The sequence below is a fragment of the Ixodes scapularis genome, unplaced genomic scaffold, assembly GCF_016920785.2.
Source record: "Ixodes scapularis isolate PalLabHiFi unplaced genomic scaffold, ASM1692078v2 PGA_scaffold10__122_contigs__length_95168666, whole genome shotgun sequence".
Lineage (NCBI taxonomy): Eukaryota > Metazoa > Arthropoda > Arachnida > Ixodida > Ixodidae > Ixodes > Ixodes scapularis.
Window position 1 is genome coordinate 24,708,314 of NW_024609836.1, and position 72,089 is coordinate 24,780,402.

At 45.6% G+C, this 72,089-nt stretch overlaps 1 protein-coding gene across 1 annotated transcript; it reads right to left on the bottom strand.

The window, feature by feature from the left end:
* Positions 1-43,115: 43,115 nt before the first annotated feature.
* On the bottom strand, positions 43,116-45,137 carry LOC121834745 (the record flags this gene model as incomplete). The annotated part of the gene is made up of 2 exons (XM_042288499.1): positions 45,022-45,137; positions 43,116-44,190 (listed from the first exon to the last, which is right to left on the bottom strand). Coding segments are annotated over exons 1-2 (1,191 nt in total), but the record flags the coding sequence as incomplete, so codon positions are not given.
* Positions 45,138-72,089: the final 26,952 nt, after the last annotated feature.

Below are 72,089 nucleotides of genomic sequence, written 5' to 3' on the forward strand. Positions count from 1 at the left end.
TGTTTCAACACGACGCAGGTAGCAGCACAACCACAGAAACATAAATATTGCGCTAGAAAACGCAAGAAAACATATTTTAAAGTGAATTAAACGATAATCAAAAACCACCTGGTAGTTGGTTATGAAGCTTCAATGGAATGTCGTGACGACAACATGCCTCTGAAAGCAGCGCCGCAGCGGTATGTCCGCTCACTGGTATAGATTGCCTAGGCCTGAACGCAATACCGAGGCGTCTTGGTGGAAAGAGCCAAAACGAAGTGAGCCACCTTGGTTTCAGCTCTCGCGCGACGTGCAAATGCGTGCTTCGGTTGTTCTCAGGTTTGGTGCGCGTGCTGGCCCCGCGATATCTACAGCCCTTGGGTACTTCGACAAACCGAGATTGTAACGCGTTGACGCCTCCAAGTGGCAAAACTCGTCACTACGGTACGCTTGGCCGTCCGAGGCATGATGACGTCAAGACGTCTGCCGGATCTCCCGAGATGCATCGCGCTCCTCCATGGCTGATTTTGAAGCGCTCGCCAAAATCGCGGCATTTAGAGCATAAAATATAGCCATCTGCTCAAAATACGACCGTGCGATTATTCATTACAAGCTTAGCTGATCATATTGAACTCATTTCTTGATGTTTTCTCTATATTTCAAGTTTCGATTCCGTATCCCTTTAACACGCGCCCCCGTTATTCGCTAAAACGTCGATTCGTTCCTGTGATATGAACTAGGGGGTACTCATTTTTTGTTTCAAAAGAGCCTACTTATATAATAAATATTATAAAGCCTCTTCTATGAAAATAGAAATCACTGCTATAATATCGTAAAAGGTCATTAATTAACAGTTAGAAGATTAATCTTGGACAGTATTCAATTCCAAAAATATTTTGACGATTTTGAATAAAATTAAGTTCAATACTCGATCACTTCCTTCGAAGTAACAAGCCTCAAAATATAAACGCGGTGCTTCAGTGTACCTAGGAAACCACTGATTGCATAACGGATGAAGTATATTGCATAATATATCTTAGTTTCAAAGCAATCTTCTTACGGGACCATTTTTTCCTACCTTGGAATTGGGACCATTAGTTCTGAGGCCAATATTGTTCCGGGACCATTTGTTCCGGGACCATTAGTTCCAAGACCATTATTTCCGGAACCATTTGTTCCTACACCCGCGGGGAATAGACCCGATTCGCCTTTACTCATTTGCGAAAATCTTGTTTTATTTCTTTTCCAGTCTTAGCAAATGTTAAATTAGCCTATAGGATATGTCTTTCCTAGGCCAATATAGTGAGGAAAGCAAGTACCTCAATCTAAAGTTAGACATAAAAAACCATTGACTCCTGATTTAATATTTAGTTAAATCATTTTTAATTAAAAGTGAGGAAAAACGTTTTTGAGGGCAATTTGGAATTTGGCCTGGTCGAGAAAAGAAAAGAAAGCAGAGTAAGAAAGATTTTTATTGAAACATTTTCTGTTTCCGCTATATAAAACGTAATATTACAAAACCCTCTTTCTTTTACTTTTTTTTTGACACAGACTGAAGTCTCTGTGGAGTCAATAGAAGATTTAAATGCTTATCCTTATCTACCGATTAAAACGGGTTTTTAATTCAACGTTTTGACACAGCAACTTTGCTACATGGCGTCATATTCACGATAAGTTTCAAGATTATGGCAAGCAGTGAAGATTTTTACTATGATTCAACGTGGGTTTGATTTATAAAAGCCGCGCTGTATTCTTGAAATCACACCGCGACAAAGCCCCTAACTCAATAGCGTTGCACGCTAATAGGCCTGTGTATAGCCCCAATTATAAGGGGAAAGCCTGCGCTTTCGGGCGCTGGGAGACAGCCAGCTGCGGAAAAAGTTAGAGGAGGAGCGGGAGGCGAAATGGCATCAATAAGGCAGCGGAACGCGGTTCGTTGAGCGAACCATTTTTTTAGTTTCATATTTTCCGAACGAAACGAAAACAAGAAACACGACCTCACCTGGTCGTTCTTTCATCTTAGTGGGAGTATGAGACTGTCGCGAGGGACTCGCAAAGAAGGATACTTTGTAAAAAAAACTTCGTACGTTGCTAAAAACCAAGTTGTGTGCAAGAAAAAAATGAAAGAGAAGAAATATTGGCAAGTGTCCCGATATCTAGGAGAGGCGCCATCTCCCTTTTAACCTTTGTCATGTTGTGTCTTACGTTCTTTTCCTGTTGTGGCGGCCGGTTTTTGGCGTGTGAGGCACAGGTTTTGCCCCTATGTAGGAGGCTATTGCCTCTGTCACTCCAGTAATGTATGCTGTGCTTGTACAAACTAAAAAATATTCAACGCAATTAGAGTGTTAAGTCCGATTAGGGCGTCCCTTCCAACCCAGGTCAACGACCCGATGATTAATTTTGAAACAAATATACCTAGGCCCTTACATGTGTGCATTAGATAAAAAGCGTATGTATTCCAACTTCTGCAATTCGAGAACGATTTTTATATATTCAAAACGAATTTTGTTTATGCCAGCGTTTCTTGACCAAGACGTATTCAAAAATCGTAATTCAAGAAAGAAAGCGGCCGAAAGCAATGGGGAATTCACGTTAACTAGTTTACATAAAATAATAGCAACCACCCACAGATTGTTAACGCGAACATCCTTGGAACTTAGACATTGAAAATTTTGAGTGAATCACCTGTGGTCATTCATTTAACCAGTTCAATAACGGAGATTGAAGTCAGCTGAACCTTCTCTGCTGAAGTATTTAAGCAATTCAGGTAGAAAGGCCGAAGATTTAATAATTTGGATCTTCCTTCAGCAAGGGTTATCAAAATATCTGAAACGAAAACCACACCACAGTAGCGAATAAGCGGAGAAGTTTTTCATTAAAACCACATAGCACCCTCCGTTGTCAGAGTACATAATTACGAAAACAAGACGGTGTTCTGGTTGTGTTACAACTGAATTTTTCGACGTACTTCTTAGAAGCTTCTGAGGTTTCATAGTTGCAAGACGGTGGCCACTTCGCCGAATGACGTTTTAATATTATATTGCTTAGTCAAACTGCGACGTTTAATCCGCAGTTGGTTTCATGGACACACTTGCGACGCTTTGTCGAAAGCCTCTTTCCGCCATATCACGCCAGTCGCCAGCATCCGGATTCGCTTCTGGAACCCTTGGCGATTCTGAGGGGGCTTAGTGCAAGGTCGGGCAAGAGGTTAACCTTCAGTTTTCCGGGCAAAGCGTGGGTATTCGCGCGTATAATGGAATGTTTGGAAAGTTAGGATTAGGTTTCGCCGAATTGGTTTTTGCCCCATCAGGGCCACCTGGGTGAGTCAGCTTTAGTTTCGGCATACGCTTCTAGCATTCCAACCTGCATAGTAGTTAAAAAAATACGCTGTGGACAAAACGTCGCAGCAACATATGTATACAAAATATCGCAATGTCGGCGAAAAGCGTCTATCAAAAAACTTGTAGACGAAACGTATTGCAGTTAAACATGTTTTTTGACGAAACAATCCAGTTGCTATAAGATAGGTACCGGATGATGTAAACAGAATATAATGTTTGCCTTTGATTTCAGAGACAGCGTAAGTAGAATTTATATTGCCTATCTTCTTTGCTTTCCAAGTTGTTACAGCCCATGAAACTCATCTTTGTTCGCCCCATTCTCTTTCAAAGCCCTGATGCCGGCAAAGGAAAGAACCTTCTCGCTCTGCTAATACTCCTTTTCGCTGTCGGTGTTACCATGATCATCGTCGGCATCGTCTTGACCACCGTAGGTGAGGTGTCTACGTCTTGTCCGTTCATGAGCCAGAAAACCGCTCGCAACTGCTCTTTGTTTCGCGGTAACTTTGCAAGAAGGAAAGGCTACGGCTCGTTCGAGCTAATCTGAGAGACAGGGGCCAAGCGGGAACCTTTCTCAACTGACGAGCGCCGTCTGGGGAGTTGTCTGCGAACAACAAACGACGAGCATCCCAGCATGCCTCCGAACGTCAGAGGAGAGTGGCATCGTGCCCTTCGCCTTTAATTGGTTTATTGTCCCATACTATAGCTTCTCCCAAAAGTTGTTCGCCGAGAATATTATCCTGTCACCCAAGATTCGTTCAAAAATGGCTTTCGTCTCTGTTTCGCCCGTTGGTTCGAAAGTGCTGAGGGCAAAAAGCAAGATGGAGCATATAGTAACGTGTCTCCCTTCGACACGTTGATTCGCTCGCTGGAACTTCGGCGTTGGCCGAGTTACGGTGAGACGAAGTGGAGCTATGTACCGGGTTCGATCGATATATCGGGACTTCTAGATAGTAAACCGTTACCGTGGTCCGCCATACCTGACTATACTCCGTTCAGCCTTAAAGGGATACTTAAACAATATTTGAAATATTCCCGTCGTGTTAAAAATGGGTTGAATATGATCAACAACATCCGTAAATGACAATCGCACGTTTGTATATAGAGCCTGGTGGCTGTATTTTTCGTTATAAACGGCCCATTCTGGCAAGCGCTCGGAGAAGGCCCAGCGGAGACCACGTGACATCCAACGCAATCGTGACGTAGGTCGTCTCAAGACGAGCAAAGCTACGGCGAGGCTGACGTCGAGAGGATGGCCTAGTCGTTCCAGCCACCGAAGCGGCTGCTTTTGTACGAATATTGAGTGACGGGTTAATCTTCTATAATCTTGTAGGGGGACGATAGCGACTTCTGCGATACACAAAAGGCATTCTCGGGAAGAGGGGAGTTCCTCCCTCCCCTCTTCTTTCGTCGTGGCCGGAGACGAGATAACCTCCGTCATTAGCTGTCAAAGTTCCTAGACGAGCATTACAAACGACGCGTTAGCAACATCCACAAGGTGCTCTTTGCTAATCGTTTAATTCGTTTTAAAATTCCTTTTCGAGACTTTTTCAACAAGCTATTCGTATGTTTGATGTGATACTGCTCCTTTGAACACATATAGACCAAAAAATGAGCGCCGAAATTTCGTTGTAGTATCCCTAGTGAAGGCGGAGACTGAATCTCCGCCTTCAGCGCGAGCTCGCCGTGCTTTTATTGTGTTTGCTTGGGCCTTCACAGTTGTGTTAGCAAGGGCAGAAAGCTCGCGCTGAATGCGGAGCTTCTACTCTCTGCTGAAGTATGAACGGTTTATACTGGAGCCTTGGAAGCGTGCGTTTATTCGCGCATCCGAGTGATACCGCCACTGCGGGGAACGAGCTGAAAAGCATGATTCAAATTCTCCAGTAGTGCTTCGCGGAACACGGTAAAGGTTTGCTAAAAGGCTGTAATAGAGACTTTTTTAGTCAATCGTGCCGATGACTCCGATATAGTACCTGCAACTCCGCCGCCACCAAGGGACCTGCATCGTATCGTTATCGCAGATATTAGAACGATCTGCAAAAACTCCCTATTGAAACCTGGTTGTTCGGCCCGCATAAAAAAAACTGCATAAAAATACTTTGTAAACATTTGATGCTATAGCGATGCTGATATAATGACAAAATCTGAAAACTTTATACTGTCTGGATCAGTCCGCGGAACAGACAGTTTTACTGCTCTGAAATGCAATCTCTCTCTTTCTAACTTATTAACCTGCAGAGAAAAAGCCCGACTACATTTTCTTTCTAAAATTTAACATTTCACGTCACGTTTTGCAGCACGCTTACCGCATTTCCTCTTAATATTTTGTCTTCACTTGGCCATCAACACAAAAATGGCACCCCATGCGCTCACACTAACGTCTTTCACCACTCCCTAGTACCGTCTACGGATCGTGACTGGAACCACAATCCTGCTACCATTGTCTCAATTACAGATTATGCATTTTAAAAAGCGCCTTAGATATAGTTTTATCGTTTAACCAATGCTACACTTTCCCATCTGTCATAATTTCCCTTACGTTCCGCTTCAAATTTCGCGTAACCACTTCCTCATTTCTAATGAATACGCTCTGAGTGTATAAAACAAATAAATAAACAAAAAACAAGCGAAAAACAGAAACTATATAAATGACCTGACCCCTACCTGCGCCCCATATTCATCAAGCCAAGAAGTTATATTTCGGGTGAAAGTAACATCGACTTCCGCGAACGGATATTCTTGACAGCAGGAACAGTACAACAATGGTGTACTTTATGGCTTTTTTTTTTACAGCAGTAGTTATTAATAAATTTATAAATAATGTCTCTTTTTTTTTTATTGCTGGTGGGGGTTGTATTAAAAACTACGTCGTCCCAGGGAGGCAAATGATAGCGCAGCCAGGCTGTTACTCTTCCCATGGCCGTCGCGTTGAGTTCGTTCGCTCGTTGGCGTTCGCAGGACTGGGAGGACGACGGCGACGGGCGCTGTAGAGCTTTTGTTTTCCGAAACAAAGATAAAGGAAGCAACCCCCCTTCCCCCTCCCCCTTCCCGTCGGTGCCATCGCTTCGGGCTTCTGGAATATTCTCCCCCCACCCCTATGCCACCCTCCCCTCGCATTGTAGACCAGGCCTTGCGAAATTCGCTCGTTTTCGCGAGAAGCCGGAATGACAAGTCATCACGTTGAACAGAGTAGACAGAGGGCCGCTGCGGCACGAGAACAGCAGGGAGCGCAAAACTCCGACTATCACGCACGAAAGGCGGCCTCTGACCGCCTTTCACAGACCTCTTCAAGCCTTCTACCACTAGCAGAGCACCCTCCTCCCTCCCCCCCCCCCCCCCCTCCCGCACCTCAAGCAAAAGCGAAGCGAAAGTTCGTCTGCTTCTTGCAGAGGGATTGCGGTGATGTCAAAATGGCGAGCTATTATTGGCTCTTCGTAAAGAAATAGTGGATAGACCTTAAGACTTTTAGCATTAAGGTCTACCCACTATCCCTCTAAGCAAAACCAATCAGAGCTCGGCGTCGTTCTGACGTCACCGAAACGAGCGCGCAAGAAGCAGTCGACTTGCTCTCCGCAAAGTCCGAGTGACACGCGTTTGAACAACGCAACACTTACCACTGACAATCGCAGCACACTTGGCATGGTCGTTTGCTATTCTTTTGCCGAAATAAATTCCACAGGTGCGTAATTCGCCCTTTCTCCTTTTTCGGGGCCGATAAGCTCTTCAAACACAAAGTTGGATGTTTGTCGACGTTTAGGGCACTTAAAAATTGTCATTCAAGCATTCACACACCCAAAGAACACTCTTTTCACAGAGCGCTCACTAACAAATTTGTATTTCGTTACTTCGGCTTCTACTTCTTCAGATTTTTGACGATTTGCAAATAGAAAAAGACGACGTAAGAGTAAAAATTCCTGTCTAACGCTGAGGCTAATTCGCGGCTAAATAATTAATCTCTTTTCGTGATAGTGTTATCGATGGCGTACTAACACATTTGTCCTCTAGTCGAATGATATTGTCGGCTTCGATGATTTCCCTTGTTATATGGTTTACATTTTTGCCCAACACGGTGCTGTTGTTGAAGTGCGCGACACACCCACAATCCCGACAGTGTATCCCCAAGTGGCCAGAGTTAGCGTTTACAATGTTATTGGAGTGTACTCGAAGGCGGTCATTTAAACATCGCCCAGTTTGTCCAACGTATTGTCTTCCACATGAAAGGGGGAATGACTAGACAACCCCCTCAACGCAAGGCACAAAGTTGGTCCTATGCTTCTTGGAGCAGCAGATTGCGGGATTTGAGGGTGCGGTGACGTTTTTGCAAAGGCTGGACAGTTTGGTGGGTGCTGAAAACACGATGTCCACATTGACTCTGTTCGCTGCTTTCTTGAGGCCGTGGGAAATATTGTGGATGTAAAGGACGATGACTGGTCTTCTTGTCCTGTCTCTGTGTGTTTGTGTGACACAGTTCTCTGGCTTCATTTCTTTAAGAAGAGTTTCGACCACTGAAACCAATAAGAACAAAGGGTACCCTGCTGACTTCAGTCTTGCGATTTGCCCGTCGAAACTCTTTTGTATGGAATGCGAGCACGACTTTGCGATAGAGCTCTTAAGGCATGACCGCACTATGCCTCTTTTCACGAGTTTTGAGTGCGCGGAGTTGAAAGGGAGGAGTGGTTGTTTACCCCTAGGTTCATAGGACCAGCAGACGTGGTGAGATAGCACCACCAGTCGGAGATCCAAGAATTTCCCTCTCACTGGACCGTACTACAGAACATCTCTGGAGACTTACTTTACAGCATCTTCGCATCAACACCCCTAGAAAAGAGAGGGGCTCGTGCAACCCAGTGCACACAATAGGTGCAGTCTTTGTACCAGATTTTGTGCAGCACGTCCTCGGTCTCGGTCCTAAGTTTGCTGTGGAGCCTAAAAAATCGCCACCGGAGCTACTTTCCATTGTGAGACAAGTGTCCAGGCAAGCTCCCGAAGCTGAGATTGATCGTTGCACTTCTGAAGGAGTGGACCTACTCCTTCGACATAAACCACCTGTCGCACCACTACCTGTAAAGAGAGTAGAGCGGTACCTAAAGGAGCATTCCCTAGCACTCATGCCTGCTGACAAAGAAGGAGGTTTTGTCCTTATGCGCAAAGATACATTTAGCGAAAAGGCAAAAGCAGCAATTGAATCTGTCTTCAACAATCATGATGAGATAGCATTAGGCAAGGTAAAACAAACCGCAAGGCACTTTTGCCAATCGCTTGACCTCAAGAAACTTTGTTCCCACATTGACCGCAGCAAAACGTTATCCTTAGAAGTATTGTTGAGTGCAAAAACCCACAAGCCTGACTGCCCCCTAAGAGTCATCGTTTCAGAGAGGGGAACGTGGCAAAAATCAGTTGCCTTATTCCTACAAGACAGACTAAATCTTTTAACCGTAGACGACCCCTACCTAATCCGAAGTTCCTTCGAAGTCTTCAACTTCCTAGAAGAACGAAAACACCAAGAGATGCAAGTTTTTTCAATTGACATTAAGGACCTTTACTATGCATTGCCCCAAGACCGTCTCTTAACAAGTATTGAAGACAGCATTGACACCTTTGGTGCTATTGCATTTCAGAATGCCTCAGGCATGCCCCACAATAAGTTCTTGGAATTGCTTAACATCTATTTTAAATCCACCTTTGCTGCCTGGGATGGACCCACTTACTTGCAAAAGAGAGGAGTGTGCATAGGTTCGTGCATGGCACCTGTACTCAGCGACCTATATCTCGCACATACCGATAGAATTCTACAACAGAGGTTAGATGGCACAAAAGCAGTGCGCGTGTTTAGATACGTGGACGATTTTTTAATTTTTTTAGCCACCGTTGAAAACAAATGTTCAAGCTCGGTGGACAACGTCCTCTCGGCATTTAAAGACTGCATGAGTCCCCTAGAAATCACCCACGAGTTGCCGGTTGAAGGATCCCTAAGATTCTTGGATCTCCGACTGGTGGTGCTACCTCACCACGTCTGCTGGTCCTATGAACCCAGGGGTAAAAAAACACTCCTCCCTTTCAACTCCGCGCACTCAAAACTCGTGAAAAGAGGCATAGTGCGGTCATGCCTTAAAAGCTCTATCGCAAAGTCGTGCTTGCATTCCATACAAAAGAGTTTCGAAGGGCGAATCGCAAGACTGAAGTCAGCAGGGTACCCTTTGTTCTTATTAGTTCCAGTGGTCGAAACTCTTCTTAAAGAAATGAAGCCAGAGAACTGTGTCAACCAAACACAGAGAGACAGGACAAGAAGACCAGTCATCGACCTCTACATTCACAATTTTTCCCACGGCCTCAAGAAAGCAGCGAACAGAGTCAATGTGGACATCGTGTTTTCAGCACCCACCAAACTGTCCAGCCTTTGCAAAAACGTCACCACACCCTCAAATCCCGCAATCTGCTGCTCCAAGAAGCATAGGACCAACCTTGTGCCTTGCGTTGAGGGGGTTGTCTATTCATTCCCCCTTTTCATGTGGAAGACAATACGTTGGACAAACTGGGCGATGTTTAAATGACCGCCTTCGAGAACGCTCCAACAACATTGTAAACGCTAACTCTGGCCACTTGGGGATACACTGTCGGGATTGTGGGTGTGTCGCGCACTTCAACAACAGCACCGTGTTGGGCAAAAATGTAAACCAATTAACAAGGAAAATCATCGAAGCCGACAATATCATACGACTAGATGACAAATGTGTTAGTACGCCGTCGATAACACTATCACGAAAAGAGATTAATTATTTAGCTGCGAATTAGCCTAAGCGTTAGACAGGAATTTTTACTCTTATATCGTCTTTTTCTATTTGCAAATCATCAAAAATCTGAAGAAGTAGAAGCCGAAGTAACGAAATACAAAGTTGTTAGTGAGCGCTGTGTGAATGCTTGAATGACAGTTTTTTGAGTGCGCTAAACGTCGACAAACATGAACAACCAACTCGCCCAATCTCAAGTTCTCACAAAGTTGGAGCCGAAATTTTTCCGGAGCACGCCGTTTGGGCTTATGCGACAAAAGTGCTGCGTCACTGTCGCAATGGACGCACCCCCGAACTCCGGCCTCAATTGCGTGATGGACGCCCGCCCCAGGTTAAGCCAAAAGTGTTGCACTGCGGCTTTGTTATCTAGACTCCGTGGCAGCTGAAGGGAGATTCAACCGCAATTTATTTGTAGCTTTTTCCTCATAGACGGCGCTAATATTTTTTTTCCCCCGAAACAAAGGAGTTCTTTTTAGCTGCGCATACGGCTCGGGGTCTCGGAGGGAATCGGGTCACGTGCTGCCCGCGCCAATCTAGGCGAGTTTGGTTTGGTTCGTTCGGCGTCCACCGCTACAGAAATGCTCTTTGACAGGTTTTGATTTTCGACCGGCTCCGAAGTTTAAACCACGATCGAACCAAATACCGTTGAGACTAATACAGGAAACTCAACCAAATATGCATAAGATTGGCGGGAGACACCGAAGTGGTGCCATCTCTTGGCGTGGAGTGGTCAACTCGGAGCCGAAAATTAAATTGATATCAATCGTGTGCTCCACTACCTTCCGCCCTTACACTATCGTTCAACACATACATACACATACATAGCTACCGATTAAAATTGAGAAACACTAGGTCATGGCTCTTTTGTGTAAATTGATGTGTTTCAGGAAGTTCATATGGAGATCTGTAAACTTTGTTTTCATACGAACCCTGTGTAGTTAAATGCCTACTTCAGTCTATTAGCCATTATTTCTAGTTATTTGGCTATATAAATGTTAGGGATATTCAGGGATAAAACTCAACTATATTGGGATATTTATGTTCGTAAAGGGGAGATTAGGTTCAAGTTTCTTATTTTGGTTTTTGGGAATTATTCTCGACCAGAGCAGTTTCATTTGGTTATGAAAAACTACGACTATTATTCACACTTCTGAGGCATTAGTGTTTCAGGAGTGGGATTAACTTGGAGTGAATATTATTGGCTATTAGATTATGTTCTTGGTCAGATTGGCTTAATATGGCTATACATCTCCCAGCCGCTAATATTGACATTTTATGCAATTGGCCTGTTCATGGATTCAATTGACTTCATTTGACTATTATTAGCTATAGGCATCTGTTTTTGACCTGGTCGGCACGAATCGGAAAAAAGATAGCTATTAGTGCTAATTGGTGGCATCATTCTGCTATTTCTATACTTATTAATGAAAATGGCTTCAGGTGGCTATTGTAGGCAATAGCATCCCGTCTTAACAAAATTGCTTTGAATCGCTGCAGAATGAAAATTAGTGACACTAGTGACATAGTATTTATGACGTTTCGGACATGAACGGATTCAAGTGACTAGTATTGGCTATTGGCAGTTCTTGGCCAAATCGGCTTGAAATGGTTATACATGCATATCAGTAACTATTATTAGCAATTTATGCAATTGGAGTGTGTATGGATTTGATTGACTTCAACTGGCTATTATTGGCTGTACACCAACTCGTGTTTAGATACAAACCGGAGCGTCCCTAGCGGACGCCACCGGCACCGCGCATCTGCGATGGAGGGAGGGCAAGAAGCTCGCCGTCGCCCATAAACAAACCATTGAAATGCGATGTCGGCGTTGGTGTGAGTCCCCGTGCTATTTTTCGCGTTAGAATTGTGGATTCTATGTTTTCCTAAGAATGTCTGACTACTTGAGCGGCTTCAGCAAAATTAACGAGGCTCGATACACCGCAAAACGTCGCGAGAATAATGTGATGTGCGGTGATTCATTTCACGTGGACACCGCAGGATGGGCGCTAATGCCTAACTCCCACGATGAGATTCCACCCGGTATTTTCAGTCGCGACGTCGCTCGGGCTGCAAAAGCGCGAACCGTAGCTGAGATTGACGTCGATACTGAAAATCTCAAGTAGAATCAGACATTACAAGTCGGTGATGGCCGCTGGTAAGAATGATCCAAATCTCCTTGTGTCTGCTGTTTACACTGAGCCTACTTAACCCAACCAACCTTAAACTTAAAAGTATTTTGAGGCCTACACTTCTTATCGCAATTACCGAGTCAACGTTTGGTATACGGGCCGCTGTCGTTTGAACAAGGAGACGACAAAAAGCAGACACGCTTGAAGGGGTAGACGACAGTTCGAAGGCATGCGTAAGAGAGTGTGGGCAAGAAGCACCGCGTCTCGCGTCGACAGACCATAGGAATGTCACGCTGTCGGCGTCTGTGTGAGTCTGCGTACTCTTTTTTGAGTTGAAATTGTCGATTCTACGTCCTCATAGCAATGTCTCACCACTTCAGTTGCCTGAGGGAAACTATCGAGGCTCGTTACTCGGGTAAACTTTGCGTAAACAATTAGACGTGCGGAGATTCATCCACGTGAACGCCGCAGAATAGACGCCAAAGCCATGATGAGATTCTTCTCGCTATTTTTGTGTCACGATGTCGCTCGTGCCGCAAACTGTAGACGGTAGTGGCGATGACCGACGTCGATATTGAAAATCGGAAGCCGAAACAAACCAAGTCAATTAGGCATAACAAGTCGGTGATGGCCACTGGTACCAGTTATCTACATCTCGTATCTACTCTTTACACCAAGCCTACTTAAATGTCTTTTGAGACCTGCAATTAATACCTATCACAAACATCGGAGCAACGTTGAGTCTACGGGCCGCTTTTGTTTGAACGAGCAGACGACAAAGAGCAGAAACCTTTGAAAGAGCGGACGACAGTTCGAACGATCAGACGGCCGTTTGAATTTGAAGACGCATTGTTCCCACGTGTGGTCCTGACAGCTTGGCGGTTTTCCCTGGTTCATGTTGGAACAAAACAAATAAACCTGACCACCACCAGTATTTGTGAATTCAACCCAAAGTGTTACCCGCACAAGCAATCGTAGTTCGACAGCGTCTGGTTTGCCCTTTTCACGGTACCTATCCACGCTCCAGGCGAACAGAGGAGTCAAAAAAGAAACACGTGAAAACTGATCTTTAATTTTTTTCCCGACTTTTTTGGCATAGCCCCCGTTGCGGCATCTTGACGAGAAGGCATGTTTTTTGTCTGATTTCTTCCGAAAGAACACTGGTATGCAGGTCTCGCACGGTGACTTCTGCCCACCGCCCCAGACCGGAAGCGCGCCCGATGCGCCACCAGGGCGACGTGACGTAGCAAAGTTGGATTCGTGTATACACCTTTTTCGCAAGGGCGCCGCCATCTTGAATCGTCGTCACTTCCAGTATGAGCGAAAGCATTGTTTTGCCGCCGCCACGCCAATAGAAGGCCTTTAGGACATAAATGTAACCATCACACAGTCTCGTTTTGCCTCCCCTCTTTTTTTTTACTATTTGCAGGTTCAAACGTTTTAACATTTTTTCGTCGTCCATACCGGATATGCCTATTTGGCGGTTGGGGGCGAGAGTAAGCGGAAAAGGTCAGACCTTTCCTGCGGCAGTCTCGAACGAAGCGATTTACAGCGCGCGTCCCTGGTTTTGAGAGGGTACGTCAGTGTTGCCCGACTGCGCTGAGCTGTGGGTTTTCTAGTCAGTCGGTGGCGGCAGCCTGCGTAGGCGCACTTCCGGACTCTGGTGGAGGCTAAATTGCCGCGTTCTATCTTTTATTTTGTGTTCTATGGTGTACATAATGTCTTGAGGTTTTTAGGAATGCATTATATTATTTTTGGGAACCAAAACAAAGAAATGAAAGCTGTTTTGGTGAGTCCGTGCACGACACAACAAATGCAGCTGGGATGTTTGTTTCATTTTATGTTGATCATTTTACGGCATCATACACTCAGTCGTGTCAAACTACAAAGGTCTTAACCGTCAAAAATATTTCACCACATAAGATATACAAACTGCATGGATATTCTCCGCCCACAACATGAACCGTTCAACGAGTCTCATCAATCGAACAGCATGTATTGTACATACGTACCCCACGATGCCGCGTTATCCGAACAGGAATTGAGAAAGGTCTAAAATAACACAGTATATCCAATATACACTGTCGACGATAGTCACTTCACGACGATCGGACGGACTCTGGTGTGTTTTGGGGCACATGTAGAAGAGAGCCGCTTTTTTGCACGGTTTCAAAGCAAATGAACGAACCTGTCTATTCCATCCCCACACCCCGGACCCGACCCTATCAGCTATTGTTTTGCGAAGACCCAGAACATAGTCGGGAAGGCTTTTTGGAGATTATCTCAACGGAAATAATCCTCCAAGAACGTCGAACAGCCCGCGTCACGGGCTGCTTGACGGTCGCTCTCTTCGTTCGTCTTCTGCGAAGGCCGAACAGGCAAAAGAAAAAAGTAAAAACTTCCAAGAAAAGCCGGCGAACTCCGAATGCACAATGTAGGTGGGGAGTCCACGCTGACCGGGTTCCGACAGCTCAGGCGGGTGGCAGAAATTTTTGGCTGATAGGGGTCGCTCGATTTGCAAAATGGCGGCGGCCGGAGAGCTCTTTTTGCAAAGGTCTGTATAGTTGACAATTCTGTGCTACTGCAGTGTGTATGGATGAAAATGTCTTCAAATGGCTATTATCGGCAATAAGCATAAATTTTTTTAGATTGGCTTGAAATGGTTATAGTACGTGGATATCAGTAACTATTATTTACAATTTATGCAATAGGAGTGAGTGTGACCAACCTGATATTACTGGCTATAGGCATCTATTCTCGACTTCGTCGGCTTAGATTGGTTACTTTTAGCTATAAGCATCTGTGACTGACCTGGTTGGCTTGAATTGCCTACAAATGGCTATAAGTGACTAGTATTTCTAATTAGCAGCTATTCCTTTGTCTGCAAACTGGAATGGCTTCATGTGGCTCTCTTTGGCTATTCACATCTATTTTTCACAAGATTGGCTTGAACCGGTTAGCAACGGCTATTAGAAAGTAGAATTGACAGTTCTGTGATATTTCAGTGTTTATGGACGAAACTGGCTACACGTGGCTAGTACTGACTATCATCATTCGTGCTTTATAAGGTTGGCTTGAAATGGCTAGTAGTGGCCAGTGTTGATGTTTATAAGCAATTTTTGTGATTACTACCTGGAAGGGCTTTTAGAGGCCATTTTTGAATTTTACATCTATTTCTGCCCAGATTGGCTTAAGAAGGCTTGCAATGGCTATTAGCGAGGTTAATTGACAATTCTATGTTATTTCAGTGTTTATGGACGGCACTGGCTACAAGTGGCTGGAATCATTTAATCTTTATTAGGTTGGCTATTGTTTGCTTTTGGCATCTAGTTCTGGCCAGATTTCATTCCAGGTTGTAGACACACAAATGACCCATAACTATCACCACTAGTCACTAACTGCCATCTGTAGCAGTTTCAAGGCAATGTAATAAGAATAAATGTGCATAGCAAATAAGAGCCGCATGTAGCTATTTTCATTCATAAACACTGAAATAGCACAGAATTATCAATCATACTTGCTAATAGTCATTGCTAGCTATTCGAAGCCAATCTGGTCAGAAATAGATGCTAATAGCAGACAATAGCCACTAAAAGCCATTCCAATTAGTAAACACTAAAATTGCTCATAACTATCAAGACTAGCCACTAATAGCCATGTGTAGCTATTTCAAGCCAATCTAATCAAGAAGAAATGCTTATAGCCACTAATAGCCATTTCTAGCCAGTTTCGTCCATAAACACTGAAATAGCACTGAATGGTCAATTTTACTAGCTAATAGCTATTGCAAGCCATCTGAAGCCCATCTGGCCAGAAAAAGATGCTAAAAGTCAACAATAGCCACTATAAGCCATTCCAGTTAGTAAACAGAAAAAAATGCTCATAAATATCAACACTAGTCACTACTAGGCATTTTAAGCCAATCTAATGAAGAGAAAAATGCTTATACCCAGTAATAGCCACTTGTAGCCAGTTTCATCCATAAACTTTTAAACTGCACATAATGGTTAATTATCTTGCTAATAGCGATTGCAAGCCATTTGAAGCGAGTCTGGCCAGAAATAGGTGCGGAAAGCCAACAATAGCCACTAACAGCTATTCCAGTTAGTAAACTGGAAGAACTGCTTATACATATCAATACTAGTCACTACATGCCTTTTCTAGCCCTTTTAAGGCAATCTAATAAAGAATAAATGCTCATACGGAGGGAAAGCCGTGTGCTCTTTCGCGCAGGCCGGTGGCGTGAAGTCACCTCGCCGCGCTCTGATTGGAGGATGGCTCCGGGTTCAGGAGCTGGCGGGAGCTCGGGGGTAAACAAAGCTGTGTCGTCTTTTCTCCGCAGCCATTGCGGAAGGCCTTTTCTGTGGCTCTCGGAAATCCACTGCCAGTGCTTGAACGAGGACGCGGCATAAAAAAAAAATGAAAGCCGCTTACAACTCCCTGTAACGCCGAATTAGAGCGCAGCTCTTGAGGAGGAGGAGGGAAGGGCACGGGGGGGGGGTAAACTAACCAGGGGGGGGGTCACGTGACCTTGGGGGTCACGTGACCCCCAATGCCGATGATGTCATCACTGACGTCACTGATGACGTCATCCGTGACGATGACGATGCGGGTACCGATGACGTCGTTAGTGACGTCACTGATGGCTTCACCAGTGATGATGACGATGACGATGCGAATGTCGGTGACGTCATCAGTGACGTCGCTGATGACGTCATCAGTGATGATGACGATGACGATGCGGATGCCGGTGACGACATCAGTGACGTCACTGATGACGTCATCAGTGATGATGACGATGACGATGCGGATGCCGGTGACGTCGTCAGTGATGATGACGATGACGATGTGGATGCCGGTGACGTCATCAGTGATGATGACGATGACAATGTGGATGCCGGTGACGTCATCAGTGATGATGACGATCACGATGTGGGTGCCGGTGACATCAGTGATGATGACGATGACGATGGGGATGCCGGTGACGTCATCAGTGATGATGACGATGACGATGCGGATGCCGGTGACGTCATCAGTGATGATGACGATGACGATGTGGATGCCGGTGACGTCATCAGTGATGATGACGATGACGATGTGGATGCCGGTGACGTCATCAGTGATGATGACGATGACGATGGGGATGCCGGTGACGTCATCAGTGATGATGACGATGACGATTAGGATGCCGGTGACGTCATCAGTAATGATGACGATGACGATGCGGATGCCGGTGACGTCATCAGTGATGATGACGATGACGATGTGGATGCCGGTGACGTCATCAGTGATGATGACGATGACGATGTGGATGCTGGTGACGTCATCAGTGATGATGACGATGACGATGTGGATGCCGGTGACGTCATCAGTGACGATGACGTCATCGGGGGGTCACGCAACATCGGTGGGGGTCACGTGACCTCGGGGGGTCACGTGACCTCGAGGAGGGGGTCACGTGACCTTGAGGAGGGGGTCACGTGACCTCAGGGGAGTCACGTGACCTCGGGGGGGTCACGTGACCCCCCACGAGGTCACGTGACCCCGGTGGGGGGGCTCGCGCGGTGCATTATGGGACATTTCCCATGATGCACCGCGCGGTTACGCCGACGGCGACGGCGACGGCGACGGCGACGGCGACGGCGACGGCGACGCCGCTCAAGCCGGAAACGGGCCCCTAAGAGCTGCGCTCTAAAAAAGAGACCGGAAATACCTCGAAATATACGTTACTTCGTTTGACGGGAAAGAATTTACCATGGGAGCATACGAAGTACCATAATGTGTCCCGGTCTCCGGCGGTCCGGCGGTCGGATGTTGATGTGTGCAACCCATCGTCAGCACGGTGATGTGCGACGCGAGTGAGCCTCTTTACCTTTTAGCGGAGACCCTTTTTCGCCAGCAAGTGTCTCGGTGTCTCCGAGAAGCATCGAAGTGTAGCTACAGCCCTCTTCGGCGACCTGAACGGGCTGCCGAGCTTTCGAAGGCCGATCTCCCGCAGCGCTGGTATCCGGAGACCCGCGCCATGGCGCTCGCTGGGGTGAGTTCTTCGAATGCCTCTAGCAGACGATGCAGGAATCGTAAGGGGCACAAAGCTGCTCGATCTTGTGAACTCGGCAAATTTTAACCGGGCTGCAATAAATAAAAGACTCGCGGTCGCCGCTACATTACGGCCGCCATTGCCGACGCCGATGTTTGTTTACCCCCCGGCCTCCCCCGACATGTGCGAGGGCGGAGCTTAGTCGGAATTGTCATCCACCTCCTCTCCCGCCTTCGCTCCTCCTTTCTCATGCGCAGAAGACGAAAATGAGCCCACTTGCGGGGCGTATACTCAGCATTAGCCAGTTTTAGCAAGTTTCGTTCATAAACACTGAAATAGCACCGAATTGTCAATCGTACTCGCTAATAGCCATTGGTAGCTATTCGAAGCCAATTTGATCAGAAATTGATGCCAATAAATAGAATAGCCACTAAAAGCCATTCCAGTTAGTAAACACAAAAATCGCTCATAACTATCAACACTATCACTAATGGCCATATGGAGCCATTTCATGCCCATTAAAAAAGAATTAATGCTTATAGCCAATACTAGTCACTTGTCGGCAGTTTCATTCATAAACACTCAGGTAGTACAGGATTGTCAATTATACTCGATAATAGTCATTGCTAGCCATTTGGAGCCAACCTGGCCAGAAATAGATGCTAACAGCCAACAGTAGCCACTTAAAGTAATTTCACTTAGCAAACACAAAAATCGCCCACAATTATGAACACTAGTCACTAAAAGCCTTTTGTAGCCCATTTCAATCAAATTTATCTAAAATTTGATGCTCAACCCAATGGTAGCTGCTAGAAGCCATACTAAATTTAGAGTGAAGCTCTTAGGCGCCCGTTTCCGGCTTTAGCGGGGTCGCCGTCGGCCTCGGCGTAACCGCGCGGTGCATTATGGGACGTGTGACGTCCCTGGTAACGACACCGATGACGTCATCAGTGACGTCACCAATGAGGGCGGCATCAATGACGTCACCAGTGACGTTATTTTCATCGTCATTTTCACGATGACGTATGACGTCACTGATGACGTGTGACGTCATCAGTGCCGCCGCTGATGACGTCATCAGTGGTGACGTCACTGATGACGCCATCAATGGCGTCATCCCTATCGCCATCGTCATCATCCCGATGACGTTAACTGATGATGTCATCAGTGACGTTATCGTGAAGACGTCATCATGATGACGTCATTCTCATCATCATCGTCATCCTCATGATGATGTCATCGATGACATCATCTGCGACGTCATGTGTAACGTCATCAGTGACGTAACTTATGACGTCATCGATGTCGTCATCGTCATTGTCACGTGAGACGTCATCACTGACGACGATGATGTCACGTGACCCCCGTCAGGTCATGGGGGTCCCGTTACCTCACGGTTATGCCGACGCCGCTTAGAGGGGGAGTAGCACCCAGGATAAGGAGGTGAGAAAGAGGGAGGAGGGGTATACACCTCCCTCAGCTGCCTTCCCTCCTCCTCCTCAAGAGCTGTTCTCTAATTCGGTGTTACAGAGGGTTTTTAGTGCTTAAAGAATGAAAGTCGCTTACTTTCATTCTTTAAGCACTAAAATCGCACAGAATTGTTTAGTGGTCTCATCAATTTCCATCAGTAGCCATTTGATTTCAGTCTGGTCAAAAATAAATACTAATAGCCAACATTATCTAATTGAAGCCATTCCATTTTGTGAAAATGAAAATAGGTCACTCAATAGTTAGCAAGTAATAGCCATTTGTAGCCATTTGAGGCCCATCTAATCAAACATAGGTGGTTATAGCCAATAATAGCCACTTGAAGCCATTCTCATTCATAAACACTCAAACAGCGGATAATTGCTATTATACTGACTAATTGCCATTGGTAACCATTGTTCCAATCTGGTCGTAAATATATTAGAGCGCAGCTCTTAGGGGCCCGTTTCCGGCTTGAGCGGCGTCGCCGTCGCCGTCGCCGTCGCCGTCGGCGTAACCGCGCGGTGCATCATGGGAAATGTCCCATAATGCACCGCGCGAGCCCCCCCACCGGGGTCACGTGACCTCGTGGGGGGTCACGTGACCCCCCCGAGGTCACGTGACTCCCCTGAGGTCACGTGACCCCCTCCTCAAGGTCACGTGACCCCCTCCTCGAGGTCACGTGACCCCCCGAGGTCACGTGACCCCCACCGATGTTGCGTGACCCCCCGATGACGTCATCGTCACTGATGACGTCACCGGCATCCACATCGTCATCGTCATCATCACTGATGACGTCACCAGCATACACATCGTCATCGTCATCATCACTGATGACGTCACCGGCATCCACATCGTCATCGTCATCATCACTGATGACGTCACCGGCATCCGCATCGTCATCGTCATCATTACTGATGACGTCACCGGCATCCACATCGTCATCGTCATAATCACTGATGACGTCACCGGCATCCCCATCGTCATCGTCATCATCGCTGATGACGTCACCGGCATCCACATCGTCATCGTCATCATCACTGATGACGTCACCGGCATCCACATCGTCATCGTCATCATCACTGATGACGTCACCGGCATCCGCATCGTCATCGTCATCATCACTGATGACGTCACCGGCATCCCCATCGTCATCGTCATCATCACTGATGTCACCGGCACCCACATCGTCATCGTCATCATCACTGATGACGTCACCGGCATCCACATTGTCATCGTCATCATCACTGATGACGTCACCGGCATCCACATCGTCATCGTCATCATCACTGACGACGTCACCGGCATCCGCATCGTCATCGTCATCATCACTGATGACGTCATCAGTGACGTCACTGATGTCGTCACCGGCATCCGCATCGTCATCGTCATCATCACTGATGACGTCATCAGCGACGTCACTGATGACGTCACCGACATTCGCATCGTCATCGTCATCATCACTGGTGAAGCCATCAGTGACGTCACTAACGACGTCATCGGTACCCGCATCGTCATCGTCACGGATGACGTCATCAGTGACGTCAGTGATGACATCATCGGCATTGGGGGTCACGTGACCCCCAAGGTCACGTGACCCCCCCCTGGTTAGTTTACCCCCCCCCCGTGCCCTTCCCTCCTCCTCCTCAAGAGCTGCGCTCTAATTCGGCGTTACAGGGAGTTGTAAGCGGCTTTCATTTTTTTTAATAGCCAACAGTAGCCACCTGAAGTCATTCAAGGTTATAAAGAGAAATAGGTCAGTTTTCATTACTCATTTTTAATATCTTTATGTTTCTGTTATTTGAAAATAAATGAAATTTACAGAAATATGTCAATACCACGACAATTGGTCTCCCCATTAAGGTCTTCAAATTAAGATACGAGGCACCTCTAGTACGTACCACCATTCCTTTTCACAAATTTATCTTCCGAGTAATTTGAACTTTAAAATTTACTCAAAATGTGTTCCAAACAGCCGATATGGTAATATTTCCGCATGTAGATTAAAAGTTTTAATTCTTACGACCTTCATTACGTTTCTTAATTAATCTGAAAAATAATAAATACTCTGGTGCATTCCTGAAACTCAGGTTTATGTATAGAAATGTGCGCATTGAGCGACGAGTGGGTGAATCCTCCCTAAGAAATGCAGGTTTTTGGCTCATTGGGCTCAGGCTGCTTTGTAATTCGTTGATTGGCGTTCCTATCGAATAATGCGGCAATCCTACTGGCTGCGGAAAGGCAACAAGGTGCTGGGTACTCCCCACAACTTGCGTGTCTTAAAGGGAGCATGGGCCAGGTTTAAAAGTTTTATTTTTGTCTCTAATTATCAAGTACGCCTGAATGAAATATTCACAGTTGATAGAGCTCAATCTTTTGTTATAAATCTGGTGTCAGTTACGATTAGCTTAAAGCTTTATGTTGGGCATGCATTTGTCACATAGAAGAAACATGTTCTTGCGCAAACATGGGCAGTAAGCTTGTACACGTTAATAAAAAAGGAATCAGTTACTATTAAATTACTCTTTGTAAAAATACTTAATGGGTGATTTCATTTGAATTCGACCAAACTTGTCGGGGGGGGGGGGGGGGGTCTTTAGATTTAATCGTAAAAAATATATATGATACCCGAATCCTTGTGATGAAAGAAACTGCCTTTGAAAAAAATTAGAATTGTATAGTTTGAGAGAAAAAAATTCGGAGGCGCTGCAGGGTAGAAAACGTCAAATTCCCAATTTGATTTTATCTCGACTTTAGCCGCCATTTACAAAATATCGAATTCTTGCAGAATTCTTATATTTATTACGCAATATTTACGCAGACTTGGCTATTTTAGAGCTAAATTTCTGTCTTCTGTTATTTTAAATTAATTTTCTAAAAAATCTCAAACATGCATCCTAGAGCAAGTGTGACGCAACTTCGGACAGCTATATAAAACGAACGGTAGGGCGCAATGACGTGAGACAGATATCTGTGCGTAGCTATCAATGTAAGCTATCGATTGACATGTATTTTCTGGTTATTGTGTTTACCGTGTTGTTTTTATTCTGCCACAAATATAGACAAAAATGAAAAATATGCAAATTTTGAAATCAATTTTCTCAAAAAAGCCTTTTTTTTATTTCGTTCATACTTTTTTAATTTATTGCCCAGATTCTGCTTAATAACCGGGTATAAATATTGCTTGACCTTTTTTTGTTGTAGTTTTAGGACAACCAGTTGAATAAGTCATTTTTATCGCGTAATACCAACCTCCGGCTCCGGTATGCGGGCTTCACCGCAACATTGATAATTGGCTCAGCAATATCAGATTTCACTGAAAACTACTTTACCCCGTTGAATTTTTACTAATATATTTTTAAAAAAATCAGTAACGTCATAAAGAAATGAGAGATGGCTGAATTGACGAAGTGATGTCTGCGAAGTCACAGCTTGCATTTTCGAACGTCGCCACGACAACGTTTTACTACTGAGGTTGCACGAAACTTATATATTTAAATTATTTGTTTGAACATTGTGCCGTGATAAACAACAACAAAAGTAAATTTAGTTAACATCAATGTTAACTAGCCTAAGCGAGTGGAGAGATCCAAGACGTTTCATCCGTTTCGATCATGTCGGATTGCATTCTACGGCACTATCCAGTCCAGAAGAACAATATCCCCGTTTATGCGTTTCGGACAATCTTTATTTTATACAAACATTATCGGAAAATCGCCTCGAATTTTTTAAATTTACCGCATGGCATTCTTTCGCCTATCCTTCATTGGCCCTTAGTATTCCGAGGTACGTGAAAAAAAAATTGACTACATTTTGTCCATCCTTCGGCTTTTGGACTACTTGTTGCATACGTTTAAATTTTTTGGGCTACGCACAGCATATCGGAAGTTGCTTTTCAGCTTACAGTAATCATACTCTTTTGTTGGCAGTATGCAATAAAACATTCATAGGTAACAGTTTAACAAAATCACTCTATTTATTGAGTAATTTATTTGGGTTAACAAGGCACACCTATAGAAACACATAATTTTTCACAGAAGCGCAAATGTACAAGAAGAGGCTTTAACAACAAAACAAAACAAAGCAGTAGATCATCTGAGAGTTCCGCACGTGCACCACAGAGGTTCATGCATTAAGACGAAGATAGAACAGTTCGCTCAAGCTGCACTTCGCCCCTTTCGCGTCGCCACACGTGCGAAGCGCGGATGCCTTTCCGAGTCGGTACGCAACTCCACTCTGTTTTCTTGATTCTGCGGAAGTCACTCACCTCCTTCTCGGTTAGATTCATGAGAGTTACGTTTTTGACACGCCTTCCAACCTTGTCCACAAAATCTACTGATGTTCGGACGAGCTGCTCCTCCGGTGAACGGAGGTTGTGCACCGTTGCGTGGTGTTTGAGAAGCCCTCCAACCCCGTCACAAGAGTTTTTACCATGCCCAGAGGCAGAAAATATCCACTTCAATTGGGTATGGCCCACTCGTTCGAACTCATGCAGCTGAAATCTATTTTTAAAATGAGCAGGTGCCCCGTCGGATATGTACGTTAGTGGAGCATAAACTGGGATGTGCTCCTCCAGCCAGTCTTCTATAAGTCTCAGACCCAGCAGCGCATGGGAAGTGTAGTGTTATCGCTCCTGCGGTAGAACCTAAGACGCGCGTGACTATCGGTTATCGCGCTCTACTGTCTGCTTCGAGATGACTCGTCGTAGGAGTGCTGCGCACGGTTGTTGTCATGTGACCTGATATGTGTGTATATATTTGGGTGTGGCAATAAACGGGGCACTTCTGGGTCTGGGCCCCAAGTTGGAAGTCTTGCCTTCATCCCAAAGCAAACGCGACATGGTGTCAGAAGTGGGATGACACCCCTGCTCTCCCTCGTCGTCGTCGTCCTACGCCCCTTCTTCGCCGTGGCTGCCATTTAAGTTCAAGCATGGTTGGCGACGAAAGCGGCACCGGCACGGACCAGGCCATTCGAGCTCCGTCGCAGCCGGGAGTTTTTCCTGTCCAGCCGCCCCCGAGTTTTAACTTCGACAAAACGTCGGAATGGCCCGCTTGGGTGCTGGACTTCGACGACTACAGGTTCGCCTCAGGACTGAACAAGCGGACACAAGAAGCACAGGTACGGACCTTGCTATACACAATGGGAAGGCAGGCACGCAAGATATTTCAAACCTTCAACCTGTCCGAGGAAGAGGCGAAAAACTATTCTCTGGTCAAGAAAAAGTTCGACGACCATTTTGTCGCGGCGCGCAATTTGGTCTACGAAAGCGCCCGCTTCCACCGTCGTTCTCAAGAACCCGGGGAAACAGTGGACCAGTTCGTTACGTCGCTTCACACGCTGGCCGACCGGTGCGACTACGGAGAAGTCAAAGAACGCATGGTGCGTGACCGCTTCGTTGTGGGCCTGATGGACGCCAAGCTGTCTGAGGCTCTCCAGATGGACGCGACGCTGACGCTAGCCAGCGCCCTTGCCAAGGCACGCCTGAAGGAGACTGTGCAACGGCAACAGAGGGAGCTTCGCTGCGGCTCGGCGGAACATTCCGAGACTGCCTCGTCAACGGCAGAGGTGGACGCAGTTCGCAGAGAACAAGCTACGGGGCGTCACCCGCGGAACAACCGGCGTGGTGGACACAAAGGCAACGGCGCTCCGAAGTGCTCATCGTGCGGAAGAGGTCCGCACTCCAGGTCTTCGTGCCCGGCTAGAGGAGCGGTCTGCTACAAGTGCGGCAAGCGAGGACACTTCGCCGCAGCGTGCTTCACGCCGTCTAAGGTAGGCGTCGACCAGGCTGGGAGACAAGGGACTACGAAGCGCGCGACCTTTATTGGTACTTTAGCAGGCAGTAGCGCGAAGGCTCGCACGGTACAAGTGTCTGTGAATGATACAGTTGTTACCGCTAAAGTCGATACCGGAGCTGAAGTTTCGGTGATTCCGACGTCATTCCCAGGATTACCAAGGCAGCTAGAGAGTTGCGATGTAATCTTAAAAGGCCCAGGCAACGATAAGTTGAAGGTAAAAGGACAATTTGTTGCCAACATTTCGTGGAAGCGCAGTTCCACTCGACAAACTGTCTTTGTCGTAGAATCTGTGAAGTCCGTCATCCTGGGTTTACCAGCCATTGAAGCCTTAGGGATAGTTAAGTTTGTCGACAAGGTATCGGTGGAAAAAGGCTTTCCTTCGCTGTTTCAAGGTCTTGGGACCATGGAAGGCGAATACTGCATTCGTCTTAAACCAGACAGTGTGCCTTACGCCATCCACACCGCTCGTCGTGTTCCCATCCCGTTGCGAGAGGCCGTAAAAAAAGAACTTGACAAAATGGAAATGAATGGTGTCATTAGAAAAGTTGAAGGCCCAACCGAGTGGTGTGCGGGTATAGTGCCGGTCTTAAAGCCGTCGGGTGAGGTACGCATTTGCGTTGACTTAACTCAACTAAACAAAAACGTAAAACGAGAACGTTTTGTACTTCCCACGGTTGACGAGACTATTGCCTTGCTCAGTGGAGCAGCAGTATTTTCGAAACTGGACGCTAACTCGGGATTCCATCAAGTCAGATTAGCAAAGGAATGCCAGCAGTTAACTACGTTCATAACGCCGTATGGTCGTTACTGCTTCGAACGATTGCCGTTTGGTATAACATCGGCTCCTGAGTATTTCCAAAAGCGCATGAACGAAATTCTTGATGGAATGCCGGGTGTAGTAAACATGATGGACGATGTGCTAGTATTTGGGTCGAATCAGCAAGAGCATGACGAGCGTTTACATCGCACTCTTGAGCGTCTTCACAAAGCCGGCATAACCCTGAACAAAGAAAAATGCCAATTCAGCGTGAAATAACTGTCTTTTCTGGGTTTCTTGGTCAGCAAGGACGGCATACGGCCAGATCCCGCAAAGGTCCGCGCGATTGCTGATATGAAGGCGCCGACAAGCGTAGCGGAGGTGCGCAGACTCTTGGGTCTCGCTAATCACTGTTCGCGGTTTATTCCCAATCTGGCTGATAAGACAGCGCCGCTGCGTCAGTTGCTACAAAAGAATACAGACTGGATTTGGACGGACGCTCAGGAGAAGGCGATGGAGTGCCTGAAAAAGGCCATTTGTTCAGATAGTTGCATGGCCAAGTATGACCCGAGGTATCCGACGATCCTATCGGCAGATGCCTCGTCATACGGATTAGGTGCCGTTCTGCTACAGCTGCAGCCCAACAGCGAGCAAAGGCCCGTCGTTTTCGTTTCTAGGGCTCTAACACCTACTGAAATGCGCTATGCGCAAATTGAAAAAGAAACCTTGGCTTTGACGTGGGCCGCAGAACGTCTGGAAAGTTATTTGAGGGGGTTGCATTTCACAGTGGAAACTGACCATAAACCATTAGTCACATTACTGGGAAAGTCTCCACTGGATTTGCTCCCACCACGCATTCAGAGGTTTCGTATGCGCTTGATGCGTTTTAGCTTTGATGTGGAATATGTGCCCGGCAAGAATCTCGTGATTGCTGATGCATTATCGCGGGCGCCTTTACGAGAACAGCGAACGGCAAAATGCCTATCGGTAGAAGAAGTCAGCAGTTTTGTTGCAGGCTCGTTGTCAGAATTGGGCGAGTCTGATAGCTTCAGATCTGTTGCCGAAGAGCAGGCATGCGATGAGGTTTGCCAACGACTAATTCGCTACACTCGTGAAGGCTGGCCCAGCCTAGCTTCGTTGCCTGCAGAGTTAAAGCCTTACTGGCAAGAACGTGGAACGCTGAGTGTTTGTAAAGGCGTCCTCCTCAAAGGAAGCCGCCTCGTGGTTCCACAGTCATTACGAAGCATGGTCTTGAAACAGCTTCATGAAGGGCATCAAGGAATTGTCCGGTGCAGGGCGAGAGCGCTTGAGTCCGTATGGTGGCCGGGCTTAAGCTCACAACTTGCTTCGATTGTCACGAACTGCCGTGTTTGTGCTGAGTACCGTGATCAGCCAGCGGAGCCTATGATTCCAACTAGGACTCCGTCAAGGCCATGGGAACGGGTGGCCGCGGACATTTTTCATATGAAAGGAAACAACTACCTTTTGGTGGTAGATTATTTTTCACGTTTTCCAGAGCTGTGTCGCTTAGAATCCCTCACTAGTCCCCATGTTGTCGAACAACTTAAAAGTGTTTTTTCGAGGCATGGTAATCCGGAAGTGCTGGTGTCGGATAATGGCAAACAATTTGTAAGCCAGGAGTTTGACCAGTTCTCGAGAGAATACCGGTTTAGACGCGTCACATCTAGCCCGAGGTTTCCGCAGGCAAACGGTGAAGTTGAGAGGATGGTAAAAACGATTAAGGGACTACTATTGAAGTCAAACGATCCCTTTTTGGCTTTATTAGCCTACAGGGACACCCCGGGACAACTAGGCAGCACGCCAGCCGAGCTGCTCATGAGTCGGCGACTCCGGACCACGCTCCCGCTCCACCCAAAGAAACTGGCGCCTAGTACGCAAAACCTGAAGGAGGTCCGTCGAAAAGACACTCTCCTTAGGGACGCCCAACGTCGCTTCTACAATAGGCGCCACGCGGCCCGTCACCTGCCGCAGTTGGAGCCCGGTGAGGGAGTCTGGGTGAAAGACCGCAGAGAGAAGGGCGTAATCCTTAAGCTGGCCAGTAGACCGCGGTCGTATGTGGTGGAGTTGGATAAGGGGGGCAGAATCGAGCGGAATCGAAGAGCCCTGGTCCAACTTAAGCAGGACAGGGAAAGTGTTGAAAAAAGTGACGACTGTTACGAGTTTCCGGAAGGGGAAACTGACGGCGGCGTGAGTGCAGAATGCCTGAGTCGTCCCGGTTCGATTGGCCAAAACAGTCCGCTTCAAGGACTCAAGCCTAATGTTTCGTTGCCAGCGGTTCCTCCGGAGTATGTGACGCGATCTGGTCGGACAGTACGCAAGCCTGAGCGGTACGGAGTTTCGGAATGCCGCGTATTTGATTTATGTTTGTTCTGAAGGCTGAGTAGACTGTTTGTTCTTTATGCCGTGTATTTGATTGTCTGTTTTGAGTGTACCTTTATTTTGGCTCTCGCTCGTTGAGGTGGTATAGCTGATTCATGGTCACTTTATTGTTCATAGCGTTTCTTTGTTTGTAAAAAAAAAAAAAAAAAAAAAAAATTGTGCTTCAGCTTTGAAAAGGGGGATGTAGTGTTATCGCTCCTGCGGTAGAACCTAAGACGCGCGTGACTATCGGTTATCGCGCTCTACTGTCTGCTTCGAGATGACTCGTCGTAGGAGTGCTGCGCACGGTTGTTGTCATGTGACCTGATATGTGTGTATATATGTGGGTGTGGCAATAAACGGGGCACTTCTGGGTCTGGGCCCCAAGTTGGAAGTCTTGCCTTCATCCCAAAGCAAACGCGACAGGAAGTGTCATGACATAAGTCCTCACAGACAACGCCGAAGCATTTTGAGCCTTGCGACGTGGATGCCACACACGTGAACACGGAGAGCTGACGCTTGTGCCAGTGGTACTCCTGTATCTCGTGTGGCAAAATTACCGTCCAGTTCTCCGCAAAATCGAAGTGCATGACGATGTGTCTTGAGGTCACACTAGACTTCTCAATCCGTATGGCTTCCCGTTGTGTCCTACGAATAAAATCGTGCGTGGAAAACCTTGTGGCCCATTTCTGTAGCTCTTTCAAAAAGGCGCTGGAGTCGGCAGTCTTGCTTATCAAATTACCATTCTCCCATGTGAAAAATGTAATTTCCTCTTCAGGCACCATTTCCAATGATTCTAAGGAGAGTCTGTCAGTCGAGGGGCAGTCTTTGCATTCGCCTCTGAAACATTCGGACGAGGGTTCAGGGCAGAGGCACAAAGCGAGAATCTCCTCTTTTGTTATTTTTTCTTCTCGCATGCTGTTCAGGGTGGAAAAGCACAAATCGAAATTCGTACAGCACACACATGCACAGACAGTCTGTTCAGGGTTTAGCTTGACCCACTTTGGCCGCAGCGAGTAAAATTTAGTCAGACCTAATTTTGAGTCCGGGTTTGCTTCCTTAAACAGCCTGGACGTCTCTCGGACAGACCTTGTCATATACCGCTTCACGACCACATGTTCTTCGCCATCCTTCAGAAGCTTAACAGCATCTTTTTTGTTTGGGCTCTGCCGAGAACAGTCGAGATCGTCGTCGGTGTAATATTGCGTGGCTGCCCGTATGGTGTCCTCGCTTATGCTTCCACCGTGATAAGGCTCCGGACGCTCCCATACGCCGAACCGTTCACGAAGCTGCTTTGATTTCTTCAGAAGGTACTTCGATGCCTCAGGAATTAGCCGTTCTACCTCCCTAGTGGCTACGCCCTTGGGCACAAGCGTGAGGAGCTGACATCTCTCCTGGTAAGATGCCGCCTTCACAAAGGCCTCTCTGATGTTTGCCCACCACCCGTCGCAGCCGAGGCATGGTTGATCACTGCGAGAACTTGGCCCACTTGGCTCCAAATTATATGCAGTCGCCAACTTTTTTCGTACCTGTCGGCTGTGTGATCCTTCAATCTCCCGCTGTTTTCTTTCAGCATATGCCTGACGGCTTTTCGGGTTTACTGTAGAAGGCATGCGCAAAGGAGTTGTTTCAAGCCCAGCAGCAGAAATCTCTTCGTTAAGACCTTCCACTACTTCGTGCTCTTCGATGCAGCTCGCTGGAGAGCTGGAGCATGGATCACTGACAGATGATGAAAGCTTCTCACCGGTGTACTGGAAACAGTTCTGGCAGAGCACGTCATCCAACGCAAGAGCCGCGGCTTTCGATGGAGGCAGGATCATCTTCAAGGCGTCTACGTTGAGATCGGTGACATAACGAAAACGTCGGTTGCGGTATACCCTTCGCTTATGTCTCTCGAAGTAGTCCGCGCAACTCTTTCTTTTAAAGCTGAAAACTGCAGCCATGACTGAGTTCAAAATAACGCGTTCATTCCTCGGGAGGTTCCGGCTTTCTGCTTTCGACGCAGTTCCGCAGTTCTCTTATACAAATTCATTGCTGCAAGCCCTCTTCTTATATTTTTTTTATTCTCTTATACTAGATGAGTTTGTCAAATATAGACACTGATTAGCGAATCAACCTAAGGACGCCAGAAATGTCATGGTGCGTGTTATTCGCTTACAAGTAAAAATAAATAATGGATAAGAGAAACAGACAGACCATAGCACCAGGGGCTCAAAGAGGACTACAAACATTAGTTCCGGAGAAAAGCGCTGCAACGAAGACACAAAATGATAAGCCAACCAAACCTTCCTTTTTGTTCTGATGCTCTTGCCGACACTGTGGCCATGTTTGTACTGGTGATAACTTGCCACCCTTGAAACAAATAAGTATCCGCAAAAGCTGTATGTATACAGTTACGACTCCATCGACCGGCGTGATAATGTCTAGTGTTTACTGCATTTGTTTTCTCCTTTTGACAAACTTGACCCAGCCGAGCTACAGAAACTTCGGGCACCAAAGAGTCTCAAGCTTCCGCCCATAAACTTATTGGGAGAAGGACAAGGACTGCTTCACACAGTTCCACTTCGCTGTGATGCACTACGACAGCCTGTGACGACGCGAGTTCCACTCTAACAAGATTAGTATAACCCTCTTGCAACGGCGCACGCCGAGGTCAACTAAGAGTCGCATGGTAATCTTCATGATAAGAATCGCAGCCTTTTGCTGGCGCTCGCGAAGAGGTTACTGAACCTATACTTCACCTAACAACTGGACCAGTTGCAACTGATGTAACGAGCATGGCTCTTTCTTTTGATGTAAAAACAAACATAAAGAAAAGCGCCAGAAAACGTGATACCCAGCTGGTAAGCAACACACGGGAAATCAATTAAAAAAGTTTGAAAGAGAAAAAAAATTTGCCTACGCCACTTGCCTTCTGTCATTTTTTGTGACATTTCTTTTTTTGTAAAAAGTATATTACTAGGAATGCAACGAGGTAAAGCGGTTGTCAGTGAAATCTGATATTGCTGAGCCAATTATCAATGTAGCGGTGAAGCCTGCATACCGGAGCCGGAGGTTGGTATTACGCGATAAAAATGACTTATTCAACTGGTTGTCCTAAAACTACAACAAAAAAAGGTCAAGCAATATTTATACCCGGTTATTAAGCAGAATCTGGGCAATAAATTAAAAAAGTATGAACGAAATAAAAAATGGCTTTTTTGAGAAAATTGACTTCAAAATTTGCATATTTTTCATTTTTGTCTATATTTGTGGCAGAATAAAAACAACACGGTAAACACAATAACCAGAAAATACATGTCAATCAATAGCTTACATTGATAGCTACGCACAGATATCTGTCTCACGTCATTGCGCCCTACCGTTCGTTTTATATAGCTGTCCGAAGTTGCGTCACACTTGCTTTAGGTTGCATGTTTGAGATTTTTTAGAAAATTAATTTAAAATAACAGAAGACAGAAATTTACCTCTAAAAATAGCCAAGTCTCCGTAAATATTGCGTAATAAATATAATAATTCTGCAAGAATTCGATATTTTGTAAATGGCGGCTAAAGTCGAGATAAAATCAAATTGGGAATTTGGCGAGTTCTACCCTGCAGCGCCTCAGAATTTTTTTCTCTCAAACCATACAATTCTAATTTTTTTCAAAGGCAGTTTCTTTCATCACAAGGATTCGGGTATCATATATATTTTTTACGATTAAATCTAAAGACCCCCCCCGACAAGTTTGGTCGAATTCAAATGAAATCACCCTAATGAGATTACTCAACTTTAACTACTCGAAAAGAAAAGTAATGACCGTTATTTGATGAAGTGACCGCTATTTTCCGATTCCTTCAGGTTTTCGAAAAACAAGATTGTTGGATTACAGTCGGCGAAGTACAAACTACTTGAATCCTAAATCCACCAATTTCTCTAAACTACCCTCCCGTCTGAGAGTTCTTAAAGTTGGTTCGAGGATACCTTCGTAGAACGTTTGAAAAAAAAAGGGACTCCTTTTAAGGCGAAGGAGAAAAAATAATGCTTATACGCAATTGTACTTTTAAAAGTCTGCAGGCTACTCACGTGGGTACTTCCTATTAAATGTAATGAAGCAAGTATAAAACCAATTCTGAAAAGTAATTTATTAGGAGTGATTTGATAGCATGTAACGAGAAGCGTACAAGTCAGGACACGGGGCATGGCAAAACCTTTAAGAAACCCTAAACAAATTAATCGATTTTCTTTCTTTAAGCCATTCAGTGCAATGGCCTAAAACGTGTGGGTGCGTTGTTTTGTTTTGCTTAACAGTGATAATATCTTATCCATTGTGACAGTATCCTGGCTACCAGCACACACGTGCTTTTGAGAGCATGGATAAATTAATGTACTCGTTCATTACGCAATAAACTTAAAGGGGTACTCCGCCGATTTCTTCATGGTCCCCGATTTGCTTGAAATTTTGCTAAACTCGCCAAACAACATCGCCAAAATAGTATCCCAAATATTAGGTCAAAATAATTTTTTTTCACGAAGTTATTGAATTTACAATTTTGGTCCTCATCGTGTTTTTCAAACTGAAAGTCTCTACTGGCAACAATGAAAAAGTGACGTCATTGGAAGTGCAGGGGTTCACTCTTTGGACTGTAGAATTTGTTCCCAACTGATTCGAAGCAGTTTCATGGTGTCAAATGAATACTTTGGAAGCTCGCTCCAGTCCCCGCGCTTCAGCACGGAACAAATGATTGGCATATTCTATTTTTTAGGCTGCTCGCCCGACTGGCAAGCTGACCTTCCACTGACGTCACGGCCCTGAAAAGGGCGGGTATATTTGAATGTTTGTTTTTGCATCATTTTCATTTGCCGATTTCGCAATAACTATTATGAATTTCACAATACTAAATAGCATACCAGAAAGGGTAAAGGCCGGGGAGTCAGAAAATATAGTTAGTTGAGGTAGCTCAAAAATCGGCGGAGTACCCCTTTAAGCGTGTATGCCTAAAAAATAAGGTTTGTGGAATTTATTATTTTGAAACATTTAAAATCGCTAAAACCACTATTAGAAGATTGTTAAAATTTTAAAAAATATAAACAAAATGTACAGAGTGTTTTCTTTCTTTCTTTTTTTTTTTTTTTTAAAGATTTACACATTTGTTTAAACAAAGCCGTGAATGTTACAATTATGCGGCTCGTGGAGGTGAGTTATACGGTCAGCGGAACAATATGTGAGTGGCTAAATTTTGCGATAAGTCGGGTAATAAATAAAATTTGTAAATTACCTTCTTTTAATTAGTGAAATTAGAAATATGGTTCCAGTTGGACGTTTATTGAGCGTCATCGAAAACCACTAAATCAACTCTTTCCAAAACGACTTGAAGCTTGTGGGAAACTCGGGGGCGCAGTAAGGTTACCACTCGTGCAGCAGGCGCAAAGCTAGCAGTGGCGGAACGCGATGATAATCTTATCATTCGCTTCCCGCAACCGCTAGCCTTGTACTTCTTCCAAGAGTGGTAACTTTAGTGCAGCACTACACTTATCACGTGCTCAGTGTCTTTCTGAAAATTACTGATTTAGTGGTTTTCGATTAGGCTCAGCAAGTTTATAATTGGAACCATAAGTGCATTCGCATTAATTAAGAAGTTAATTAACTAAATTTAATTATTCGCCTGCTGATCATTAAGATTATCCCCCTATACTATGGCCCGCTGGCCGTATCACTCACCTTCACAAACCGCATAAGTGTAACTTTCACTGCTTTTTATAAACAAACCTGTAAAGCTTAAAAAAAACAAAAAACATATGTACATATATGGTAACTAAACCAATAGTCCGTTGCAACCTAAGAACGAAGAACGGCAATAAGACGGGCCGGAGAGAAGGAAGACGACGGAACGCTGGGGAAGAGAAACCTCCTTCTCTCTTTAGCGTTCCGTCTGCTTCCACCTCCCCGGCCCGTCTTACCCTCGCCCTTCGTTCTTAGGTTGCATGTCCATAGTCTATAGCAGAGGTGGCCAAACTGCGGCTCGCGAGCCGCATGCGGCTCTTCGTATGTCCAAGAGCGGCTAGCGGCCTCCTGGTAAGCGTACTCCCCTTCCCCTCCTTTGTCCCCAAGACCGAACAGAGTTCTAGATTATAAATAAAACTCACAGACTTGACACCCTAGTACTAAACTACGTACATACATCTTGACAGCTTTTCGACACATAAAAAAGCCCCCGGGCCTTGTTTCCTTTACTCTCCTAGAAACTATTCCGAACCGTACACGGATAACGGGCATTGGGGCCAGTGTCTGACTAGCTAATCATGCACTCATTTTTGCTTAGAGGAGGAAGAAACGTTCAGCTGCCTGGTGTTACTTGTTGCAGTCGACAGTTCCTTCTGTCCTCTTTCGAAAGGACTCTTCCCTCCATATGGTATCTTGTTAAATGTAGCCCCCCCCCCCCCCCCCTCTTTTTTGTGTCCCTGCTGCTCTCCGAAGTTTTGTAGTTTTGTCTGCGGCTCTAACCCCATGTCACTTTGGAAACCACTGGTCTATAGCATGCCGAATTTGGTCGTGATATGACAACATTAAGTTCACAAATTCTCGCACGAAAATGCGATAGTTCCTTGAAATTAGGTAAAGAAAAAACATATTCGAATGTTAAAACACATGCAAAAAATTACTCTTCCGCGGTGGAAAAAAAAAAGATATGAATATTTTTGGTATATTTTTTGCGAGAAATCAAAGCTACAGAAGACTGCGCTTGAGAGGAGACGGCTAAGCTCCACTTCTCAACATAAATGTGATGTGTGAATTGCTCAAATTCGTGCCGTTTTTGGTTAAAGAGAGGTCTTCAAATGGTGCATTTGACTAGTGACCTGAACGTGACACACATTTTTTTTTTATTGTTATACCGAAAATATAAGCATTCGTCGGTAATAAAACACCATAAAACAGATTGTCGCTCCTTTTTTTCCCAAAGTATTAACATTTTTTCGACCCACACATCATTGATTTGCCGTGGCTCTGGTCAAGCTTCAGAGCGTTTGCCGATTGGGGCGGTTTAAGGATCCACCAAGGACGACGCCATGAGCAGGCCTCGACCTTTAAGCAACCTTTGTTGATCTCTTTCACTTAATGGCCCGCTCTCTCCCATTCAACAGGCAACGTGGAGGAAGGTGATTCCGATCAATCCGGGGGCGCCGACGGAGGCGGCAAAGACGGAGGCGGAGGCGGAGGCAGCCCTTCACCATTTCCCATCTCCGAGGCCACCACACGACCCAAAGGTGCCGCCCACCGTCTGATAAACGCTTAATATTTCTTTTCGTTAGGTAGTCCACATTCTTTAGCGCTCTGTAAGCCGAGGCCTGACGTCACGCCGCCGCGGTGCTGGTGTTCTCGGCCAAGCGCATGGGCAGAAGCTTCATCTCACGCGAATCTGCTTCCTGCCCATGGGCAATGCCCACTCCTGGCTTGGGCAAATGCGGAGTCGCTCGTCAAGCGCGCGTTGGTTTAAAGGGACCATGAAGGCAGTTTCGAAGTTTTATTCGACGATTGAAATGGATGTCAGGCACGTCTCCGATACCGTTCACCAAGTTCTAGCCCGAACAGAAGTTTGGGTGCCGCACCAATCGAGCAAACAGGCGCGGTAATAATAGCGCTGGGAACGATGCCTGAGACCCCACCGAGGCAGCGGCAGAAAGGTGAACTAAAGTGCGCCGTCGAAGCGTGAAGACAACGGGCTCCTCCCCTGGCGATTGGTTCAAACGATAGACGCGCTCTTGGTTTCAATTTCGGTGGTGAGATGTGATGAAAAATTTTTATTTGAACGTTGGGTAATCTTTTGTAGTTGGGAATTAATAGGTGTCATACCGTGTATAAAAGCATAATCTGAAGCGATCCCTCCGTTTGTCACTGGTTGAACGCATCCCGCTCTGCTACCTCGGGCGCGTAACAAGCATCGAGCAACCATGGAGAAAAAAAAAAATAAATAAACAAAAAGTGGTACGAGCGCCGGGGGCGGCGGACTTTTGGTTTCGGTTTCGTGTGCCGTCTCGTGTTCGCTTTGCGAACTGGTGTCTCACCAATCATGCCGCGTTTATGTGCAGTAGTAGGTTGCGCGAAAGGTTGGCTAAAGACGTGCGGTCAATCGGGTGACGTTAGTTTGCATAAACTGCCGACCGATGCAGCAATGCGCAGCATTGCTGCATCGGTCGCCAATCCAGAGTTCTGCGTCCTTAGCAGCATCTCCCGTTCAGTCGGCGTGAGGTCGCTGAACGGGAGCTCCAACTCGTTTGCGAGCGCGGCGTTGTCGTCCATTTCTGCCAGATTTTCTTCACAGACCGCCGTGCACTAGAGCGAACCACGGGAACCACACTGAGTGTGCACTAATTCCTACCGATGTCGACAGTGCTCCCTGACTTCACTTCTCTTTCAAGAGGCGCGAAAGGGAAGAAATCTGAATGTTTGTTTCGGTTTCGCAAATTTATTTGCAGGTACAAAAATAAGAGTCAGAACGTTCTAGAAAAAAATGTGTGGCATGCCAGGACCCCAATGCTTCCGAAAACACCTTTTTAAAAAAAAATTAAATTGCCTTCGTGGTCCCTTTATGCGTAGCCCAAGTTCGTCTGCTTTTGTTGCAGGGGTTGTGGTGACGTCAGAAAGACGCCGAGCTCCGATTGGCTCTGATCGAAGGATAGAGGGCAGACGTCGAAGCAAGCATTCCACGAGGTTCACCCGCTTTCCTTCCATCGGAGCCAATCAAAACTCGTTGTCTCTCTGACGTCACCACAACCCCCGCAAAAGAAGCCAACCAACTTGCCCTCCGCACACTCCACGACAGCTGTGGGCATTTACCAGATGCGCGAGAAATAATCCGCCTGCAGATGCGAAGTGCCGACCGCAGCGCCACCGCAGTGGTGCGACGCCAAGGGCTGCTTCGTGGCTGTCTCCACCGTTTTGCATTACGGCTGAGCTCAGCCGACGCTGTACGGTTGGAACCAATCCAGCGGAGCCAAAAGCTACCTCGTCCGTGTTCTTGTCGCATTTGGGTGCTTGCCATCTTCAACTGAACGAATCGGGCACAGTAAGTGCGCCGCCATCTTGCGCCTCTTTTCTGTACTTGATTCGAGTAGCCGCTGATGGCGACAAACACGACGATCAACGTGACGATAGAATTTTAGCGCTTCCTGTTTAGTTCCATCGAATAGTAGCGTCGGCTGAGCTTTTCGCACTTAAAGACCGACGACCAGACTCGAGATTCTGCGAGGCATCAGAGCCTCCTCCTCAAGGGGGGGAAGGAAAGAGGCAATGGTGAACAGGGTAGAAGGAGTAAGAGGAAGAAACGGGGAAAAAGTGGAAAGCGCGATCTGGTTGTCGCTACTTAAGGTGTACTGGGAGTCTAAGAACTGCAGGGGGATAACTTCCCCACAAAGCAGTTTGGAAATGATTCCATAATGCAGTTCATTACCGATAAAAAGACATCCAAGTTAGCGAAACAAAATCGTTCAGGGAGAAACTGACTGATTATTCTCATGATCTTAACTAAATAAACAAGACATTACATCTTTCAAAACTCTCAACTGGACTTTTGCTTAATGTTGTCCTTTTTACGTTACTATTGTGTTTAAATCAACAATTGGTTTCATCGCCATTAAGTAAACGTGTCCACCGTCTTGTGTCCACCATCTTGTTTGGGGCTGCCTGGCGCATGCCGAAGGCGAGTATTTGAAAGATTCATCTGGCACAACCAAAGACGTAGTGCACCGAGGACTATTAGCGGCGATATGACGTCATCACCTTGCGAACAACAAGTTCGATGGTGTTTGTAATGAGCATTGTGGAAGCTTGAAATCCTTGCGCTCTGAAACAGACGCTGCCCTATGGAAAACCCCAATATGAAAAGCGTATTATGGATATTGGTAAACAATATATTTTTATTGCATTACAAGACAAAATGGACAGTGTATTGAAAAACATTACATTTATTGTATTGCGTTACTTTGTTATGTGATTCCAATATCCATAATACGATAAAAACTTTGGAATCCCATACCGTAGTCTAGCACAGATGCTTTGGCCGGACAGAGACACGAAAACCTGACACAACACCACTATAAAGACACGAAATAACTGTCTACATATTCAGATAGGCATCAATCACTCACCTTAAAAACACTTGCCATGAGCGGCAAAGAGCAAAATTCTGGGTTCGGTTGGCTGGTGCTTGCCACCAAGACCTATATGTATAAGAAAGAACCAGGAGTTAGTCATCTACTCAAGTCAACTTGGGTGTTTTCGCAGAAGGGAGACAACGAAATACTAATGCAAGACCACTACACATAGGAAATAGCATCCAAGAGGAATGGAACACAAAACTCATATATCGGGCAATAGGTTACCTTGAAAATACTTGCTCTTGGTGGCAAAAAAAAAAAAAAAAAACTCGTGTTCCTGATTGGCAGCCATTTGCTGCGAAGAATACCTGCACATATCCTAAAGAACCCACCCTTAGTCTAACACAGATGCTTTGACCGGACAGAGACTCAAAAGTCTGATACAAACCACAAAAAGCAGGAAATAGTGTCTGCGAGAGATGAAAACAGACCCAGGTGGAGAGGCTCGTTCTGTTTCACCTTAGTCAAATAGTGTAGCTCATTTTGCTACAACAATGCATATTTGCTAAAAAAACGTACAATTATATGTTGCCCCATTTAGTAGAGTTTACTGCCAAAGGCACACCAGAATAAGTCAGACTGTTTTCTTTTTTTTTTTTTTTTATGAGCGACAACAGAATTCTAAACAGGTGATGAAACAAAATATGAGCACAGCAAGAGAGGCTAGCTTGCCTTGATGCAGGCAGAGTGCCTCGGCCGACAAATGAGGTATTCTTGGTCACTTGTCATATTTGGTGGGAATAGTAAAGTAGATGAATGTAAGGCAATCTCTCTTGCAGCCGACAGTTGCAAACGAAATTTATATACCTCGATAAACCACCTGGAAATACAATAGACCCTTTCCTAAATTCAGTGCCATCTGGTTGTTCGTATAGCAGTTTAGGTTTTGCCATATCAATGGCGGAAATGAAATTGTATCGGCACCGTCACTGTCGCAAGTCAAAGGCACGCGAAGAATTGTTCAATAGGAGTTCTTTCTCGATCCCTTTCAGTTCGATTGTGACCAAGAACATGCAGTTAGAACAAAGCTCCAACCCACACTAATGCCTCGAGAATACTCGAGACCATTTCTATACCCCAAAGGGCTTTAAAGCCGATTGTGTGCCATCCACAGATTGACTGAATCTGAGTTATCAAAAATGAACGCTTACATAGCTCTTGTGTTCCATTCCTACGGCGCGGCGTACAAACCTCCGAATGTACAGGCCTCGCATCATCCGCTTGGGAGCATCTTCAACGTCTTCCTTTGTCAGCAAGGAGGTTGTTTATCAGTCCCTAGGAGGCCGCCATTGGTATGGCACAAATGCCGTTCCACAGATGATGATAGTGATCAAAGTGGCCAGACTGAATTTCGGAAAGGGTCTATTGTGTGGTGGCCGAGTGGTTTAAGGTGTCAAATTTCAAACTTACAGACTGTGTACCATATTTACATGAATGTAGGTCGACCCTTTTTCAATTTTTGAAAATCTGAAGTTGGGGGCTCGACTTATAATCGAACCAAAGCATTCCACTGCCGGCAAAAATGAAACGATTGCGATATCATGAACACCCCGCTTGTAACGAGTTCAGCCGGCTGTACCTCTAGCATTGCACTATACTGTGCGCTCATTTTACAAATTATTTTTGTTTTTTGTTGCTTGCGTGAACGAGTATTATTGATAGCGATTTGCAAATTAACGCGCCCGACTTCCAGGGGTTTGCGGCACTTCTTGCAAGAGCCACTCAAGAAGCCGCTTGAACGGCCTCACGGCTCACTCACCCCGCGGATTCTCTACGTAGTATTTTGCGCGATTCAAGGTCGCACATCGTCTGATCGAGTGTCTTTATCACGGTGGAGCGCTAACTACGTTTATTTTGTATTGACACGCGTGATCCGGGCAGTTTAGGTTTTCGGTGCCCCGTTTATGGCCATTCTTCACTCAAAAGCAACCAGCACAGCGCTGTTGGACGCAAGTTCGACCCGCGAGAGCGATTGATGCTCCCGTGGAGCCTGCAGTGGCTCGAGTTCTTGAACTGTGACGGCAAACGGAGAGGCTTCCATAGGCCAAAGTCTGGATAGGAGGGGGGGGGGGGGGGTGCCTTCCGGAGTTTGAGGTCAGGCTTGCAACGTACGGTGCATAAGTGTGCAATCGGTCCCTACCCGTAGCGTCCAACGCGATCGCCAAGCAAGCACGGAAGATGCGGTTGTTCCTGTCATTTGCGAAGTGCAAGATTTCGTTGGACGACGCCGACGACGTGCTTCAAGAACGTAGCAGTGATGACGCCGGGACTGACATTGCTGACAGCACCAGTGGGGACGAGTCGTAGTCTAGTCGGGGACGGAGTGAGAACGACACTCAGCAGCTTCAATTGTCCCGCCTCCAGCTTGAACTTCTTAGTTTCAATAACGCCTGGGCATCTCATGCACCTCGCGCCACTCGCGCGTGCATTCGCAGCCAAATCACGACAGAAGGCATCGATCGCGTACTGGAGGCTCGGCTTCCAAAACAAATACTTTACCGTTTTCACGTTTTCGCAATACAATGTGCATCTAAAGGTGTTTTTTAATGCAATGTGTGTGTGCGGAGGGGGGGGGGGGGGGGGGGGGGAGGGGGGCTGACCTACAATCGAGTAGGCTTACAATCATGCAAATACAGTAGTTCTGGTTTAATTCCTCCTAGTGTATATTTTGACACTTATTAATCATATTGAATTTTTTTTTTCAATTTTTGAGGCACTAGCACATAATTTATACGCTAATTCACTTTTAGAAGCATTTTAATTATACTCCGCGGCTTCCAGGTGCTTGTAATAGATTCACAGTAAGAGTAGCTTTCAATTTTTTTTCTTGCTCGCACTGCTGCTTTCTTTTTCACCCTTAAAATGCTGACAACTCGACACAAAAGTAAAAAAAAAATGTGTTTCAAATGTAATGAAGATCAGCATTTCCAAGTTGTACCCCTGCTTCATGCCCCGATTATGCCACCATACCTTACCTGAGTGCAGTGACGAATGGTCCCTGGTGCTGTGACCCGACCGTACATGGCCTTACGGTGTGGTGCGACTCATGCAGCACCTATGCTTCATGATGGAGCCAGTGTACGAGGTGCGACCTGCTAGAGCTGTACAAGCTACAGCTTTACAGCGTGCAAAGGGTGGGAAGATGCCCCTTCCTTTGCAGAGCTTGCAGTAGCTCACCAAGAAGCTATTGCAAACACTAGGGAGCCACAGAGTGTGAATAAAAGCACTTCTGAATGTGAATTAGTGTGTAAATTATGGATCCATACGTTAAAACGCTAAAAAAGTATATATAAATATATATATATCTGTGTGTGTGTGCGTGTGCGCGTGCGTGCGTGCGTGCGTGCGTGCGTGCGTGCGTGCGTGTGTGTGTGTGTGTGTGTGTGTGTGTGTGTACTAGAACAAAGAAAAGGAAATTAAAAAAAGTATCCACGTGGGCTTGAGCGAGCTCCACTGCCCTTGATTTGAGTTCCCTAAGGCCCGCTTCAGACGGGGCAACTTTTCAAGCAATTTTGAGGTTGCTGGCGGGTTGTTCCCTAGGTTTTCCCAGATCAACACGAATTGCCGAGATCGCGTTCACCTCGAAATGGACGAGCAACATGAGAGAGTAGGAGAAGTGTGAAGCGGCAGCAGCCAATCAGGAATGCGATATTTTCACGTGACACCACTGGAAGGAACATACTTTATTTACAGCAGCTCATTGTCCGAGCCGCGTTTTTTGGTTTTACCTCTTCTATATGGTGTTTGTAGTCAGGTTACGAGAAGTGTCCGTCCTAGCTTGCATGTTCGTTGTTGTTGCATGGTGTTAATCCGAGGACAGGTTCGACATGGTTCTGCAGTTATTTCCATAAGGTAGCTTGCAGGTCCTGTGGCGGTGCTGCCCAGCTCTCCCACGTGTGGGGGATGTGGAGTGGCAGCTGGGTTTCTTCAAGAATGTATGGCGAGCTCTGTGCCCTCGGGCACTCCCAGTATGTATGCCTGTTATCAAAAGGTTGTGCTCCCCACACTTGACATTTGGGAAGTCCTCCCAGGTTGTGTATGTAGTGTAGCGTCATGTCACACGGGAGTGAGTTTGTTTGTGCTTGCCGTATGAACGTGGCTTGTCTGCGCGGTGTACTGTGTAGTGGAGTGGGGAATTCGCGTTGCTCCTCTCTCATCTCCTTGAGGAAGGTCCTTCGTTTTTTTTTTCTGCTCCGCTCTGTCTTCTCTTGGGTCGTAGGCCTGCGGCCAACCGATTAGTACGCTTGGTTCTGTGTTATCTCGAGACAGGGCGTGCGCCCTTTCGTTCCCTTCGATTGCCTGGTGGCCTGGTACCCACTCGAGGTAGATGCGCAAGGGGGGGTGATTGTTCATGTATTCGGTGAGGAGTCCTAATATGTGTTCAGGTAAGTCGTTTTTAGCGTAAGCCCTGAGCGCGTCCTGGCTGTCCGTTCTAAACGTGAGCTCATTCGTTGTGTGTGAGTGGAGGGTTGCGGCTTCGGCGATCGGCTGTATTTCGGCTGCTGTCACCGATGGGACGTTGGCATGACGCCTGACGACGTGGCCTTTGGGACCCACCGATGCGGTGGTGGCATAACTGTTTGTGAAGCTTGCGTCCGTGTAGTAGATGTCATGGCAAAGGTCTTTTAGATGCGTCGCTCTGCTCTTTCTTCTTTCTGAGTCTACTTCTGGGTGCATATGCTTGGGGATGGGGCGTACTGTAAGATGTGGGATGGACTCCCACGGTGGTGGCGGGGTGGGGATCTCTGGGAGTCGCTCAGTTGAGTATCCCAGACTGCTCAAGATTTTCCGCCCTTGTTGGGATGTGGTCAGTCTGTGTCTCTGCGCCTCTTGTTGGATTTCGAATTTTTCCTCAAGGGTGTTGTGGATAGCTGTGGCGTTCACTAGCGCAGTTGCTGCGTACCTGGGCGTTCCTAGTTCTAGACGGTGACATTTCCGCAGCACTGCTTTAATCTTCCTCTTTTGCGTTTGGGTTAGTTGTGTGTATGAATAAGAGTACGTGACTGTGGAGTACGCTGTCGCTTCAACCATTTTCCTGAATTCGTGCTCTTTCATTCCGCGATTGTAGCGCGTGATACGTGCTATCATGTTGTAGATCTGAATGAGTTGTTTTACCATCTTGGCGGTCCACTCCGTGCTTTTGCCGTCCTGTTGCCAGATAAATCCTAGTATTTTTATAGCTGGCCGACGGGGTATTAACGTGCCTCCTATATGGAGGTTCATAAGTTTACGCTGTTCCTCTGCCATTTTCTGTCGTGGGTGGTTTATGACTACGACATATTCCGATTTGTCTGGTGAGCACTGGAGCCCTATCGCGTTTGCGTGTTCGTGGCTGGTGTTCAGCCCCGTTTGTATCGTTTCTTCTTCTTGTCCCGAGTTGGGCCTGTCGTACACAAGATGGAAATGTCATCCGCGTATATAGCGTGGTGGAGATTTGGGACGGCATTGAGTTTAGTCGGGAGGTTTCTCATTGTTGTATTAAAGAGCATCGGCGATAGTGTGGAGCCCTCTGGTGTTCCTCCACATAGGGGATACGGTTGAGAGGGTTGACCCTCAGGGTCCAGTATTCTCACCGGTCTGTCGTTGAGGAAGTACTTTACGTATCTGTACATTCTATTTCCAGGGTTCGTTTCGCGAAGGTAGGATAGCCTCGTGCGTGACGTTAACGAATGCTCTTCTTAGGTCCACCGCAACTATGGTGCGCTGTTCAACCGTGCTGGGGTTGTCGTACACCTGTTCTTTGATCATTTTTGCTACGTCTTGCGTACTGACGTGCTTTCTGAACCCTACTAGGGTGTGCGCCAGCTGATCCGTGGCTTCCAGGTGCCAGTATAGCCTGGTTAAAGCCATCTTTTCCATTAGTTTCCCCATGTATGACGTCTTGGATATGGGTCGGAGGTTTGCTGGTGTGTTGGGAAGTTTGCCTGGTTTGGGAAGCATGGTTACCTGCGCTTCTTTCCATTCTTCTGGTAACTCTCCCGTCGCCCATACCTCGTTGATGTGTCGTAGAAGGTCGTCGAGCTTGTTGTGAGGGATGTTTCTGAGCATTCCGTATGTTATTTTGTCCGGCCCCGGCGCCGTGTTGCGCTTCAGCTGGAATAAGGCCTTTTCTAGTTCTGCATCGGTGAAGTCCAAGTCTATCCCTTTGATCTCTTCGCTTTCTTGCGCGGTTTAGACTTCTCGATCTAAGCGGGTTTCTGCCGTTGGTATTTGCTGTGCCATTGTCCGCGTTTCGTCTGGGTAGATTGTGTCCCTGATTTCTCCTATGAGGGTGGCTCCTGTGCTCAGCATGAGTTTCTTGAGCGTGTTCCTGGGTTTACGGTGCCCCATGATCGCGCGTAATACGTGCAAGGCTCTGACCGTGTGTAAATGACCGTTCATGTCATCGCAGAGTTGCATCCAGTTTTCGCTGGCCAATTTTTCCGCGTATTCCTGGCTCTCCTGAGTTAAGGCCAGTATTCTCGCCTTGAGGGTTCGGGGCAATTTCACCCTGCGACTTGATGTCGCAACACCGCGTTCACACACAGCAACCGAATTGCTACGACTCGCCATCATCATCATGAAATTTGATTTCTGTTGCACTATTTAGATGCACAGTTACATAAAAAAAAACATGTGTGTATATCTTTAAATTGTGCTGAGAATACTAACTCATCTTTTTGAAACAGTTTATTTCCAAAAACGTCAAACCAGAACTAAGTTTTCAGCTGTCATCATCACCACCACAGGTGTGTCCCGTGGAAATATCGCATTCCTGATTGGCTGCTGCCGCTTCAAACGTCTCCGAGTTATCCGAATTGCTCGTCCGTTTCGAGCCGGACCAGATCTCAGGAATTCGTGTCGATCTAGGGAAAGCTATGGAACTACCCACCAGCAACCCCGAAATTGCTGGAAAAGTTGCCCCGTCTAAAGGGGGCCTAAGACACCCTATCGTCTGGTACAGAGACTATTTAGGAACATTTGAGTGTTTAAACATTGTAGTACCTTTTTTACAAAAAAACAACAACAAAAAAACAACAACAACAGACAAACACATTTCAGGGGGAAAAGTTGAGGAAAGAGAATGTACTATTATGTTCAGTGAAGTTCGGTGACATGATTCGGGACTCGAGCAGGAATGCAGTTATCCTTGGTGTGACCGCATGACTGTCTTACTGCCTTTGCTGCGGCTTATCTAACTGAAGCACCTGTACGAAAAGTAGAAGGAACATATGTGCATAACACTCATTATTCAAAATAAAACTTGTCAACATTCAAAATGACCCGTAGAGAAAATTATGCAAGGAATGTTTCGGCCACGTTGGTCTAGTCACCTCTTGTGGCCAATGTTTCACTGGAACTTTAATTGTACTGAACAGTTATAGGGTATATTACAAACAAAGTGCAGTTTGGTCTTGTACGAAACTACAACACACAAAACAACACTCTAATACAGTATGTTGAGGTGTCTCTGAGTTGAGGTGTCTCTGAACAAATTCCAGGGTTTCATGGTGCCTCCTTCAGAGAACTGATGCTGAACATGAAATATGCGCACCAAGGAGTGAGCAAACTACCGATTAGTCTCGAGGCATGTCGACAAGGAGCGCAATGTGTAGAAGGTCGTCTAGAAGTGTGCAGCCAAGATGAAAAGGCAAGATATAACGATATCAGAATAAGGTCACACCCAAAAGGCTCCGCTGTAGTGAGACAATCTTACAATCTAGGCACAGTGATGAGTCAACTTACGTATAGCCGCGATTCACTTTGCGTTAATTGAAGTGAAACATGGCCAACAAAAAGATAAAAAAACGCGTTTCTTTGTGTGTTTTTTTTACAGCATTTGCTTTGCGCAGTTGATAGCAGGGTACTTGGGCGGCCTCACAAAAATCTGACTCACTTGCTAGCGTTTCTCAACTTCGTTCGGCGCCAGTCGGCACCACAGATCAGTGGTCGGCACTCATGGTCTACCCGGGGGGAAAAAAAGTACGAGCTCAGAGCCACGTCGATCGCGACTTTCGTAAAGAGAAGCTCCGGTAACACGTCGGCGACTCGTCAGCTTCAAACAACGCCTCTTCGAACGAGCACGTGAATCCAATGCACCGAACGGTCGCCGCAGAAAGCACGCCGGAAGGAAGACGGCTGGAGGCTGAGTATCCGAAAGAGACGCGACGCTGCTTTCTACGTCTATTTCGCGCATGAGATAACAAGATAACAAAGCTAGCCGAGTGTGAAAACTGACTGACGTTACATTGGAGTACACGCAGTCGAAATGACGACTGCAACAGAGCACAGCTAGGGGCTTTACACAGGGGACACACAGCTGTCATTTCAAAACTTTACGTCTCCTTTCTGTCCTTCAATGTTTACTTCGATCCTTGTACATCGATACACTGACTGCTGCACGTAATAAAGTCGTGTATACGTACCTTTCGAAGCAATTGAAAGTGTGATGATTTCACTTGATGCTCACGAGCAAAGAGCGTGACGAACTGTCCGTCGGTCGTGCAGGCGGCGCAGAGTCGCGCGACCGACGCCCGCACTCTGCGAACTGGGCATGCTTGGTGGCTCAGCTTGGCGGCTCGAGCGCAGTGTTGTCAACTCGAAAATTGAAAACCCGCAATCGGAATCCCGAAAACCGCTAAAAACCGCTAAATCCAAAACACAGCGCAAAAATCACTTTTAAGAATTTTTTTTTTTGCTTTAATTCTTGCCCAAAGGTATCATAACAGTATCAATCATATCAATGTCATCTGAAAGGAAGCTTTCCTTTTGTTGCGACTAGAAATCGGTCACGCCGCGACACAGTTCATCCAGGTGATACGAAGTCAAAATTGTTGAGTGAGCGCATACGAGCATGGCAAGGGACCCTTCAGCAGAGCGTGACTGGTCAGACTTCCGTTCAACTCGGTTCAGCGGCCGAAAAATGTTTCTTCGTTGCAGCGTGCGCGACCAAATCCACGTGCTGTGCAAATAGTTCTGTTCTGCAATAGCTGTACCTGGTTCATCTGCTATCACCAGGAACATCCAGTAGGCAATCTTTAAGTTTGGGGTCTTGTAGCTAGGTTTTCTTAAACTTATGAGCGGACTTCACCCGGCCCATTTCACGAGGCAGTTACAAAAACGTCAAAGGAGCATTGGAAATGCATGCTGTTCAAACGTGCGCGCACAAAACGGAGAGGCATGTTCCGATATTCGCCGCCTTAATATTTTGATGACGTCACAGGCGTTACTCTCACTAACCAGAACATTACTGAGAGTAAACAAAGACGACTGTGGCTAATTATAGATACGACAGGTCCATAGTTGACAGTAAATCGATATAATATAATACAATACAATACAATACAATTTCTAAAGCTCTAAAACACCGCCAAGATTACATAAAATCGGCTCAAAATCCCGTCGCCAGCAGAACAATAATTTATCCCGCTAAACAGAACCAAAAACCGTTACGTGTAGCGGGAAAACCGATAAATTGGCAACACTGCTCCAGCGGCTCTCTCGGCCGCTCTGCTGGCTCGGCCTCGGCTACAGCGCAGGCTCGCGCCAGTGTTGCCACTCCTACTGATTTATCTGTAGATTTACTGATTTTTTCAGATTTCTCCCGATTCAGTGATAATGCCACAGAATCTATTGATTTTGGTCCTTTTTGCCTACATGTGGTCCAAAACTATACTATTTGCTCCAAGGCGCACCCTCGAGTAATTCGGCGCACTTCGGCGGGTCATATCGTGTGTGTGTGTGCGCGTGTGTGTGTGTGTGTGTAGGCGTTGTAAAAGAAATAGAGGGGGAAAAAGAGAGCCAATAGTATACGCGTACAGGGGACAACAGAATGCAGGGAATAGTTAAATTAAACGAGGGTTGGATTATTGTACAAAATGGGAAAGGGAAAGGAAGGCTCTTCAAAGCTAGATTCGCTACAGAGCGACGGCACGGTCGGCCATCTGAGAGGGCGCAGCTCGCTTCCCGCCTTTCATGCCGTGCCGTAGGCGTCGCGGTTTGAGTAAATTTTAATTTGCTTCGAAAATGACGCGAAGTTTGCCTCGACGATTTCTTCTCCGTGTCACTACGTTGCCCGAGGTCTATCTCAGCGCAAGCTTTCGACCAGTCAAAAAATCATTGGAGGGCCCTTCCCTTTCAAACACCTCGGTATATGGAGACTTTGTAAAGAAGTTCTGGCAACAAACTTTACACTCACAAGAACAAAGAAGTGTGAAACTATTTGATTGAGCAGACCACTAAGCGATAAAGGCTAAGCGATTTCTGGTAATACTGTAATAGTCATGTGGCAGCTGACTTCCAGATATTGCAGGAACAGGTCTTGGGAAGTTTGCTTTGCATACAGTTTCCACTTTTTTTTTTCCTGTCCCATTGTGTTTTTTGTGGCATTTTTTGCATGTGTCGGGCAAATTATCAATGCAATAACCGTACCACACAAACAAGCAAATAGAAAAAAAAAACAGGCTACCGAAATATGAAATCTACTGCTTTTTGCTGATTTTTCAAGCTAAAATCTACTCCTTTTTTCTGGGGATCTGTGGCAACAATGGCTCGCGCCCTTCGAACGAACTGCCTCCGGAGCGCGAGCTGGCGCGCGCGCGGGCTGGTGATGGAAACTTATCTTGTATCGTTTGATGGCGCAAATGGACGTATGTTTCACGTCGTTTTTTATACAGCGTGTTAATCTCGCGAAACAGGCGACGAAGAGTGGTGGGTGAAATGTGCTCGCATGCTGTCGTGTATTTTGTGTACGACGTAGGATTACCCGGAAATGTGGGTCAATATCGATAAATGTGCGTGTAAGAAGCAACTACACGCATGTGACTTGTAAAACTTATTCGCCCTCATTATTTTATCGTGCGAACAACCATTGTCACGTATCGCGTTCGATTTGGATCCCAACAAAGGTAACCTTAAATTGTATATCGTGTTCGATGTTGCATATCCACTGTCGGTAACTTCGTATTCATATCGTATTCGATGTTGTCTCCCAACACCCATAGTTTCTTGTTGTAATGCGATGTTGTGTTGCAACTTCGAATTTTATTCCGGTACGTTGGGTTTATCATTTGGCGATCAACATTTGTTGCATTACAACAACTTCAATAAATATTTGTTGGAAAACGATCACTCCAATAAGCACGTCATTATTGGGCTTTCTCATTAAAAGTTAGGTCGCGGGGTTCCAGCTGGTTATTCTGAATGGTTTGGTGGTTGTCTAGCATTACAAGCGCGCGAGGCTGTGGTTACTGTGTGCCGTTCCAACAGCCGTACATACTAGCACTGTCGATCAATGTTTATCTGTTCGAAACGCAGAAAATTTGTGTTCCGTATGTATCCAGACCCAATATCTTTCTTTCGAGTATGGCAGTGTGGTAACTCGATCTGTTTTACGAAATCATTTACGCGATGTTGTATATGTGTGCATATCGATATCCACATGTTGCTTCACGAACGCTCAATATCGTGTTACGTTTCCTCTTAGTCCGCGGTATATGTCGACGTAATTCATGTTGATAACTTGGTATCCGTTCTGAGGTAAGTATATGCACGCAATATAATATTGTATTCTTTTTTGGGCCCGTGATTGACAACCGATATTTATATATCGTGTGGCCGTACACTATGTACATGTCGGTCACCATTATGCACGCGATGTCGTATTCTTTTCCAATAACCACGCATTATATCGGGGTATTGTGCTCCAATATCGCGTTGTATACCAACAACCGCAAGTTCTATCGGGATATTGTGCTCCGATATTGTGTTGTATACCAATAATTAACCGCATACTATATCTGGATATTGTGCTCCGGTATGAATTCTCATCGTGCGTATTGGGTCAATTGGATGGCAATAAGTTTCTATTGGTTTATATCAACTTCATTGGAATATAATATTTCCAATGAGCCGAGTTCATATTGGCCTTTTTCAATAGGGTGACAACACCACCAAAATTGGAGTTTTTCTATACCTCTTATTTTCGTAAAAAAGAAATCCTTTGCTGATGTCATAGTCAGCATTCGGCCAATCGTGGAAGGACGATAACAACGTCGCTTTCGTTCGCGCACTCCGCCAATAGGGTTCTACGCGGGGCATACAAAAAAAAAATGGCAGTGACGCCACGTGAAAACTCCCTATAGTGTCCCCATATCGAAAAAAAGACACTAAAAACAAATCGAGCGAAAACTGCCCTAACAACTTTACTTAAAGAAATACGTCAATACCACGACAATTAGTTTCCCCATTAAGGTCTTCAAATTAAGATACGAGGCACCTCTAATACGTACCACCATTCCATGTGACAAATTTATCTTCCGAGTAATTTTAACTTTAAAATTTACTCAAAAGGCGTTCTAAACAGCCGATATGGTAATATTTCCGTATTTATGTTAAAATCTTTAGCACTCTCAGGGGTAAATACAGAATTCTTACGACCGTCATTACGTTTTTAATTAATCTGAAAACGAATAAATACTCTGGTGCTTTCCTGAAACTCAGGTTTGTGTATCGAAATGTGCGCATTGAGCGACCAGTGGGTGAATCCTCCTTAAGAAATGCAGGTTTTTGGCTCATTGGGTTCAGGCTACTTCGTAATTGGGTGATTGGCGTTCCTATCGAATAATGCGGCAATCCTATTGGCTGCGGAAGGACAACAGGGTGATCGGTACTCCCCACAACTTGCGTGTCTTAAAGGGAGCATGCGCCAGGTTCAAGCGTTCTTTTGAATTATTAAGTATTCCTGAATGAAATATTCACAGTTCATCAAGCTCAATCTTTTTTTTATAAATCTGGTGCCAGTTACGATTAGCTTAAAGCTTTATGTTGGGCATGCATTTGTCATATAGAAGAAACATGTTCTTGCGCAAGCATGGGCAGTAAGCTTGTACACGTTCCAAAAAAAGGAATCAGTTACAAATAAAATTACTCATGGTAAAAATATTTAATGAGACTACTTAACTTTTACTACTTGAAAAAAAAGTAATGACTCTTATTTGATGAAGTGACCGTTACGTTCCCGATTCCTTCAGGTTTTCAGAAAACACATATTTTTGTACCTCTCCGAATACGGTGCGTTTGTCGTACCGTATATTGTTGGATTAGAGTCGGCGAAGTACAAACTACTTGAATCCTTAATCCACCAATTTCTCTAAACTACCCTCCCGTCTGAAAGTTCTTCAAGTTGGTTCGAGGATACCCTCGTAAAACGCTTGAAAAAAAAAAAGGGCGCCTTTTAAGGCGAAGGAGAAAAAATAATGCTTATACGCAATTGCACTTTTAAAAGTCTGCAGGTTACTCACGTGGGTACTTCCTATTAAATGTATTGCAGCAAGCATAAAACAAATTCTGAAAAGTAATTTATTACGAGTAATTTGATAGCTTATAACGAGAAGCGTACAAGTCAGGACACGGGGCATCGCAAAACCTTTAAGAAACCCTAAACAAATTAATCGATTTTCTTTTTTTAAGCCATTCAGTGCAATGGCCTAAAACGTGTGGGTGCGTTGATTTGTTTTGCTTAACAGTGATAATATCTTATCCATTGTGACAGTAGCCTGGCTACCAGCACACACGTGCTTTTGAGAGCATGGATAAATTCATGTACTCGTTCATTACGCAATCAGTTTAAGCGTGTATAAGCAAAAAAAAGGAGGTTTGTGGAATTTATTATCTTGAAATATTTGAAAATCTCTAAAACCATTATTAGAAGATTCTTAAAGTTTTCATAAATATGAAAAAAAATTATCGGGTGTTTTTTTTTAGATTTACACAATTTTTAAAACAAGCCGTGGAAGTTACACTTACGCGGCTTATGGAGGTGAGTTATACGACAAGGGGAACATTATGTGGGTGGCTAATCTTTGAGGTAAGCCGGCTAATAATAAAAATTTGTTATTTAACTTTTTTAATCAGTGAAATCAAAAATATGGATCCAATTTGACACTTACTCAGCGTCATCGAAAACCGGTAAATAAACTCTTTTCAGAACGACTTGAAGCTCGTGGGAAACTCGGAGGCGCAATAAAGTTACCACTCGTGCAGCAAGCGCAAAGCTAGCAGTGGTGGAACGCGATGATAATCTAATCATTCCCTTTCTGCAACCGCTAGCCTTGTACTTCTTCCAAGAGTGGTAACTTTAGTGCAGCACTACGCTTCTCACGCGCTCACTGTCTTTCTGAAAATTATTGATTTCGTGGTTTTCGATGAAGCTCAGCAAGTTTATAATTGGAACCATAAGTGTATTTGCATTAATTAACAAGTTAATTAACTAATTTTAAATATTAGCCTGCTGATCGTTAAGATTATCTCCCTATACTATGTACCGCTGGCCCTATAACTCACCTTGACAAGCCGCATAACTGTAACCTTCACTGCTTTTTTTAAACAAATCTGTAGAGCTTAAAACAACAAAAGAAAACATCTGTATATGGTAGCTAAACCTAGCTAGTTGCATTGTCCATAGTCTATACCCAATCTGCGGCTCGCGAGCCGCAAGGTCCCTTCGTATGTCCAAGAGCGGCTAGCGGCCGCCTGGTAAGCGCGCCCCCTTCCCCTCCTTTCTCCTCAAGACGAAAATAATTCTGGTACTTAAATAAAACTCACAGTCTTGGCACCCTAGAACTACACTACGTACATAGATATTGACAGCTTTTTGACACATAGAAAAGCCCCCGAACCTTGTTTCCTTTACTGTCCTAGAAACTATTCGCAACCGTATAGACGCTTTACAGCAGCTGTGCATGGGCGCCGCCATAACTGACCTTCAGTTTTTGTTCCCTCTTATTCCGTTCCCTTCACTTCATCATTGCCACAGCAGGACAGGTTATTGCCATTTTAGATGCTAACGTGTTCTTGTGCCCAGCATAGGCCCTTGTGAAGACCCGTCGAAGCCCGCTTCAGTGACTCGGCATCTCGGTAAGACAAGAGAAGGGCGGCTATGGAGGCTCAATCTGGCTCGTGTGTAAAGCGTCTATACGGATAACGCGCATTGGGGGCGGTGTCTGGCTAGCTAACTATGCAATGACTTTTGTTTAGAAGATGAAGAAACGTTCTGCTGCCTGGTGTTACTTGTCGCAGTCGACAATTCCTTCTGTGCTCTTTGCAAAGGACCGTTCCCTCCATATCGTTTCTTGTTAAAAGTAGCCCCCCCCCCCCCCAATGCACCCCCCCCCCCCCCAATGCAAAAACGCCAACGGGCGTTGTTTTTTTTTGTGTCCGTGCTGCTGTCCGAACTTCTGTAGTTTTGTCTGCGGCTCTAACCCCATGTCGCTTTGGACACTACGGGTCTATAGCATGCCGAATTTGGTCGTGATATGACATTATTAAGTACACAAACTCTTGCAGGAAAATGCGAAAACCCCTTGAAATGAGGTAAAGAAAAAACATGTTCGAATGTTAGAACACATGCGTAAAATTAGTCTTCCACGGTGGAAAAAAAACGATAGATATTTTTGTCATAGTTTCCCGCGAAAAATTAAAGCTACAGAAGATTACGCTTGAGAGGAGACGGCTAGGCTCCACTTCTCAACATAAATGGGATGTGTGAGTTAACATATTGCTCAAATTTGTGCCGTTCTTGGCTGAAGAGAGGTCTTCAAATGTGCATTCGACTGATTACCTGAACGTGACACCCACCTTTTTATTTTTAGACCATAATATAAGGATGCGTCGGTAATAAAACATCATAAAACCCATTATCGCTCCCTTTTTCTCAAAATATTGCCATTTTTTTGAACCACACCTTTCTTTATGCTGTCAGTTGGCATTGATTTGCCCTGACTCTGGGCAAGCTTCAGAGCGTTTGCCGATTAGGGCGGCTTAAGGATCCACCAAGGATGACACGATGGGCAGGCCTCGACCTCGAGGCGACCTTGGTTGAATCTTCCACCTAATCGACCGCTCTCTCCCATTCAACAGGCACCGTGCACGGAGGTGATTCCGATACATCCGGGGGCATCACCGAGGCCACCACAACAACCAAAGCTGCCACCACAACACCCAAAGCTACCACCAGAACAACCAAAAGTGCTTATAAACGTTTAATATCTATTTTTTTTTTACGTATTCTACATTCTTTAGCGCTCTATAAGCCAGGGTCCGGCGTCACGCCGCCGCGGTGGTGGTGCTCTCGGCCGAGCGCATGGGCCGAAGCTCCATCTCACGCGAATCTGCTTCCTGCCCACGGGCGATGCCCACTCCTGGCTTGGGCTAACGCGGAGTCTCTCGTCAAGCGCGCGTTGGTTTACGCGTAGCCCAAGTTCGTCTGCTTTTGTTGCAGGGGGCGTGGTGACGTCAGAAAGACGCCGAGCTCCGATTGGCTCTGATCATAGGATAGAGGGCAGACCTCGAAGCAAGCAATCCACGAGGTTCACCCGCTTTCCTTCCATCGGAGCCAATCAAAACGCGGTGTCTCTCTGACGTCACCACAACCCCCGCAAAAGAAGCCAACCCACTTGCCCTCCGCACATTCCACGACAGTTGTGGGGATTAACCAGATGCGCGAGTGAAGATCCGCCTGCACGTGCGAAGCGCCGACAGCAGCGCCACCGCAGTGGTGCGACGCCAAGGACTGCTTCGTCGCTGTCTCCACCGTTTTACATTACGGCTGAGCTCAGCCGACGCTGTACGGTTGGAACCAATCGAGTGGAGCCAAAAGGTGCCTCGTCAGTGTTTTCGTTGCATTTGGATGCTTGCCATTTTTAACTGAATGAATCGGGCAAAGCGAGTGCCCAATTCATTCAGAGGCGCAAGAGCGCCGCCATCTTGCGCCTCTTTTCTGTACTTGATTCGAGTAGCCGCATATGGCGAACCCACAAACACGACGATCGGCGTGACGATGGAATTTTAGCGCTGCCTGTTTAGTTCCATCGAATAGTAGCGTCGGCTGCGTTTCGGCACTTAAATACCGCCGACCAGACTCGAGACTCTGCGAGGCAGCAGAGCCTCCTCATCATGGGGGAAAAGGAAAGAGGCAATGGTGAACAGGGTAGAAGGAGTAAGAAGACACGAGGAAAAAGTGGAAAGTGTGATCTGGCCGTCGGTATTTAAGGTGAACTGTGATTCTAAGAAATCTGGAGAGTTAACTTCCCTGCCAAACAGTTGGGAAACGATTCAATAATGCAGTTCATTCCCGATAATCATTCCCCCCCCCTCCCCACTCCCTCCCCCCCCCCCCCCCTCTTTTCGGCGGCTCTTGGGAGTTTCGAGGTTTCCTTTGCGGCTCTTATAGGCCGGGTCAGCCTGGTCAGCCCTTATATATACAATGAAACAAACCCTTGTAAATCCTACGCTAAGTTTATAGAGAAGATAAAAGAAGCCTATGAAGATGCGTTCCCATTTAGGAAAGCCAAAAGACACAAGAAATTACGAAAACGCTGGATTACCGTAACACTTCTCAAATAAATAAATGATCAAAATAAACTTTATGACACATTCATAAAAACAAAAGACCTCGATATACTGGCTGAAGAAAAAAGAGACGGAACAAGTTAAACTCTGACATAAAAGCGGCGGAAGTAAACTATTATAAAAATCAATTAATTACAATTCAACATAATCCAGTGAAAGTATGGAAAACGGCAAAAGAACTGATTTCCAAATCAAGTATTACCATCCCCAATGTCCTTAGAATAGTCGAAGTAGATTATTCGGGTAGAGAACTTTGCAATCTATTTAATGCTCATTTTTTGCTTTCGGGCGCTCCGACTTTCTTTTTACAACAGAAAAGAAACTTTGAATTTCATACCTGCGTATGTTTACTAGAGTCTATATTTTTGTCACCAACTACAGGGCCTGAAGTGTTTAACGGAATAAATTCATTAAGAAACAGCGGCGCATGCGACGATGTTGAGTTTAGAGTTAAACCTATAAAAGCAAACGCAGGAATAATACGTCAACTACTATCAGCAATCTGTGATAAAATATTAAGCACCGGGATATTTCCTGCTCAATTAAAAATTGCCCGAGTATCAGTAATACACAAAGGTGGGCCAATTAATAATTTAAACAACTACAGACCTATATCTGTATTGCCAATATTTTTAAAAGTAATAAAGAAGATAATAAACTCCAGGATGCCGGATCATTTCATTAAAAATAGCCTAAATGTTGAACAACAATATGGATTTCAAAAAGGGAAATCTACCGAGGAAGTTTTACTGAAAATCGAGGACAAAAAGGTTAACCAATTTTGAGACCAAGCTTTACACATTAGGAATATTTTTAGATGTCAGGAAAGCGTTTGATTCTATTAAGCATGAAATAATTCTGAAGGAGCTGTATAACTATGGTATTAGAGGTGTAGCCCTAGAACTTATTCAAAATTACTTATCAGATTTTGAGCAATATACGACTTTAAGTCGCGAGAAATCAGAAATCGGTAAAATACAATATGGTGTACCCCAGGCGTCCATCCTTGGACCACTCTTATTTTTGGCGTATATTAATTATATTGTCAACATTCCTCACACACCTGACATTGTGCTCTACGCCGATGATACAAACGTATTTTTTTCTGGTGCCAACATAGATGAACTTGAATCAGTCGCGAATAATTGGATGTTAGAGTTGAGTGCATGGTTGACATGTAATGAATTAGAGCTAAACACCGAGAAAACAAAGTACATAATAATTCGAGCAAAAAATAAAAGTATTAATCAGGAACTTAACCTACGATTTAGAAATAGTGAAATTAAATATGTAAAAGCTCACAAGTTTTTAGGTGTATACTTTCAAGAAAAACTCAATCGGTTTTATCACATAGATCAGATCCGGCCCAACATCTCCCGGTCAGTAGGCATTATAAATAGGCTCGAATATATCATTCCAGTTTGGCTAAAAGGACAGTTATACTTTACTCTTGTTCATTATCGTTTAAATTACTGCAGTTTGGTATGGGTTACGTGCTCACAGACCAGTATATCCGAGCTGCTCATTCTACAGAAAAGAGCAGTACGGTCAATTGCCAATATCTCATATAAAGAACACTCTAGTCCATATTTTATCAAGTATTCTCTTCCTACGGTAGAACAATCACTCATTCAAAAACTGGCAATTTACATGTTTTACAGAATAAAAGTACGCTTTCAGTTTGTACATAAAAATTACATCAACAATGCATCAACATACTTATTTCGCCATATCCACTACACTCTAACCAGAGTACGTACTAACTGCGGTAAACAAAGGATACTTAATCAGGTCGCAGAGCTATTAATCACCCACCCTGAAATACTGTCTATGATAAAATATTCCAACACAATATACACAATTAAACGAACACTGAAAACGTACCTTTCAGGTATAACATGACTTATCAAAGCTTCTGGCCGCATTTCTTTTGTTATATCACTGTATCTCAGTGTAATGCCACTATGAGTATTCGACTATTTTTTTTTCCTATATTTCTGTACGTTCTGCTGCTGACAGTAGAGGGGGATGGAGCCTTGTCAGGCGATTTAAAGCGCCTTTTGCCCCATCCTCCTAGACACTTGTTTGAATAAAGAATATTATTATATTATTTTCTGCTGTTTGTGAGCAATTGCCTAAAAGAGTTCAAGGTTACGGTCGAAGATGGAATTTCCGATCAGAAATTACTAGTTTGTACTTATCCATTGTGCAATACTAAACCATACAAGCGTGTCACTGTTACGGTAAAAAAAAATGCGATGGCCAATGATGTATGTATCCTTCATTATCTAGAAACCCAATTCCACCAATTCAGCCATATGTGCGACGTTGATGAAATGTGGCGCAAGTTTAAAAATATAATAAAATATTGTGAAACGAGCTTCGTTCCCAACAGAAAGAAAACGATAAACCGCATGAACCCGTGGATAACGCGAAATATTATACACATGAAACGCCGTCTGAAGCGGAGACGTAGAAACAAGCTCGAGGTACAAGAACTATCGCGAGAATTGACATTAGAAATCAACCTGGCTAGGGCAAGGTACTTCAATATTACCCTGCCGAATTTCCTACTACATAAGCCCCAAAAGGTTTGGCGATATCTGTTGATACGAGAAAGCCATGTTTCACAGTTCGAAATTGGTGGCGCTATCACAGTTGACACAGAAACCATATCATCAGGCTTCAATTATTTTTTTCAGTCTTTATTTTCTAGACCCCCTAAAAATGAATGTGAACCAAAAAGTATTGAAATGCCTGTAATGACAAACTTGGAGATTACCCAGCCCAGAATCTTATCGTTATTACTGAATCTAAACGTAAATATCAGCTGCACCTGATGGAATCTCTGGCACAATTTTAAGAAGACATGCAGAGTGGCTCTCGCACTATCTATGTCTTATTTTCGTTGAGTCATTGCGATCCTCACGGCTACCGGATGATTGGCGTTGTGCTAAGATTGTCCCGATTCACAAGACAGGAAATAAACACTTAATCACTAAATATAGGCCCATTCCACTGACACGTACAACGTGCAAGTCAATTGAACGCATTACATGCAAGGCGATAACTAAACACTTAGACGAAAACAATGTTCTTTATTACCATCAACACGGGTTCCGGGCATGATTGTCTACGATAACGCAACTCCTAGAGGTCACCCACGATTTCGCGCTTACTATTAACAATAGACAACCAACCTGATGCCAGTTTTATATACCTATCAAAAGCCTTTGACACTTGCCTCATCAGAAATTAATACGTAAGTTGCCGTCAGTTGGAATTAGTCACGCTTTGATTTCCTGGATTTATGGTGACCTTGCCAAACGCAAACAGTATGTTATACTGAACGCTAGTACCTCTGGTAGGATGGATGTGTTTTCCGGAGTGCCACAGGGGTCAGTGCTTGGCCCATTGCTATTTTTGATTTATGTAAATGATTTGCCGGCTTGTGTTGATCCAACTGTGACAGGGATACTCTACGCCGACGATTGCGTCATATACAGAACCATAGCTGGACCTGCGAGTCAGATAATTCTTAAAAAATCATTGCAGAACATAAGCCTTTGGTGTAACAGATGGGGTATGAAAATCAATCACGACAAAACTGCTGTTATCACTATTACTAATAGGAAAAACCCGCTAAACTGCGCGTATATGTTGGATAATAAAACTATTCCTAAAGTAAATGAAATAAGGCACCTAGTAGTTTTTATCTCCAGTAACCTTAAGTGGGAGACGTATGTCACAAACGTATGCAGTAATGCATTCAAGACGTTGCGCTACTTGAGAAGAAAATTTTAAAAAAAAACTACGCCTGCCCCTAAACTGTCAGCACGCAAGGCACTGGTCAGACCAGTGTTGGAATACACCAGTATTATCTGGGCTCCGCATCAGGATTTCCTTGACAATAAGCTGGAAAAAGTTCAAAGGATCGCAGTAAGCTGCATCTATTCTAATTACTCACGAAGGGCTAGCGTTACCGCTATGCTTGTGAACGCAAAGTTGGAGACCCTAAAAGATCAAAGAAAAATCGCTAGTTTAAAGTTTCTGTACGCACCGTAGCAACAACAAATAAATGTAGCACAAGTAAAATACCTGAAGACCCCCTTTGTGCACTCGAAGCGAACCAACATAACTAGATGATCAGTCGGTATTCAGCCAAAAACAACACATGTAAATGTTCTCTTGTCCCCCCGTGTTATTGATGACTGGAATGCGTTACCAGAAGAAATCGTAAATACTGTATCAGCGCAGTCTTTTGCCGAAACGGTCACTTCAATGCACTAGCATAACATTCCATCTATACATTTTTTGGGTCTTTTTTTATTACGAATGTCTTATACCGCTGTAGTGCTTCTTGCCTGTACAAGTTCCCACTACTGTATTGGCCTTCAATGAACTACGGTATTAATAAATAAATACATAAATAAATAATTAGTGAAATTAGAAATATCTTTCAAATTTGACACGTACTGAGCGTCATCGAAAACCACTAAATCAACTCTTTCTAAAACGACTTGAAGCTTGTGGGAAACTCGGGGGCGCAATAAGGTTACCACTCGTGCAGCAGGCGCAAAGCTAGCAGTGGCGGAACGCGATGATAATCTAATCATTCGCTTTCCGTAACCGCTAGCCTTGTACTTCTTCCAAGAGTGGTAGCTTTAGGCAGCACTACGCTTCTCACGCGCTCAATGTCTTTCTGAAAATTACTGATTTATTGGTTTTCGATGAAGCTCAGCAAGTTTATAATTGGAACCATAGGTCTATTTGCATTAATTAAGAAGTTAATTACCTAATTTAATTATTAGCCTGCTGATCGTAAAGATTATCTCTCTATAATATTTCTCGCAGGCCGCATTCACCTTCAAAAACCGCATAAGTTTAACTTTCACGGGTTTTTCTAAAACAAATCTGTAAAGCTTAAAAAAAACATGTACATATATGGTAACTAAGCCTAGATTGTTGCATTGCCATAGTGTATAGCAGGGGTGGTCAAACTGCGGCTCACGAGCCGCAAGGTCCCTTCGTATGTCCAAGCGCGGCTCGCGGCCCTCCCTGTTAAGCGTTCCCCCCTTCCCCTCCTTAGTCCCCAAGACGAAAAGAATTAGAATTTAAATAAAACTCACAGTCTTGGTACCCTAGTACTACACTAGGTACATACACCTTGACAGCATCCTGACACATAGAAAAGCACCCGGACCCTGTTTGCTTTACTGTCCTAGAAACTATTCCGAACCGTACACGGATAACAGGCATAGGGGGCAGTGTCTGGCTAGCTAAACATGCACTCATTTTTGCTTAGAGATGAAGAAACGTTCTGCAGCCTGGTGTTACTTGGTGCAGTCGACAATTCCTTCTGTCCTCTTTGGAAAGGACTCTTCCCTCCATATCGTTTCTTGTTAAAAGTAGCTCTCCCAACCCCCCACCCCTGCCCCCCCCCCACCCCACCCCCACCCGCTATTCTGTGTCCCTGCTGCTCTCCGAACTTTTGCAGTTTTGTCTGCGGCTCTCACCCGATGTCACTTTGGACACCACTGGTCTATAGCATGCCGAATTTGGTCGTGATATGACATGATTAAGTACACTAATTCTTGCACAAAAATGTGAATATTCCTTTCTTGGTTGAAGAGAGGTGTTTAAATGGTGCATTTGACTAATTACCTGAACGTGACACCCACCTTTTTATTTTTATACAAAAAATATAAGAATTCGACGGTAATAAAACTCCATAAAACCCATTATCGCTTCCTCTTTCCCAAAATATCGCCATTTTTTCGACCCACCCCTTTCCTTAAGCTGTTAGTTACCATTGATTTGCCTTGACTAGTCAAGCTTCAGAGCGTTTGCCGATTGGGGCGGCTCAAGGATCCACCAAGGATGACGCCATGAGCAGGCCTCGACCTCTAAGCGACCTTGGTTGATCTCTTTCACTTAATCGCCCGCTCTCTCCCATTCAACAGGCACCGTCGTCGAAACCAGCCCTTCAACATCTTCCACCTCCAAGGCCACCACAGCAACCAAAGCTACCACCACAACAACCAAAGCTACCACCACAACAACCAAAGCTACCACCACAACAACCAAAGCTACCACCACAACAACCAACGGTGTCGTATAAACGTTTAATATATTTTTTTTTACGTATTCTACATTCTTTAGCGCTCTATAAGCCGGGGTCCGGCGTCACGCCGCCGTGGTGGTGGTGCTCTCGGCCGAGCGCATGGGCAGAAGCTTCATCTCACGCGAATCTGCTTCCAGCCCACGGGCAATGCCCACTCCTGGCTTGGGCTAACGCGGAGTGTCTCGTCAAGCGCGCGTTGGTTTACGCGTAGCCCAAGTTCGTCCGCTTTTGTTGCAGGGGTTGTGGTGACGTCAGAAAGACGCCGAGCTCCGATTGGCTCTGATCGAAGGATAGAGGGCAGACCTCGAAGTAAACATTCCACGAGGTTCACCCGCTTTCCTTCCATCGGAGCCAATCAAAACGCGGTGTCTCTCTGACGTCACCACAACCCCCGCAAAAGAAGCCCACCCACTTGCCCTCCGCACAGCCCACGACAGCTGTGGGCATTTACGAGATGCGCGAGTGATGATCCGCCTGCACGTGCGAAGTGCCGACAGCAGCGCCACCGCAGTGGTGCGACGCCAAGGACTGCTTCGTTGCTGCCTCCACCGTTTTACATTACGGCTGAGCGCAGCCGACGCTGTACGGTTGGAACCAATCGAGCGGAGCCAAAAGGTACCTCGTCAGCGTTCTCGTCGCATTTGGCTGCTTGCCATCTTCAACTGAATGAATCGGGCACAGCTAGTGCGCCGCCATCTTGAGCCTCTTTTCTGTACTTGATTCGTGTAGCCGCTGATGACGAACCTACAAACACGAGGATCGGCGTGACGATGAAATTTTGGCGCTGCTTGTTTAGTTCCATCGAATATTAGTGTCGGCTCCATTTTCGACCTTAAAGATCGACGGCCAGACTCGAGATTCTGCGAGGCAGTAGAGTCTCCTCTTCATTGGGGAGAAGGAAAGAGACAATGGTGAACAGGGTAGAAGGAGTTAGAAGAGGAATCTGGGAAAAAGTGGAAAGCGCGATCTGGTCGTCGGCATTTGAGGTGAGCTGGGAGTCTAAGAAATCTGGGGTGTTAACTTCGCCACAAGGCAGGTGGGAAACGATTCAATAATGCAGTTCATTCCCGATAAGAACACCATCCAAGTTAGCGAAACACAATCGTTCGTGGAGGGACTTACTGATTATTCTGATCATCTTAACTAAATATGCACTATCATCATAAACAAGACATTGGATCTTCCAAAACTCTAAAGAAGACTTTTTGCTTAATTGTGTCCTTTTTACGTTCGCATTGTATTTAAATCAACAATTTTTTTTTCATCACCTTTAACTAAACGTTTCTTTAAGGGCGCCGCCATCTTGAGAATAGCGGTGCCTCCGACGCCGTCTAGCGGCTCTAATCTCGAAATACCGGCTGCCTGTGGCAGCGCACCTTTTTGTGTTAGCAACGGTGGGGGCATGGTGGGAGCGCATGGCTGGACTTGGCTACGGTGAGCTGCAGTAACTTGGCAGCTGGCTAATGAAAAAACATCACTTCGCGTTCTTAAAAAAAAAAAAAAAAAAAAAAAAAAAAAAAAAAAAAAAAAAAAAAAAACGAGGACGAAGAAGGTGGAGCGTTTTGATTGAGTCTCCACAACGAAGGGATAGATGAGCAGCCTAATATAATATGTATGGGTAAGCTCTCAGCATTTGAGAGCTAAATCTCGGAAGGTGGCACGTAGCTTTTTTCACACCCTTTACGTGCCATGGAGTCATAGCGTATATCGCAATAATGGCCTACCCGGAGCACCGGCACCTGGTTGAAGTCGGTCCGCTTGCCGTATTCGAATAAGCCATGAGCATGCGCGAGACGATGAGTCCGAGACAAAGCCCCCGCGATTCACGCTAGCAATCGTGGCTTCATAAATAAAGATCCTTTGAGGACATGTGAAAACTTGGGCTGCATATCTTCGCAAATTTTAACAGTATAGAAAGCAAAACTGGCAACTAGCTCACGCACAACGTCCGTCTCTAAGCCTTTTCGCACATGCTCTGGGCGGTGTTAAACCCTGTGTCAATGGGTAATCCAAGGATGCACTGGGTCGAGGGCGGGTCATTCGGGCGCTGGTATGTGGTCATGCAAAAAATTCCATGCAGTTTGTGCAACTGCACGTTCTACGCTATGTTGCCCAGCGTTATTTTTATATTTCTGTACACTATTATTATATGCTTATACGTCCGACGACGTAGATAATATTTATTTTACCAAGTGCTGTATTACAAATTATGTCTTCGTGTATAACCTGTCCGGGACTGGAAAAAAGCTCGTGGTATTTCAAATTAAGAGCCAAACGTTGCAATCTAGTGCAAAAAGTTCACCGAATAAAATATAAATAAAACATTAAACAAAACAGTCTGCGCTGTGGCACGGAGTATCTTGAAACGTTGTGTTTAATGCCACAGCGGAGACTGCAATTTTTAGGTATAAACAAGGTTTGCAACCTTGTCAGTGGCTACACTTTCAGAATAGATTGCACCGATTGGCCCTCCAAGTTCTTTACGGGATGTAATGTCCAGATCGCTCAGGGTGTGGGTCTTTGTCTAGCGTTGGGTGCAAAATCAAAGCAAGGCATGCAGAAAGATGGCACCCAACACCACCGGTTGTCAGGTCTACCATAGCATTTCAAGGGCCACATTGACCAGAAAGGAAGGCGATTGAGGAAAACCATAATCGCGACTCTAGTCACCAACATTCAGTCTTGAACACGTTAGTCGAAACAAATATTATAATGCAATCACGATTACTCTCGGTTGAAATTGTGTTTATTTAGATCGCTCGGTTACTCGAGAAGAAAAGTTATCGGCCGTTACCCGAAAAGGTGACCGCCACTTCTCCGATTACTTTGGATTTTCAAGAAGAAAAATGTTTCTGCCTGTTTTAGGGCGGGACTTTCGTACTGTTCATAATTAGATTAGAATATCCAAACTACAAACTACTCAACTTTACTTGATCCACCGATGTTGGTAGACCATCCTCCTTTCGGAGACATAATGTAATGATTCACTAGTATGGAAATTGTACAAGCAAACAAGGCCACTAGAAACAAGAGGTAGGTATAGTAACGGATACAAATAATTTTAGTGCTTCCCAAACTAATCAAATACTTCTCGCGATTGCATCTTAATAAATGTATTCAAGCGATGCTATAGGTACTCCAAAGGGTTATCGACTACAAGTAATTTCATTGGTCGTATTGAGTAGCGTACAAGCGTAGCCTTCTCTATACTCACATAGCCTGTCAGTTCAACGACGGAACCATAGAGCGCCCGGTCGCAGATTTGGAGCGGGAAGATCTGGTAGCACAAAGCATCAAAGAGCCATTTCTCGAAGAACCATGACGTCAGCGCACAGCTTCTGCAGCAGCGAGGACCCGAAACACACTTGTTCGCTCGTGCGAAGTGTGTTTCAGCGTCTCGCCGCAGCGGGGCGCCAGTCACGTGGCTCCCTTCTTATTCGTTGTCTCCCGCTTGACCTTATTCATTTCGAAGGCCGCTTCTCGTGGCAATCTGCCAGGCTTTGGCAGTATATAGGAGGTTACCCAGGCAGCACACCAATGTTGGTCCGACATTGGCCTAACATTGGCAATCACCTGCCTCAATATTGGACAATATTGGAAGCGCTACCCCATCCAACGTTGGCCCAGGAGTTGGTGCCAATGTTGGGCCACTCTTCAGCCATCGTTCCAGCCAATGTTGGCCCCATCGTTAGTGCCAACGTTGGGCCATTGCTAAACCATGGTTCCAGCCAATGGCTGTCCCGCATTGGCAAAGACCGGCGTAATAATGAACAGTACTGAAAGTGCGACACGATCCAATGTTGGCCGTCATTGGGGATGATTTTGGCCGTTGTTGCACTCGCCCAGCTGTTTTCAAGAGCACTCGCCAAGTTGTTTGCAAAAAGGAAGGTACACAGACACGAGGGATATTTTTAAAATCTCCTAAAAGTTTATTACACACAGCCTATTCTGTAGGCAAGTACAAACTAAGCAATTTGTAATATGTGCAGAGGTACTACCCAGCTGTTATAGAACTGAGAAGACTGCAAAGCTAACAACAACCCGGGTAATTGTTGCGTAGTGTCCAGTCTTCCGACAGCTGGGAGAATTTTTCCCCGAAATTCTACCGGTAGTCGCCCTGCAGTGGCGGTGCAATCAGTTCATCGAACGACGTTTCATCGACAGATCGTTTCATGAACACGCGATGTTTCATAAAAAAAAACTCAGAATAGCATTTTTTTTTTCTTTTGCAAAGTATTGTTGCAGACTTATTATGAAGCGGCGTGAGAGGTTGGGCTGGTTCAGTGAGCACGCGCCCCAGGAATACACGCGATTTAAAATGCCCCCTACAGCGTGCAATTCGAGTAACGAATGTTGAGGAAACGTTGCGCCTCAGGAATACAAACGCGACGAAATGCCCCATACAGCGTGCAATTCGCGTAACGAATGTCGATGAAACGTGAATGTCGACGCACCGTGTATTCAAAAAAAAGCGGCCACCAAACGTGTTTTCGTGAAACGGAGGGTGAATAAGGAAATCATTATTCCACCTGCAGTTGTAACATTATTTCAGACAGATAATGGCAGGTGACTGTCGGTAAGATTGCGGGAAAAGTATGCTCCCGGCTGCCAGGACAGGCACGTAGCCAGGATTTTGTTTCGGGGGGGGGGGGGGGGAGGGGGGGGGGGGAGGGGGGGGGGAGGGGCATGGGCCGCCCCCGGGCTACTTGCCTGTGCCAGGAGATAGGCACTGCCTAATTCTAGAGGTTATCCGGAAGAGCACCCGTAGAAGAACGGACAATGATCACCAAGTTGCAGCGCACTTACGTTGAAAATACCGGACTTGAAAGATGCAACCCGAGGTAGATGTCGGCACGGGCGCTGCGGACCAACCACTCAAACACAAAAACTAGAAGGAAGTGATCCCTGAAGATTCAACACGATGTAGCACACGCTGACATTTGCCAAACCGAGCACTAAACGATTCACCACAATGTCTTGCGCTTCTTTGAAGAAATCGATACGGGTAGGACTTTCAGAACGAGATACCATTTACCACAGAAGCGAAATCCACAGGAGGCCTGCAGGCCACATCGCACGCGAAACTAGGTCCGCTCTTCGCAGGCATTCCGGGTTTGTCAACTGCTAATGCGTCATCCGTCAAACCACGTGATCACGCTTCTGCCGTTTCCCGCGCACAGAGAGCCGATTCAAGTGACCAAAAGTATACGGTTCATTGGTCCGGCGAGTACGCACCGTCTACCACGCCCTCAGCTTAGGGAGAGAGAGAAAACGAGAAAAGGGTAGAAAGGAAGCAGGCCAGAAGGGTGGTGCGCTTACAAAGGCTACTCTTCAGGGACATCTCAACAATGAACACAGCGAGACGATCTGTCAGTTGTACCCAAGGTTAATAGTGCAGTGGATGCTATGCGTGGCCTTGGGCTTGCAGGTTCCGTGCTCTCGCTTATCGCCAGCTTCGAAACTGTAATCACGTGACCCTAACCGGAGACACGATTGGCCTAAAAAACGCATAGCGTCTACCCTGCTGTTAATACCGATTGGAGAGGACAGCTCTTTGAAGTCCAGCTTTTGAACTTCTAAAGAAACCGTCCAACCCAAAAGTGATTCTAAGCGAGGCAAGTCTGAAGGCACTATATTTTACGTCGTACAACCCCCATTATCATTCAGAATGAATGATAATGAGAAGGAAGTGTTCTTACTTTGACTGACGAAGAGCCTACCAGGCCCGAAACGTTTCAAGCTCGCTTTTTTGGCAACCTCCTCGACCAACTCCTTTAAGGGCAAATATTTCTTTGAGCATATTTCTCTCGAGTGCCGTCTTTTGTTTTCAGGTGATGTTTCTATATATATATATATATATATATAGGAGCATTTGTAGATACTCTCAGAAACCCCTGCATTCATTCTGCCGCATAATTCAATTGGAACCCCATATATTGACCTTCGTTTAGTCAGTGGAACCGACAGATTTTTCCACAAAATCCCAGCCTTCCCCGCGGTTATCCCACGTTCCACTTCGCAGTGACGGAAATTGTGGGCTCTTTCGATACGCTCGCACCAATTCTTGCGCTTCGTATATCCCATGGAAGCAGAACGATTCCTTCACTTTAATTACTGTGTTCAGCACACGCGCAGGTTAAAGGGGTACAGAAATAAAAATTAAAATATACGAAAACCTTTCCCAAATGGGTGAAAACTTATTTATGACATCTGTAAATGCCAATCGCAAGTACGTATTTTGAGCGGATGGCTATATTTTTTGCTTTAAGCGTTCCAATTTGGCGAGTGTCTCTAAATTGGCCAGCGAAGCGTGCGATGCGTCGTGGGAACTCGGTTACAATCGTGGCTCCTCAGCACAGCCAAAGGATGGCGTGATTATGAGCACCGCCACGGCGGTGGCTTTTGCATGTTACAATCTCGCGTTTCGGAGTGGTGGAGGACTGCGCAGCGGCATGACGACCGTCGTGACGTATTCATTTCGGCCCTTGTAGTCCGCGGTGCGTTCAGCCATGATCTATAAACTCGACGAAGACGAGAATTTCGAGTACCAAGGGGCTCAGACGATGTCAGCGAGGACGAGTAGTCACTCTCGCACATTGTGACGGACAGGCGACTCGGCCTAGTGGCGTACGACCCATCCGACAGACCGACCGTCCGCCCGAGAAAACCTGAAGGGTGTCGGGGTTGCCAAGAAACGCCTCGCATTTAATAAGAATTGGCCAAGAGCGTGCCACTTACCAGTTTTCTTTGCTTTTCGTGCGGTTCGCTGAGCTCTTCCGTTTTTGCTTCCTTGGTAAATATAGGCGACGCAACCACTGGTAGCATTTAAATATTCTTGGTACGATGACCCAGACCATAAAGACAGTGGCTCGCCTTTGGTTTTCCTCATCGCGAAAATGTCGCCGACAAACGATCGGTTTTCTCCAGCGCCCTAGAGACGACGGACGCGCGAGACGGATCTACAGGCTTCTGAATTTCTCATCATTCGAAAACACGAGGGTCGGCCTCTCTCCATTCAATCACGCAGATGCCACAGCCCTCTGGCGTGCAGCAGCGCGGCATCCGGAACGCAAACGTGATAAATAAACGCATTCACAACTTGGCGGTACCAGAACAATTGAGCGGCCGGAAAGCAGCTCAATTGCGTCAATGTGTTCTCGGCTAGAGTGTCTATATGAGTACGGTGTACCGCCGAGGGTGGCGCCACTGCGGGGGCAGCAACGCGTCACAATCCGCCAACAACGCCTGGCCCCTTCAATTCCCAGGGTCAAGCGGGAAATCGTTTAATTCGTTTTAAAACTACTTTTATGGTGTTTAGAGTTGAAGGGCTGTTGTTTCTCAGGTGGTGATGCGACGTGGTATGCATGTAAGCAATACAATAAGCCCTACAAATTTCGTTTTCGTGCCCTTTTAAGAGGAACCCGATGTCATCACGTACAACGAAGTTTGGGCTTGAGCCAGGTAGCTTTTCACTATTTTTTTTTTCTTCTGCCTTTTAAAATTTACAATCTAGGAAGATGAAGGAGTGTCGTCTTTCTTCGTCCTAGGTTGTAAACTTTAGCAGCACAGAACAAAAAATAGCCACCACGTAATCTGTCTTGATTTTGTTTTACATTTTTATTTTTAAAATCACAATCTTAAACGATTATCATCTTTTTGTAGTATCAATAATATTTCGCGTGCCATACATTAGATCCCCATAACTCAGTGAGGGTGCCAAATATTTCCGGAATGGTCTTTGAGAAAGGCGAGCAGTACCGCTGAATGGGCAAGCATGCGCAGGGACAAAGGGACATCTCATGCCACGTACACTGCGTTTTTTTTACGATAGTTTTTATTGCCTCTTTGCACCACTGGAAATGACGCCCATTGTCATTGGTGTTGTAGTTGTCGAAAAAGCGGGTGTGAAGTCGAGGTACCCAGTAAATTAGCAACATGACTTTTTCTGCCTGCTAGGCCGATACGAACATATACTAATATACAGACAACCGAACCTCGCAAGGTGATTGGGATAAATCTACGGCTGTCATAGCAATCTCTAATTCGGTCAATTTAAGTCCTTGAAGCATGGAAAGTATAGTTCTGAACCAGTCCCTCCAAGATTGCAACCAAGCATCATCATACGTTCCTCGCGAATATAAGCGTGTTTTGCACTATGAATGCAATCAACTTCTGCATAGTGCTTCTCTACACAGATCGTTTACCGTGTTATTGTGTGTCATGCGTATTCAAAAATAATAAAAAAAATTTAAATTCTGTCAAGCAACGACGCCGTAAGCGGTGGCGATGCAAAGATGTGCACATTGCTCGCTGGTGTGCGGACAACGTAACCTCGGTGTTTAAGAAATGTCTTTATACGGAGCGCAAGTTCGTCTGCGTCTTGCATATGAATTGCGATAATGTCCGAACGTCCAACTCCTATTGGATGACTCGAAAAGAATAAAGTGGGTAGACCTCAAGCATTTAGCATTGAGGTCTACCAACTATCATTTTGACCAAAGCTAATCAGAGCTCGGTGTCGTTCTGACGTCACCGCAACCCCTGTGCAAGAAGCACAGTACCTACTCTCCGCATAAAGCAACCCGTATCGGGAGTTTAGATCGGCTCGCCAAGAATGGAAAGGTCAAAGAAAAATTGGTCTTTTCATGAACCGAAATTGCGACCATGCCACCAGCTTGGCTTTGTTTTCCTACGATCCAGTGACTTTAGGTGGGCGAAGTGCGACCTTTCTTGTTATTCAGAAATGCTCGAAAAATCGCCCGCCGCCCCGGTATCTCCTGGATTTCTATCGTGCATTCGCTGCCTGTATAGCGGCCGCTTTACCGGAGAGTTACGCCTCAGCCTTGGCATTCGCCTTTATCTGTTTGATAAGCACACACGTTCGAATGGATCTCGTGAAAATTAAGAAAAAAAAACTTCGGCTAGGGGGCGCAAGCCGTATCCATCCATCTAATACCACCTAAAGAACGAGGCCTGTGCTTTAAGTCATTGTTAGCGGATCCCTGAGACGCCCCAAGCAGAAAACTTGCTGAAGCTTGAGAAGAGTACAGCCCAAAGCGGAAGAGGTGTGCGTCTTGGCATCGCCGTGTGCTAGCGTCACATTATTTGCAACTTGCCAACAGACGCGCTGGTTGAAAGACGCGCTGGTTGGGACGAACTGCGAGACTGCTCTCAGCGTCCGTTTCAAGGACAAAGCCAAGAGACCAGTCTGTCAAGACCCCACTTAGCGTAAACACGACACCAATGCCTAACGACTTCGCTTGACGTATCGCAGCTGTCGTTCGGAATTGATTGTACATTCAAGCGGGACTGCGAATTTTTTTTTATTCAAGCACGGTACCAATTGGGTTTCTCATTGACCGAATGTAGTACAGAGAAATGAATTATTGCATGGTGTTCTGAGTGCATCGCGGTGGAATATGTACTCATGCATGCACGTGTCAGGGCGGTAGACAGACTGTCTGCTTTTTAGTTACATAGATGCATGGACAGATGTTAAAGGCTGAACCCTTTATAACGGAAGGGGAGCTTCCGCCGAGTAGCCTATAAACATACGTATTTGCTCTTTTTCTCGTTTTTCGCATCTCTCCTCGAACAAAGTGGCCAAGTCCATCCTTCTCTGCACGATCGGCATTGGCGGCGTCCTGCAAGTCATGATGCCTCCGGACGGCGTGTGCGATATCGTCTTCTACGCGCACGTGATGTGTCCCAAATGCAACGAAACAAAGCGGTTCACTTCCATCGGGGACGACACGGCCTACAAGGCGGTC